This window comes from Dysidea avara, chromosome 3 (genome assembly GCF_963678975.1).
Source record: "Dysidea avara chromosome 3, odDysAvar1.4, whole genome shotgun sequence".
Taxonomy (NCBI): Eukaryota; Metazoa; Porifera; class Demospongiae; order Dictyoceratida; family Dysideidae; genus Dysidea; species Dysidea avara.
In genome coordinates, this window is record NC_089274.1 from 8,099,107 (window position 1) to 8,150,692 (window position 51,586).

General features: G+C 38.0%; 4 protein-coding genes across 5 annotated transcripts; 3 read left to right on the plus strand and 1 right to left on the minus strand.

Annotated features, from left to right (window-relative positions):
• The first annotated feature begins 16,477 nt into the window (after positions 1-16,477).
• On the plus strand, positions 16,478-18,599 carry LOC136251697 (TNF receptor-associated factor 4-like). The gene has a single exon (XM_066044137.1). It carries the CDS (start codon positions 16,670-16,672, stop codon positions 17,663-17,665), a length of 996 nt encoding a protein of 331 aa, XP_065900209.1. The 5' UTR covers positions 16,478-16,669; the 3' UTR covers positions 17,666-18,599.
• A 2,194-nt stretch (positions 18,600-20,793) lies between these two features.
• On the plus strand, positions 20,794-27,671 carry LOC136249217 (ATP-binding cassette sub-family F member 2-like). The gene is made up of 9 exons (XM_066041173.1): positions 20,794-21,168; positions 21,217-21,341; positions 23,856-24,024; positions 25,352-25,511; positions 25,816-25,918; positions 26,533-26,628; positions 26,968-27,087; positions 27,178-27,267; positions 27,432-27,671. Exons 1-9 carry the CDS (start codon positions 20,847-20,849, stop codon positions 27,654-27,656), a joined length of 1,410 nt encoding a protein of 469 aa, XP_065897245.1. The 5' UTR covers positions 20,794-20,846; the 3' UTR covers positions 27,657-27,671.
• Positions 27,672-34,032: 6,361 nt separating this feature from the next.
• Positions 34,033-36,403, plus strand: LOC136249218 (ATP-binding cassette sub-family F member 2-like). The gene is made up of 3 exons (XM_066041174.1): positions 34,033-34,450; positions 35,833-36,036; positions 36,227-36,403. The coding sequence occupies exons 1-3, from the start codon at positions 34,358-34,360 to the stop codon at positions 36,332-36,334; spliced, it is 405 nt and encodes a 134-aa protein (XP_065897246.1). The 5' UTR covers positions 34,033-34,357; the 3' UTR covers positions 36,335-36,403.
• Positions 36,404-37,114: 711 nt separating this feature from the next.
• LOC136249216 (tyrosine-protein kinase receptor-like) lies at positions 37,115-51,383 on the minus strand. Of its 2 annotated transcripts, XM_066041171.1 has the most exons (18): positions 51,300-51,383; positions 51,216-51,247; positions 46,807-47,925; positions 46,374-46,584; positions 46,133-46,323; positions 44,706-44,973; positions 44,487-44,547; positions 44,370-44,411; positions 44,274-44,318; positions 42,725-42,829; positions 42,581-42,667; positions 41,859-41,997; positions 41,718-41,808; positions 40,629-40,692; positions 40,460-40,532; positions 38,151-38,310; positions 37,464-37,591; positions 37,115-37,409 (listed from the first exon to the last, which is right to left on the minus strand). In XM_066041171.1, coding segments are annotated over exons 1-18 (2,856 nt in total). In that variant the 5' UTR covers positions 51,302-51,383; the 3' UTR covers positions 37,115-37,371. The 2 variants fall into 2 exon arrangements, with proteins under 2 accessions (XP_065897243.1, XP_065897242.1); XM_066041170.1 differs by having other exon boundaries at positions 51,216-51,376.
• Between the last annotated feature and the right edge of the window lie 203 nt (positions 51,384-51,586).

The following is a 51,586-nucleotide window of genomic DNA, read 5'->3' on the forward strand; positions in this document are numbered from 1 at the left end:
GGAAAAGTCACGTGTTATATCAGGCAATACCTGAATAGTATCACCGTGTATAGTTGCATGTTTGGGTAGCGCTGCTATTATTGCCATATTGAAGGATGCGGGTGTGGAGTAGCGCCTTGACTGTCTCTCCAGATGCATTGGAGTTTAGTGGGATTGGAAGTTTATTGTGAGTTTAGTGTGATTCAAAGTGCTTGTGTGTTGTAAATGGCCTAAGTCAGTGTGCGAGACAATGTGTCATCTTACTCTATGCTGTATCCTCGGCTGTATGTATCCATGCCCTGAAATATGCCTGATCATAGCATAGATAGTATATTCTACTATCTATGATCATAGATAGGTATCACCATAGATAATGTATGCGTTCCTAATGGATTGGAAACGCCTGTTAAATTATTTTCCTATCCTAGCGCCAATACATTGGGAAATTTGTTGAGTGGCTGTTTGGCTTTCTCTTGCTTGTTTGAAGGTCAATTCGAAGGTGTGGACATTCCTTTTACATTGTTTATTGTGTTGCGTTGTGTACTGAACAAGAACACAGCGTGTATGTGGGTACTGGGAGAAATATTGTTTGCGACAGGTGACAATGGCAGGTACGCAGCTAATAATTCAACAGCAGTACTATTAGCCAACTTCTCGTCACCGCATTTACACAACCAAAGAAATGTGTGATGCATTGAAATAAATTTTAAGCGAATCCCTGTGAAGGTTCCCTTATGTGAATCCCTGTGAAGGTGTAAGTGTAGTTTTGGCTTTTGTCAAAGCCGGGTTGGTAAAAGACAATTACCCAAAGGAGGTACGATGTGGTTTATGTGAGCTACAGGGTATATAGAGAGCCTATTTTTGGAGTGTAATGCTAAGAACTATGTACCAATCACAAGGTTTTCTTACACTAAATTCAGTGGTGTAATTCAATCCCAATGGTTTGACAGTGGTCTATTGGAGACTTTGTCACATGATGAATAATTTCAAGTATGAAATGGAGGGTAAGCAGCCACCAGAGAAGACAGTACTGCTAATAACAAAGGAAGGACTGCCCAGGGAGTCTTAATTATAATCCTTCATATAACATTAAAATATTCTTTCCACAATTTAAAAATTCAAGAATGCAATTAGCATTAATTCTTTATGATGGTGCTGATTTCATGAGCAATTACCCTATAATCCATACTGAACTGTAATCACTTGCAAGTCCTTGTAGGTGTTTTGTCATAATTATTTAAGTTGGGTCCTAATACATAGTTAGGGTAAGCTGTTTGACATGCAGTGATCTATTTAATGGCAGTGTAGCCAGATATATATATATACACTGGTAAGTGTGTTACAGCATGTAACATGCTGTGGTTTATGTAGGTGGATTGTGGTACTTCAGTGGGTGCGAGTAAGGAAAATGAATGAAGGTATCAGTCATCAGGTATGACATATATAAAATTAACAATGTGTATCAGTCCCCTGTCACTATCTGGCATTTGCCTGCAAGCTGTGACATTTGATCATTGATTTCTACAAAGCAATTATCATACATAGCAATAAAATTAATTCCTCTTTAAAATATTTTAAAGTTTGTTTAGTAACTTAACCGGATGGGCTGTTAAGCTGTAGGCCAACTGTGGACCTACAGCTGGCCCACAGGTTAACAGGCCTGTAGGCCCACAAGCCTACAGCTGGCCTGGTTTCCTGAAATTGGATATAGGAAAACCACATGTCTACGTGTAGTATGATTGTATGTTTGTCTGTCTACATCATGTTTGTGAACAAGTTTGAAAAGTTTCAACTTTAAAGGAGATTTTGTTCAATGAATGAGCACCCGTATGCATATAAAAGTTAGCTTTCTTACACTTAGTCACTCTCATTGTGATAACTTGAATGAGGATGGCTGATCTCTGAGAACATTGAATGGGGCTTTCCTTGTGTGCTTTAACTAGAAATGGTGGGTGGACACACCCATCACAACTTGTAATGAACCGTTTACTGGCTAAAGAATTTGCTTTAGAAAACATGTCATGTAGTACACCATTGCTGTGTTTGGAAACTACTTGAGGCGGCCACTATAGAGAAGTGGTAAGAAGGTGGCCACTACATACAGAGAGGTGGTTAAGGAGGTGGCTGCTGAGTGAGTCATTCATGTCAATGTCTGTGAATACATCTCAGATCCAGCTGCCAAGTAAATTTAGGTATTAGGTGCATGTGTGGTGGCTACAGCTCTTCTATGCAAACATGAGTTCACTTTTCGTTGAGATTGTGTTGTTACTACTACACTACTCTGCTTGTAAAAGTAATTTAACAGTAATGGTACTTTGCATTGAAGGTTTAGATGACTTAATATTTTCAACATTTAAAATTTACTGTAACGGGACTGTGTATTTTGCAACATGCACATTTTACTTTGCATGTACAGTGTATAAGGTTTGTTTGTATCTACATTAGATGTAAAATTATTCTGATGGGACTGCAAAGACGAGATGCTTATACGTATTGAGCTAGGTAAGCTACATACATGCAGTGGTTACAGATATATATATATATATATATATGTATATTTCTACTTATAGGAGAAACAGAAAATGGTGATTCAACATTGCTGTATACATCTGAAAACAATTATAGTGCTACTTTGACATTTACGGTGTGAATGTTGTGTCTGTATTGTGTTATTGTAAACTGTTTATACATCGTGATTGTTTTTATTCCTCACATTAGTCATAAGTCAGTACATTATGTTTATAAGTACACAGTAAGGATCCAAAGGCAGTGTACGTGCTTACTGGAGATCCAGGCCTAAGGCTTGTTTGGAGACCTAGTATGGAAACCACATGATGAAGTGTCAACTGATATCACTGATGCCCTTTCTACATGTGTCAGCATAAAAGTGCCATGCTCCATGGCCGTGCATGGGTAGTCAGTGGTAGTATGTGGCATTGTTGTGACTATGGAAAGGTGGAATGATGTGATTGTTGCACCACAAAGCTAAGCAATTTACTAGCAACATACCAAATGTACAAATGTGACCAGATTTGCAAAAGAGGGTCTTCCACACACATCCAGTTTGCCAACTTTGGCAATTCATATCTTTAGAATGGAAAGAGCTATAGACTTGAAATTTGGTCAGAAGTGAGCACCAACATAGCTGAATATACATGGTGATAGTTTCAGAATAATAATTATGTTACTTGAACACTAAGTTATGGTCTCCCAAGTTTACGGAATTGGATGTGTGGAAGACCCTTTTCCCTAAATCTGGTCACAAATAGTGTTCTTTATAACTCTTTCACAAAGATTTCTGAAATAATGTTGAAGATGCACACAATTACGCATACAACTACTGTTGTAAATTACGCTACTCTTGAAAATTAATACCTTATAGCTAACTATATAACAGATCTAGGTACGGATAAACTCAGGGGAAGTATCATCATTTCAATGCATATAAAAATTGTAATACAGATATTTACACTATCCGTATCCTGCAGCTGGTCTTTCAGTTTCAGTATAAGGCTGGTAGTTTATACAGGAGCATGTATGGATTATTAATCAACTGGTTTAAAGCATTTTTTTTAACCTTACATTTTTGGTTATTAATTTTATTTAATTAAAAGTATACCTCCCCTAGCAGCATACTCTTTGCATACTTGCATAAAGTTAGGCTGAAACGATGGATGACTCATTGTAATGCATGACTTATACTGATATGTAATTCTATTATAGCTAGATAATAATAGACCGGTATGTCACTGACCTGTTTGCAATAGAATAGACTCAAATAAGCACATTTCTTCAAGCAAGAGTTCATAATAATTATAGCATATAGTAAGACCCTCTTCTAATATCATGAACTCTTGTATGACATTTAATGTAACTTTGTTTACTCTTTCTATATATGCAAATATGCATGTTTTGATTTACATACATGGATATATAGACTCAATCAATATCATACATGAAGTGATACAAGCAATCAGTGAAACGATTGTTTTATTAGGAAGTTTAAGCTAAAATACATAATGGCACAGATCCCAGATTATCCCCAGACACGTATGGACTCTTCTATAATTATAACCATTAATTTCTTTAACAGGTATATTATAATAATAATTGTATATAGACCATAATTATAATAGTACAGTTTGTATAACAATGCATTATAGTTTGCAACTACTGTGGCCGTGCTTGCAACAGCACACGTAAAGAGTTATAGGTTATAAAGCTATATAATTATATATATAGGCAGCAATAAACCCATGCATGCATGGTTACTACAATATACAATTACACACTCAGTGTTGCAATATTGTGTTTAAGATACATATGAAAAATGAAGTTCACCATCAATAACAATATAATATATATAGTAAAGATCTGCCAACAGCTTCAGAATGCATGCATTATAATGCATAATATCTTATGATAAAATAATACCATATTCACTTAAGTGATTACATTAAGGTTATAAGCATATGTACTATACACTCTGCATATTATATAGTTACAGTGCGTGATATACTTGTACACAGTACATGCTATTGAACTTGCAATCACTCTTATAAAACACACATAATATTATCTGCCCACATTGTTGTTCCAGTATATTGCAACATAAGAGATCTATTATATTTGAAACAGTACAACTACGGCATGTATTGGATTAATGTGCATCAACATAAATACACTTTTTATTACATGTACACTGCATATTATGTACACACAGAATGCTTAAATATGCAACATTGTAACTGCTGTATTGCTGTTTGATGCAGTGCTGCTGTATATAAGAGTCCCTTTCGATGTCTCCTTAGAATGACCTGTTAGTTATATTTAATGGCATACTCATCTGCACTGTATATAAACTATAGCTTATCTATGTAACAAGCATCGATGGCCTGCATCACTAAACTGTTGAAATCCCATCATGTCACAATATTTTTTAATCTATTAAATAAAATCATGTGGGTCATAAACATTCACCACCATGAATATAAACTTGCAGTTACTACATATGAACACAATACATGTACAGACATACATGCACAGTACAGGACATATTATTTAAAATTGGACTTTCAAAACGGAAACATCACACAGGATTTTAAAATTATGAGTTGTCTAAATTATATGTGCAGCCCGTTGGGTTAACTAGCTACTTTTCTCTGTACTGTAACTATGTTACAACAATGGTTACATAGTATCTAGTAATCATGCATTAAAACCAAAACACCTACTCGGGGAATTGGAAGCAGTGGAAATGGAAACTGGAAACAGAAAATAGAAACCAGAAAAGGTCAAATCTTCATTACATGTATACACTAGGGTAAACCCATTGCTTAGTTGCCACCTCTCAAAGACCACCTCGTTACAAAGACCATCTCTGTACAAAGACCACATTTTAATTAGGTATCAAAGATGCCAAAAGGCATACTTAATTACCTATAATAACCACCTCTTTACAAAAACTGAATGTAATAATGAATTTGTACAATTACATATATTCATCATGATCCCAACCCATTACTGTAGCCAGGTATACTCCAGGACCTTTACTATAATGTGTAAAATATGTACGCCCCAGAAAATTAATGGTGTATCTCCTCTTTATGACCCCATGGTAAGGTCAATATTATCCTCCATATTTTGGTCTGATCAGACCATCTGTACCATAAATCAGTTTGTAATGGATATTCTCATAAAGTGTTGTAAACTATAACTGTATCAAAGAAAATGCAGTCTCAAAAGATGACCATAAGTACCTATCATTTTCTAGGTGTGTTAGTGAACAAGTCATACAATACATTTTTGTAGCTTAGCTATGAAATCTTAAGAAGTGGTCTTTGTAAAGAGGTGGTTATTGTAAGGAGGTAGTCACTGTAATGTTCTAATTATAGTGTGCCTTTGTCATATTGTGACCTTGTACAGAGGTGGTTTTTGTAATGAGGCGGTCTTTGGGAGGTGGACACTAAGTAAGTGTTTTACCCTAATATACATGTCATGAAGATTTGACTTTTTCTCTTTTCCATTTCCATTGCATACAGTTTATTCTTCCCCTGGGTGAAATGGTAACAAACAAGGACATGAAACTAACTAGTAACCTAATTTCTAGTTAGCTAACTTTTACAAAAAGTAAGTTGCATGGGATATAAGAAATTAGTTAATATTTCTACCCCATATACCAAGTTTTTACTTCTGGAATCAATATTTTTTTCACAAAAGTTTCAGGTTATATGTATGCCAGCCAATTTTACTTGGTAAACAAATGGCACATATACTTGCTGATGACTGTCTTACACATCCTAAAATGGAAATAAAGTCTATCTGCTTCAGTTTATGAGAAGTGCCTCCATGCAGATAATATCATATACATCAGACTAGTTAGTCCAAAAGATAATATGTTTTAATTCTTGAGTATATACATTTCTCACAGAGTTTGGGATAGCAAGATAACTAGTCTATTGTGGCCACGTGTACACAACTACTGTGGAGTTGTGTTCGCAACTGTAGTCACACCAACTCAGCATTTGCTTTTGTAATGAAACTCAGTACTTGTCATGCAGATCTTATAACATGCAAATATAAAATTTTTGGATGTATATATATACCCATTCACTTGACTGGACTTTTGGATTACTGGACTAATACTGGGCTGGATTACTAGAATAGACTACTGGACTCACGTTAAGTTTGCTCAAGTACCTTCTCAACTATTATGCATCATTAGCATGCATGTACACCACATTCTCAGTCTTGCATATTAGAGGTACATACAAACTGTGGTCTTGTCTATTCAACAGTACGAGTGCATAATTAAGAGTTTGAACTCACTAAATGTACATAGTTTTTCACTGATATGTACAGCCTTACCCGCAAGCCTATCAGATAGAGTGAGCGAGTGTGTGTGTGTGTGTGTGTGTGTGTGTGTGTGTGTGTGTGTGTGTGTGTGTGTGTGTGTGTGTGTGTGTGTGTGTGTGTGTGTGTGTGCATGTGTGTGTGTGTGTGTGTGCATGCGTGTGCATGTGTGTATTACCAGGCCAAGTGGCTAGAGCATCAGCTTGGTGAAAATTAAGGTTCTAGGTTTGATGCCTGGTTACACCAATTGATATTTTGGCATTTCCTTGAGCAAGAAATTTTACTCACATTACTCCAGTCTACTCAGCTGTTCAATGGGGACTTGGTGGCCTGGTGTCACTGGGGAAGCAGCTCACCCAGCTGTAACATCAATGGGTATCTGGTAAACTGGGGAAGTAAATGCCAACTATCCATGTATCACATAGTGGGTGAAAGTCCATATGGGACTTAAGGCGCCCATACCTTCACCTGCGAGACATGGTACAACCTTCTACAGGTTACTAGTCCTGTGAAAGTCTTTGAGATACGTGTAGGTAGTGCATCAAAACTGTTTTATGGGATGTTTGGGCTTGACTGCACCTACCTATGTACCAGTATACCATCCATACCTGATAAATTTCTGAAAAATGCTTTTTGTTTTCTAGCTTGAAATTACAACCTATTACATATGATTTTCATGATACCAACATTTGTATAAAGCTACAATATTGTGTAATTATACTGGTTATTGGTACATCAATGATTACAATTTGTGCAAAAAGATTGAAGGTATAAATGTTGGAGTATGTTGTGCAAGAAAAACTGGAAAATATTTTATAACATAAACATGTTTCTTATTGTTTTTATTATTATTTGTTAATTGGTATAAGGAAGACAAAGTCTTATAAAAACCAATCTCAAATACATCTAAATAAAATCAAACCGGCGGTCATATAAAAATACATCTACTTTAGTCTTAAAGATTAGTACATTAGGTGCAGATACAATTTCGTGGGGTAAGGTGTTCCAATCATTGACGATTCTCTGTGAAAAACTATGACCTCTAATAGCAGTATTGAAGCGATTTTTGTAAAGTTTGAGTCCATTTGATCGGGTGGGGTTGGTATTAACAGTAAAAAAATAGTCTTTGTCCACAGATACTAAATTGTTCAGGATTTTGTAAGTCATAATCAGATCCATTCTGGTTCGACGGTAAAGTAAGCTGGGTAGATTAAGTTCTTGGAGTCTTTCAGAGTATGTCAAATTATAGAAGGAGGATATAAGTTTTGTGGCTCTTCTTTGAACTGCTTCTAATTTACGGATGTTTTTCATAAGATGAGGGTTCCAGACAGTTGACGCATAGTCCAAAATTGGGTGAACAAGAGTAACGTATAATAATCTTATTGTGTTGGCATCCCTGGAGGCAAAGGTACGTTTAATAATTCCCAATACCCTGTTAGCTTTCATTACAATTTGATTAACATGAGATGTAAAATTCAAATCTTTATCAAATACTACACCCTGATCTTTTTCCTCCACAACCATGGAGATCATATTTGCTTCATTTTCGGATGGGAAATAATACTCTGTGTTTGGTGAAGAATGTCCAATTGTGCTGTAGTGACATTTAGGAAGGTTAAGGAAGGATAGCCATGTGTCACACCATTGCAAAGCGGAATCAATGTCTTCTTGCAGAATGGAGGAATCTTCAGATGAGCAGATGGGGCGATAAAGTTTTGTGTCGTCAGCAAAGATACCCAAATAGCTTTGTATACAGTCAGGTAAGTCGTTGACATATATAATAAATAAGATGGGACCGAGCACACTACCCTGCGGGACACCACTAATGACAGTAGACCACTCAGAGAGTGCTCCACGAACAACTACTCGTTGCTTCCTGTTTGATAAAAACTTGCACAACAAAAGCTAAGCAAAAGTAAGCAATGGCACTATAATATGGTGTAGTATAACATTGCAATAAAGATTGTTCAAAGCTTCCTCTTTTTCATGGTCCATTCATATGCTAAGGGATACTTTGAGAACTAAATGTCCAGACTCCGGATTTTACAGGTGTCCACATATCTATTATTAACAGGTTTCACTGCTAATTGATACTCAAACAAAAAAATGATTTGTTTCGTGGAAACCTGTTAATGTGGACAGTTGGGAGGCCCCAACTTCATTCGTAAAGTGATCTGAAAAACCAGTACATTTAATTATCAGGATACTTTGTGCTATATCACTCGTGAGCTTGGGGAGAGTGATGTATTAAAGACTAGTACTACTTTGACAGTGATGTACACAGCAAGCATTAATTTTGTGCATGGCAAGTCACTTAAACACCTGATTTAAACTAGCCAATGGTCTGCTATGATGTAAATTTACTGTACTTATCATTAGACATGAAAGACAGGTTCATGCTTGTGGGTACATTCTACCTGTTTGTGTATAATACAGTATATCGATTTTAGGTGGTTTCTAAATGTTCTAAGGCAAATAGTCTGGATGTTTCATTGTTCGGATACAGCACTTTTCTTAATGTGAATGACCAAATAATATACTGTATACATACAAATTTTTGAGGTACAGTATGTAATTTTCGGGATCGATGAATTTCAGGATTTTCGTGGTTTTATTTTTGAGGATCAGTCATTTCTCACTGAGGTTATCTATTAGAAAGCATAGAGCTAACCTTAATAATTGTTAATTTTCAGGATGAAAATGTTGCGGAAAGCAACTGCAAAATCCATGAAAATTACGTCCCTTGAAAATTTGTATGTGTACGGTAACCACGGAATGTACAGTTCTGTTAATTCATCCTCCAATACGCAACCCCAAATATATGGCATATGGCACATGATCACAAATGATGACAACCAAGTTAACTTTAACTGTTTAGTCACTTAGGCCAGGTGTGCAAACCTGGAGCTGTTGGAACCACAATTACAACAAAAGCAAGGCTAGGAAATTCCCTCGTCTACAAATTCACAAAAGGGGTACTGATATTAGCCACATCACCAACAGATGTTGTGTTATCAGGCCCACAATAAGGATTTCAGCAGCATGCACACACTCACTGAAAGCAAACTTATTTTTGCTGACTAGAAAAACAAAAGTGTAGGAGCCGCTACTGTACACATGCAGAATCATAGCCATGGTTACCTATTTATGTTAACAGTTTTGATTCATCCCACAGCTGCAGGGTATCATGTATGTTTTTACATTTGCTGTTGGTAGTAAAAAGCATATAGCATGGTTGCTGCTTATTGAATAACTTCTGCGCTGCTCACAATCATCGGCAGCATATAGTATGTTTAACATCATCAGCTACTGGCTGATAGAAGTATCATGTGTGACAGGTGTCATAAGTTGAGTAACAAATATTGTTCTTAGTATAATACGTCCTTACTAGCAACATACTGTAGACAGTTATTTATACTGATTATATAACAAATGACTGAATGGCATTAGATAATAGAGCTGAACTTTAATTTGCTTCTAGCACAGCAGGATTCAAGAACACTTTCTGACATAGTATCACTGCTCTTTAAGGTATTTGGGCACATCTATGATAAGTTGCACTTGTTATGTCAGTTATATTTGAAATGGTCAAGTCATCTGACCACTACACATGCAGGCCTCCTTTCAGGTTCCCTGGTCGAGTTGGTTTAATATTATTTTAGACAACATCATAGCTCATTTTGAGGTTTACTAAATCACTTAGTCACCTACACATGTCCACTTAGTCACATGCATGCCCTCAAGCAATTTTGTACATGATAAACAATTACAACCACAAAGACAAACTGCTAATCTAGTAGTCCTTCGGTAGCACCGTTATACTGCACTTGGGATGATAGTCTTTGAAGTTACTAAATTACTTTGTTCTCCCTTGGTCTTGGTGCCTAACTATTAGTAATAAGTACACTCTAATACTGTTCTTTTCACCATGTATTATTAGTAACAAACTGTGTAGCCCAATGATGATTCATTTTCAAGTTGTCCACTTGCATTGCAAATGCATCAAGGGAGTGCCACTCAGATTGTAGATCTGTGACCGTGGTCAAACTCTAAAGTTAACGGTCAAGGCTATAAAATAGTGGGTCAATGATCAATGAAATAGAGTTTTAGACCCAAACTATACGTAACTGGAATCAAGTTTATGGAATTATACATAGCTCACAAGATGTAAGGATCTCCAAGAAGATGTTTCAAAGTTTAAGCATCAGCAGTCATTTCACTGTGATTACAAAGATGCTTTTCTCACAGTTGTTGGTAGCACACACCAAGAAGTTGTTATACTATGCTACAAAGGCAGGGCATACAAAATTATAAAATAAACAGTGGTCAAGAAACAATTAAGCCCCAGGTCAAACACAATAAGCACTGCAAGTCACAAGTCAATGAGAAACTTTGCTTGGTCAAGACTTTGACCGTGGTTGCAGATCTATAGCACTTCTCTACATGACACCCCCTTGTGCATCTAGCATGCTAGAAATGCAGGTCACATCAATATTAAATATACAGCAAGCTAGAAATTCTATACAGATTACATGGCACAATGGACTGTTAACATAATTTGGAAGATCATGGATATTAATTTACATGGCATAAGCTCTCTATTTCAAGCAAGGAATATGACTCCTACTCATTACCAGGGTCTATAGGACGTATAGAAACTTTTGAAGGAAATGTCCACTTGTAGAAAATGTCAGACGTAGGGCTGGGACTGCAATACTCACAAAATTTCAATATATAATAAATTATCAACAATCCTTTCCGTGCTACAATACCACTTTAGAATCACCTCTCTGGACTCCTTAAATTGAATAACGTGCTACTAGCTATATATACTTACTATGTTCTTGTACAAGTAATTTTATTTGTATATGTGACTGTACCCCAGATGCAAAAAAAAGGCACGTGGGCACAAACTACACACCATCACACAACAGGTCATATCTTATTACTGGAATAGAATAATATGTATAATGTTAAGAGTGATGAAATTACAAAAATGTAGGCCAATATACGTGCCCACATATCCTGTTTTCACACACATCACCATCTTCAAAAGGTATATGCTACATACGGGGTATAATATTTACTATTAATATCCACTCTGACCACACACTTTAGTCTATGCAACTTTGCAATCATACTGTAGATATAGTTGTCTATGGTTGTTTATTGATGTAACTACAGAATTACATGTAAACACAATGACTAATTTTGAAAGCGAAAAATTTATAATTTCATTTGTATACAAAATAATAAGGTTTCAGTAGCTTGTACCCAATTCTGAATGGAAGGGTTTTAAGCAGCAGTGGAGGAAGTAGTTGATATGAGGGGGGGCTGGGCTGACCCAGACTTATTTCTATAGTTTGGTAAAGTGAGACCAAAAAAAAAAAAAAAAAAAAAAAGGTCGCAACCAACTGACAAGAGCTTTCCACCTCACCAGCTACCATTTCTAGCTGATAAACTACATAAAAATCCTTACATATAGTGACTGCCCTATTAGAGTATCTCGATCTTTATCACGGTTTTCAGCCCCACTCCAAGAAAGATAATTTCGGTGTGATATCATTCTGAGGGGGAGCTTCAGCCCCCTAGCCCCCCCTCCCTTTCCGCTGCCCATGGTTTTAAGTTAGTAAGGTCTGAAAGTTTAGTACTAGAGTCTAAATGCTAATGCAAAATGATTGTGAGCCATCCCCTCCAACCAATGCATGGGCAAAAGCAACCTTCTCCTTCCCTTTGTGGAGGAGTCATATATCTTTTAATTGATTCAGAATTGCTAAACTTTCTCAGGCCAACATCAAGTGATCACTTAAGAAGTACACTGTATCCATATTATGACCATTTATTACAAACTCACTCAAGTCAAATGAGCTGCTACACAGGCTTTCAGTAGTAGGTCCCTAGGGGGATAGTGAATAATAATAAATAAATAAAACTGTTACCCAGCGCCTATTTGTGCCCCTCCCCTTTCCACTCATGGATCTTTCAATAGTTTAAATCAAAGTGCCTCAAAATGTATCGGAAGCAATCTGAGAAAGTCTAAAATACAAAAATCTCCTGGAGCAACGTGTACCTGAGAATGCATCTAAAATGCAAAAATCGCCTGGAGTGGCAAGTTATTCTCAGATACTTGAGAATGTACCGGGAGCAACAAAACACAGCGGCATGTTATTCTCAGGTACCTGAGGATGCACCAAAAGCTTTTCAAGAGTCTAAAATACAAAAATTTCTGGTGAGCATGTCCCCAGACCTAAACACCATGTGTGTACATGGTAAGCACACGGATCTTTACACTACTGCCCTCCCCCCCCCCCCTGACTAGATGAAGGCCTGCTATGGAAGATACTTGTTTGTGTACAAGGTACAGTTACAATAGCTAATCTCATGTACAAATTTAAGAGTGCTGCAACTCACAGCTGAGTGACACTACAATGTATTGTGTAGTCTGATCTTCATCCTAGGTCGAAGTCAATGTCAAAATAATTTTTGTAGTAGCTCAAAGGATAACTATCAAGTACATATGCATTAGATATACAATGTGAATGTGAGTTTTATGAGAATTCGGCTAATTAAGAGTTAGCTAAGCGTTCTTTTAATGTCAAGGCCTATTTTGCAGTTTGACCAAGAATGAAGATCATAGACATAGTATACAGTACCACCCCCTTGTATATACAACTAACGGTCAGCAATTCCGCAGTACTCTTAAATACACAACCACATACTGATTGCAGCATTGTAACACTGCAGGGAACTTACTGGTCATGAAGATAATGTACTAATCCTTGGTGCACCGAGGATTGAATCAGTACATAGAAATTATGCACCTATCAATGCTTTGCCCCACTACTATGAACACGAACAGAGGTAGGGGAATCAACTGCCAACCTCGTCCCAGGTAGTGGGCATTTAATGACAGCTGATATCTTGTCGAGCTTTAACACCCTCAGTCTTTACTTTCTAACACTGAGATTTATCCTTGGCTTTCTCGCATTAAGTTCTATCTCTTTCGGCAAGGCTCACGTGCTGTCTACTAGATCATGTGCAAAAGCAAGCTGTTAAAAGATATGTTGAAAGATATGTTGAGTGATGTAGTTCTAAGCCGAGCATGAAGACCGAAAATTGCTTTAGTGGTAGCTACGCCATTTGGTATTAAAATGAGACTGAGTTGTGGGCCATTTTCCATGCTGAATCCCCACTTATCCCCAGTGAAAGAGTAGGTAGTGGAGATCAGAACTTTTAATGTTCAGATCTCCACTTATCCTCCACCTCTGCCCATGTTCATAGTAGTGGAGAAAACATTGATAAGTACATCATCTCCAAAATGAAAGCCTATTCAAGTCCTGACTCACCACTATTTAGTTATGCACAAACCTCAGAACTGAGGATGTCAAGTACATCAAAATACATGACACATCATGCATATGCTCAAGGCTGGCCCATTTAGCCTGTAGCTAGCTATACCACTCAGTGCTATAAGTCTAGCGACTCCAGTAAGTCTAGCGACTCCAGTAAGTCTATGGAACCAACTCCCTGCTGATGTAATTAATTCCTCTACCCCTAATGAGTTTTGTAATAACTTAAGTAACTTTTATGATCACACCTGTGCGTTATAATCTTTTGATTGCTGCACAGTAATAAATATAATAATATAATAATATGCATGACTGATTGAATAAGCTCCAAGTTTCATTTTTATAGCACACCGGTGTCACAGTGATATATGTTTCCCAGGGTAACGTGTTTCCCGCACACATATCCCTAGGGATCCGTGTTTCCCCGCACACATATCACTAGGGATCCGTGTTTCCCACTAAAAGCTGTCAGTGATATGTGTTTCCCGTAGCGATTTTTTAAATATTTCACCGCACACACATATTCCTAGGGATTCGTGTTTCCCCGCACATATATCACCAGGGATCCGTGTTTCCCACTAAGATATAGCCATCGTGCAGTAACTCCAAGATCCTATATGGCCAGTTGCAAACAGTACGCGATCCAACCATTCAGTAGATATTATTGCTATCTAGCTAATAGACACCCATGCATGCATATTGCATGCAGCTGTATATAGCTATAGTTAGCTAACTAGCTATATAGCTACTATATAAGCTATACAATAATTATACTATAGCTAGCTATACTAATAATGATAACTATAATAGTCATTTAAAATAAACTTTGTTGCTCTTCTCTGGACCTGCTCAATAAGTGTGATGTCCTTGACAGGGGCGGATCTAGGATTTATAAAAGGGGGGGGGGGGGGGGGCTAACTCAAGGTACTAATCTCTTGGGTAGAGAGCATGCTCATGCCCCCCAGGAAATTTTGAAAAATAAATGTTAAAATACTGCAATTTGGAGACATTCCCACATAAAATTCATAATATTTTCTGCCTGTAGATTATATATACTGCCTTTAGATTATAACAGAACCAACTATATGCTTCCAGTGAATGTTCTATTAGAGTAGTTAGCTGACTGCTCTATTAAAGTATCTCGATCTTGTACACCTCCAGGTCCTTGTTGCATAAACTTTAGCATATAAATCCACTGATAATACCTTGGAAAGATGTTAATAAGGTGGTTTTATATTATTGGTGATCATATAATTATGCTAAGACAAAATTTCATTATAATTCTCAGCATCATATTGATCAAGTAAAGCTATAAATATGAAGGGGGGGCTTCAGCCCCCAAAGCTCCCCCCTTGAATCCGCCCCTGCTTGATATGGTTATAGGTTTCCAAATCACTGAACAGCATATAACTTGCGGTCTCACTAAGGAAATATACAAAGTTCTTTTGGCTGTCACTGTTTGATGCTTGCTATCCTATGCTAACACTACGTAGCTACGTAGCACATGACTTTATAAAGGGGAAACATATTACCCGGGGAAACACATATCACTGTGACTTGTAGGTCGCTAGCGAGTTAGTGATATGTGTGCGGGGAAACACGGATCCCTAGGGATAAGTGTGCGGGAAACACGTTACCCGGGGAAACATATATCACTGTGACACCGGTCTGGCGATTATTTCACTCACCAGAACTCAAGCAGAGAACTTAAGCAGAGAACTTAAGCAGAGAACTTGGTGGCTATCCAGTCAGGAACGTATTTAATCAGTTATTAGTGCTGACATCTCACATCCCTACTAGACAGCACGAGAGCCAGCCTGAATCCGTTATGCACGTTTCAGCATCCGCCGTATACTAAGTATACGAATAACCTCTACAATGAGTACATTGCGGCGCGCTACCAGCTACCTGAATATAGCATACCTTTAAAGCCAGATAATTACCTGATGATAATGCGCGAACCGCCTGGGCTACGCGAGACTAAGATGCGGGGCGAGTAGCTACCGACTTCACTGGCTCCGCTGAGTCCGCTCACCAGGAACTACCCTCTCCGCGATCATCAATCTCAAGGCTGGCCCATTTAGCCTGTAGCTAGCTATACCACTCAGCGCTATAAGTCTAGCGACTCCAGTAAGTCTAGCGACTCCAGTAAGTCTAGCGACTCCAGTAAGTCTAGCGACTCCAGTAAGTCTAGCGACTTCATTTGCCGTCACTGGCGAGGACATTTGCCTAGTGTTGCGAACTGTGTTGCCATTATGAAAAAGCGCGTGAAACATTTAGTACAAGTCACGTGATCTCAATTTGGCGAAGACGTTGTTGCATCAGTCTCGGCATCAGTGCTCAGGCCGTTGGAGAAACCATAGATAATAGTGTCCATTATCTATGGAGAAACATAATTTATGTTGGAGAATAATCTTTAGTAGATCAGAAACGGGATTTCCTGAACGGTAAAACTCAGTCTAGAAGTTCATTCCGAGTGTCATTCAGTCATGGCGATTGCTACAACCAGTAATGGTGAGGGTGGGTATGACTATCAGTTTGTGATGACACCATCAGATATGTTGGTGTGCAAGATATGTCATTGTCCCAGTAGAGAAGCCTGTCTCGCTATTTGCTGTGGTCATACATTTTGTAAGTCTTGTCTTGAGAGTGCAAAGAGAGTTTCTACTGTTTCTGATACTTGCCCTGTTTGTCGTAATGAGGAATTTGTTACTGTACCAAACAAGCAAGTTGATCGAGCTGTCAGAAATCTCCATGTGTTTTGTACTAACAAGGAGAAAGGGTGTGAGTGGCAAGGTGAAGTGAATGACATTGTCAATCACTTTGGAAACAGCAAGGCAGGCTGTCAATTTGAAGAAGTGCCATGCTCCAATGGTTGTGGAAAGCGTTTACAACAGCGGTATCTTGCCAGTCATGTTGAGGATGAGTGTGTACGGCGCAAGATTGATTGTTGGTACTGCCACCTTATAGGAGAACATCACTTCATTCAGGGCGAACACAAGGAACAGTGTCCCAAGCTCCCCATAAAATGTCCCAATAAGTGTGAAGTTGATAACATACTTCGTGAGAATATTGCTGAACACAGGAAGATGTGTCCTCTTGAAGAGGTTGCCTGCCCTAATGGCTGTGGAATAACTTTACAACAACGGTTCCTAATCAATCATTCCAATACTGAGTGCCCGCATCTCAAGGTTAAATGCCAGCATTGCGACATTAATGGACAGCATAAGTTTATTGAGAATGGACACAAGGAACAGTGTTCCAAGTTCCCCATACGCTGTCCTAACAAGTGTAAAATTGATAGTGTCCCAAGAGAAGATTTAGAAGAACACATGAAAATGTGCTCACTTGAGCAAATCTGGTGGGAGTATCATGTGGTGGGTTGTATGGAGACAATGGTACGTGAAGATCAGAAGAAACACAACAAGGAAAATATGGAAGAACACTTGTCATTTGCTGTTTCTACTCTTAACACTACAAAATAAGAACTAACTTTGACTAATCAAAATCTTGCAAGAGTTGAAAAGGTACTAGCTACTGATACTGAAGTTGCACTAACCAAACTGGAGGTCAAATTTCAAACAAAGTTAACCGAGATTGAAACTGCTGCTCAGAGGAGGATCACTGAACTGGAAGTGAAATTACAACAGAAAAATGAACTGTTGCAACTGCTCTATGGTAAATGGACTATTGAGCTTGTCACTACAGCAGCAAAGTTATCAACAGGAACTCAGGTTAGTCCAGTGATTGTGAAGATGTCCGAGTACGCAAAGGCAAAGAGAGAAGTAGCTAACTGGTACAGTAACCCATTCTACAGTCATCCCGAGGGATACCAGATGTGCTTATGTGTATTTCCTGCTGGTTATTATAGTGGTAGAGGTACTCACTTGTCAGTAATCCTGTATCTCATGAAGGGTCCTTATGATGATCAGCTAAGGTGGCCAATGGTGGGACACTATGAAGTGATACTGTTGAACCAGACCACAAACACTGAACATCATGTAGGATATGGAAAGTATCAAGCTGATGGTTGCGGGAGGGTCAGTAATGGAGAGATAAGTCGTTATCCTATGTGGTACACTAACCAGTTCATTTCCAATATAGAACTATACAAGATCACTGCGTCACGTCAGTACCTCAAGCATGATAGTATCTTTTTTCAAGTAGATTATTTTTACAATGACAGCATAGTATATGTTGAATAAGTGCTATTCACCTTTGCAATTCTATTAGTAAACTTGCTATTCATTTAACACAGTTAATTGTCAACCAATACATGGAGAGAGTTGAGTAATGATGTATTGCTTTAAAATTGTGTAGTATATTGCACACAGTTTCCTGTGAGATCCATGCAAGCAGGAGCGAATTCAGGGGGGTACCAAAGCACCTACTGCCACTGCCCATCAAACTGTTTTGCATTGTGCCCAGGGGCGTAGGGAGGGGGGGTTCCGGGGGGTTCAGGAACCCCCCCCCCCCTGTAAAATTTAGACTTCTGCAAGCAGGATCCTAACACACCATTTAGTGTGGCAGGACAAAATGAGTGAGCAATATAGTATAATGGCACAGCACAACAATTGATAAAACTTACATTCATCTCTCAGGGAAGGATTTACAGAGGTAACATGAGCCCTCTTCAAAACTTGTTTAAAAGATCGATATACTCTAATAGAGCAGTCAGGTATATACTCTAATAGAGCATGCATGTGAATATCCATGTCCATATGAAGTTTTTCAGACATTCCAACATTAAATGCAAAACTTAGCATGACCTTATACTGCTATAGCTTTGGTGTGCAGTGTTTAAAGATATAGAGCTCCAGTAATTTATCACTTGTGTTATGCAAAATGAATTCATGCTATGCATATTTGTATAGTTATATTGTTTTGATTGTCATTTGTATCAGTGGATTCATAGCTCCTATACCACAGTGAGATATAACCATCACTTACAGATTACTATATGTGTCTCTATGTGTTATGCTGTCTGTTTCCACTAGGTGACTTTATCTAGTACTACCTTCATCCCAGGGGCACTTAATGCATCATAATTAATGTACTTTTTGCATAAAATATAGCAATTTGCTGAGTTTTGATTTCTTAAAATATTGAAAGTCTCTCAGCGGCTGGGGGCTGTGCCCCCAGACCCCTGCTTCTAGTAACTCAATGCTGGTGCTGGAACCCCCCTTCAAAAAGTCCTGGCTACGCCCCTGGTGCCTATAGTAGAAACTGCAGGAGTAATTTATATAATAAAAAGAGCAAAAGGCAGGGAAATGCTAATCTATTTTAAGTATCAAAGTTATAATTTTAGGAAATACTCTCGAACAGTCAACTGCTCCATTGAAATTAGGCTGTTGCTATTGTTCCAGCAGTCATGTGAATAAAAATAAAACTTAGACAAAAAAGGGTCCTCAAATGGAAAAAACACTAAATCCTTGATGGGAATCGAACCCGGGACTTCCAGTGCATTAGTGGAGGATCTTATCCATTGTGCTACATGGCTCCCACCTACCAAACTCCCACCTTATATGTCTCCAAGTGGAGTAACTTCTATTATATTGAAAACAAAGGTGAAAAAAAAACCAAAGTTGAACCCTAGCCTAGCCCTAACGCTTATACTACTTTTCGTATCCCCAAAGTTGAATGCTCGGGGCAACCTACTAGACGTGCTCTAAAGTTGAATACTCTGGGAATAGTATATATACAACTAGTGTGCTTGATAGTGAGAGAAATCTAGTGGACTGCCGGAACATTAACCCTGCCTGACAAAATATTTCCGGTTGCCCGGTGGAACAATAACTATACTTTGTTAAAATAATATGAAACTAAACCTTTTCTTGACATGTAGTGTACTGGACCCTCACCATTGTGCCAAACATCCAAACTATATGTGTGTATAAACAATTAAATTTCAGTATTGGTGTTCATAATTCTGCAAGTATAGCCTTTGTATTTTACTTTCAAACTTGATGCTTGCATGTTCCCTTTTGTAACCAACACATCAATTATTCCTGAAAAAAAATCTTGAAGCTAACAAACTAGGGTAGAACATCTGGGAATTGTGCCCCCAGACCCCTAGCTGCTACCAGAAATTCTATACTGAGCTTCACCCATAATTCGTATGATTGATTTGAGGAGCATGCAGCTGGGAAACAGTTAGCTTGGTACATGCATCTGATGTGGTGGAGAATAGACACTTATTGTTCAGATCCCCTGCCTCCATTGCTATACACCTAAGAGGGCATCTCCAAACTGATTTTGGTACGCTTAACGTCATAATGACACTTACTTCAGACCCCCCTCCTTAACATCACACTATGAAAACAATGCATTGGCAATAGAAGCACAAAACGTTAACTGTTTACACTACAACCGCTTCAATAAAAATTAATAACGTCATGGGCTAAACCCCCCTCCCCCTTAACGTCCCCCCCTTAACGTCATTATGACGTTAAGCGTACCAAAATCACTTTGTAGATGCCCCCTAAATTTGGTCACTATTATCATCATCTCAATGTTTAATGATGAATGTATGGAGTACCATAGCTACCCCAATGTAAAAATCTATGATCAACCACGCCATGCTATCGCGGTTTGGAAATGACGTAATGGTTATTGGTTTTGCGGTTTCATTCTATTTACAGCCTACTGCTACACGTGGTGTGGAAAATGCCAACGGAGGCTGCTAAGAAGCGGCAAGCCAAGAAGAAGGCCAAGGCACAAGCGAGTAAACCTAGCGCATCAAAATCGGAAACGACTTCCTCTGGATCAAATCAACCCCAGGATGGAGCTTCCAGTCTAGCCGGGGCCGTAGCGGGCATAAAACTTTCGGCCAGATCAGTCACAGGCGTTTTATCATCTCACCCCGCCTCGAGAGACGTTCACATAGACAGATTTTCCCTCACGTTCCACGGCGTGGAGCTTCTCTCCGATACTAGACTAGAATTAAACTGTGGTAGAAGATATGGTCTGTTGGGACTGAACGGTTGTGGTAAGTGTTTAAAGATTTAAACTTAGTGGTGATTAACTGATGATGTAGGGAAGTCGACAATGTTAACAGCCATTGGCCAAAGAGAGTTACCCATACCAGAACATATTGACATTTTCCACCTCACTGAAGAATACCCTGCTACCGATAAAAGTGCCTTGGAGGCTGTCACGGAGGTGAGAAATTGGAAGTTACTGGGCCTAGATATCTCAAGGGGGTGACACACAGGCACTCACTGTAGGTAGATCTGCAACCGCAGTCTAAGTCAAAGGTCAAGGCCACCAAGATCGTGCCAATTCAACGGTCAAGGGTAAAAGCTTCCAACCCACAATCGAAAAGTGCTGAAATATCGTCGCTAAGTCACCGGTCAAAGGTCGAAAAAGGCTCTTAGTCACAGGTCAAAGCGAAATTTCTGCCGGTCAAGACTTTGACTGCGGTTGCAGATCTACCTACAGCGCGTACCTACGTGACAGCCCCTTGTATCTTGACAATGGGAATATTTTGTACCTTTAAACCCACATAGAGCTATTGGACAATGTGTGTTTACATAGTACAAGTGTGCACGGCAAACATAATTAGTTATAGGTGGGCTACCTTATATTTTATAGCCTGAAACTACACAGTGATCAAAAGTCTGTTCACTGGGCTACTTGGAGGAATTTAAATAAACACTAACTACAGCGGCTTACCTGTTACGAAGCGATGAAGAATAGCAACTTGCATTTTCATGTTTCAAAATTTTTAACCCAGGTGCCATGCAGCTAGCTGGCATTAATCAACAATACATACTACCAAGAGTTAATAATAAGAGAGGAGAGTGTCTAACGCCGTATAGTCCTGTAACAGATGATTGCGCAGAAGTTAAATGGCTTCTTTTCCGCGTAACGTACAGACTGGCTAATATATTTTCGCATTTAACCACAAAGGCTATCCCAGACACAAGGGCGTGCGTTCAACTCGATGTTCAAGTTCACCACGAAGAGCATCCCTCTGTTGCGTAAAGAAGTGTGGCTGTTAACCTCGAAGATAACTCTGGGGGAGAGCGTCTGAGAAACCAATAAACACTGAACTCATAGCGGAGTATCGCTTCAAAGATTCACTGCATTGCCATGTTACCCTACCTTTGAGCATTCTTCAATTAAAGGAGTACTGTTCCCTGTACATACGGCTCAGTCTTTAGAGTTCAGTCTTCGACTATTCTCGAGGATTCATCACGGTGCGGCTAAACTAATTGCGGTAAGGAAACGAACAAACACTAGAAACCTATACGTTACACGGAAAGGAAGCCATTTAATTTCTGCGCAATCATCTATTATAGGCCTATACAGCATTAGACACTCTCCTCTCTTATTATTAACTCTTGATACTACGCTATTATTGACTTTTAACTAATAGGGTTTTGTTTTTGTAATAATTAGTGATGTACGATACGATGTGGCTGTAAAAATGTATGATACAGTTGTAAGAGCCTATCTGTATCTAACAGCTGTGTAGTCACTGATATGATGCAATACCTGATCTAACAGCTGTGTAGTCACTTATATGATGCGATACATGATATGGTACATACTCCTAAAAGTGCCTTAAGTGCTATTAGATGTGTGGGCTGCTAATAAATTTTCATAGCTAAGTACCAGCTATTACTCCATTCATGCCCACTACACTGTTATATAACAAATTTTCAGGAAAGTGGTAAGCAACCCAGCTACACTGTTATAGTGCAAAAGTACAGACCTTTTCATATTAAATGTGTGGATGGCTGATAATTGTTCATGGTTTACTACTAGCTATATTATTCCACTACACTGTTATATATGAAACTGGTAAACAACTGAGCTACATTGTTTAAATGCGCAAAACCAGACCTTCATATTTCCATGAATGCATAATCACAATATTGATACTCGAGCATAATATTGCTATCGCGATACAGCCAGAGTATCGTGGTGTGTTGGTACGTATCACACACCACTAGTACTTACGCATACAGAATTATTGAATTAATGAAGTTATTATAATTTTGTATTTGTAACCCCCTAATTATGTTGCTATGCTCGAAGTGCTATTAGAACAAACCGTTTTAAACAACGTATTACGCACAGAAGTATATTCTCAACTGTTTTATAGATTGTGTATTGTACACAGATTCTCTCTAAAAACTCTAAAGGCTGCCCTTCATTTTCGTTTGAGACTTGCCCCTTGAAAGTCAAAGATCTGCTTTTCCTGGTACAGCTGGTAGCCTATGACGCCTGCTACAGTGTTGTTTAGTTGTTAAATACCTAATGGGAAGGTATTTCTCAAAAGTTTGTAGTGAGTTACTACACCCTGTCCCGTATTTGAAACTGGCGAAAACAAATCACCTCAGTGTGAAGCCCTTACCTATGCTGAAGTGGTTTAATTCTCATATACGTACTGGCTACTTTTACCATTAAATGTATTGGCTCATGTGGGGGTGCGTATAGATAAACATAGGTAGGTAAATAGCAAATTGTCGCATAATGCATTTTGCAGACAATTCTTTTTAATTGTAATGCTGATACTGTGATGATGCAAATAAAATTCAACTAATGACCAAATTAGGAACTCTTACCATTTATGATAATCATTTATATGGTACAGTCCAGTATATTAGCAAGAAGTAAGAAGGATACAGATTTTCAAGCTTTAAAATAACCACACATTCCTTCCAGGTAGATAATGAAAGAATTAGATTGGAAGCTGAAGCAGAAGAGCTGGTGAAGGCTGGGGATACTGACAGTGAACGGCTTATGGACATTTATGAACGTCTGGATGACCTGGATGCTGGTATGGCTGCAACAAGAGCTGGTAGGATCTTACATGGCTTAGGATTTACTAGGGGTGAGTAACTTCATGACTTAGTTAAAAGAACAAGTACACAAAAAATGGAATTTTCAACTAGAGTAGCAACCATAGCACATCGATAAAAAGTACTGAAACAAGCTGGAGTAGTGCATATTTAATCACAATAAAACAATACGAAGTGTTATATCCCTACTGTGCATATCCATTATGGTATCTTGAGCACAGTAGGGATATAATACTTCTTATTGTTTTACTTTGGTTTAATATCGTGCACTACTCCAGCTTGTTTCAACACTTTATCAATGTGCTATATGGTCCCTACTCTTTGAAAATTCCAATTTTTTTGTGTACTTGTTTTTTAACTTTTGTAAATAATTATGACTGGTTAACCCACACATACTGCATCTGAAATGGCACCGTGCACCCCAGCTATATCAATTATTGTCTGAAAAGTCAAGTATTCATTATGCTTCGTTGCCAACTATCTTCAACCCATTACACAGCATTTCAAATCAAAACTGTTAGAAAAGCACCTCTGCAATACACGCATACCAAAAGAGAAAAGCACCTCTGCAATCAAAATAGCCACTATGAAAATACGGACGATTTCCAGGGAAGCCATCATGTGCTACCGCCAAATTGACACTTTTCGCTGTCAGCAAAGATGAATGAGACACTGAGGAGGATACTGGTAAGTCCATGAAGAATACATTGTTCGTATTGCGCTATACTGCGGTGTGCCGAAAGGCACTGCTCGGGCCGAAGCGACATCAAACAGTGAAAAAATCAAGCCCGTAGCCTTAGCTGTTATCGAGTTATGCTTGTCTGAAGGCATCAGTCAGTCAGTAGAAAATTCCGTTAATTAATTTTTTGTGAAAATTCCGCCATAAATTTTTTTTTTTTTTTTTGGAAATTCCGTAGCAATTTGTTGAAAGCATTTCAGGTCTATGTGAAAGCTTTTCAGGTCTATGTGAAAGCTTTTCAGGTCTATGTGAAAGCTTGTTTGGGCTTAGTTTAACCAATACTGCCTCATCGTTGTCAGGAAAAATTGATGCTAGTTTTTGGGTGATGTTATTTGTGGGCCATGCCTACTCCTTTGTGGTTCCTACTATACAGTACTATTGTACTGTATGATGGTACTGTATAAGGAGGGTGTTCATGTTGGATAAAAATTTATTGTGTGATAAATTGCTAGCACCAGGGCACAACCAGGCATCAAACCCGAAATCTTTGGATTAGTGGGCCAGTGCTGCTGTCTTGTCTCTCTATGTGTCTCTCGCTGTCTCTGTCTGTCTGTCACACACGTATGCACGCACACACACACACGCAATGTCTGTTAGTGTGCTCACTGTATGTACTGTAGAAATGCAACGTACCAAGACAGGAGATTTTTCTGGTGGCTGGAGGATGAGGATAGCCTTGGCTAGAGCCCTGTTCATCATGCCCACACTGTTATTATTGGATGAGCCCACTAACCACCTTGATCTTGATGCTTGTGTGTGGCTTGAAGAAGAACTGAAAAAGTAAGTCAGTCACTACTGGTATATGTGTATTTCTTGGTAACAACAATTTGCTACTAACCACATGTTCCTCACTACTTCTCTGTTGTGCTAACAACTGTGGATATTCAATTTTGATGCTAGTATCCTTTTGTGTAGCAAATCTTTTATAACAATATTTTTAATGGTTTGAAAGAGGAGAGTGTTGCTACATGTAAAAAATGCAGTCAATGTACTTTGCTATTGCTTTTTTGTGTGTATGTATTGATGCTCTGATTACATTTAAACAAATGTTTTATTTTTGTTATTTATTTTCTGTACACTGCAGGTACAAACGTATTCTGGTTTTGGTGTCCCACTCTCAGGACTTCCTCAATGGAGTGTGTACTAACATCGTTCACCTTCACAAGTGTGGACTGGTCTACTACGGGGTTAGTATCCACAGTCTGCATAGCAGCAGCAGCAGCAGCAGCATCAGCAGCAGCAGCAGCAGCAGCAGCAGCAGCAGCAGCAGCAGCAGCAGCAGCAGCAGCAGCAGCAGCAGCAGCAGCAGCAGCAGCAGCAGCAGCAGCAGCAGCAGCAGCAGCAGCAGCAGCAGCAGCAGCAGCAGCAGCGATTGAAAGTGTATATTAGCACAAGTGTTTTAATGAAATGTAATTAATTCTATATGGCCCCCATTCTTAGGTAAAGGATAGACAGATAATTCTTAAGGCTGAAACGAATAGTACGAATATTCATTTGTTAAGAAATATTCGTATTTGTTAAGAAATGTTGGTTAAAATATTTGCTAATCAGACAATCTTGAAAAGCTTCTATAAACTGAAAGTTATCATTTTAAAACTGTAATTCATCATCTTTTAAAGAAAAATACATGCATGTAAAGGACTGTAGTAGTAATCCCTTTTGAGAACCTTAGTTATACAGAAAACTCTCAAGAATAATTAAATTTTGTTAATTTGTTCGTTGATTTGAAGAATATTCAGATTCATATGTTTCATCCCTAATAATTCTATATTGAACTTATTGTGTAACTCACTCTGTACAGGGTAACTATGATGCTTATGTGCGGACCAGAGCAGAACTGGAAGAGAACCAGATGAAGCGTTACCAATGGGAACAAGATCAGATGCAACACATGAAGGTATAACAAGTACAGTGAGTCTTATTGTATAGAGCAACGGCCACTGATATCCCATCCCGATATAATTTGCTTGTCTAGGGTAGCATAGTGCAAAAATGGCTTGTAGTTAACTGATGTTAGGCATGTATTATTATTTGCTGAACAGTCAGCGCTGCTGTTATGTTCAGGGTTTACCATATCACATATACGATTGCAACAATGAATGCAATCTTGGTAATATCATTCAGTTTATAAGTATCACATAGTCTGTGTTTGGAAGGAATTATGTTTGATTGAACTGGTGTATGGTTGGTATTAATAGTTGGGATAATACTGTCACTTTTCTGATCATTGTTCTAGGATTATGTTGCAAGGTTTGGCCATGGAAGTGCCAAGTTGGCAAAACAGGCTCAGAGTAAAGAGAAAGTGTTAGCAAAAATGGTGGAGGGCGGTCTAACTGAGAAAGTTGTTTCCGACAAGGTGTTGTTTCCGACAAGGTGAATGGCACATCACAGCAAACACCACAGCAAACACATCACGTTATATTACTGTTTTGCATCTTTCTGTTAGGTATTGTCTTTTCAATTTCCTGACTGCGGCACAATACCACCGCCAGTTGTGATGGTCCAGGGGGTCTCCTTTAAATATGGACCAGACAAGGTATGTGATGCTTTTTCTAATAGAACACATTTATTTCAATAAACTGTCAAGGAAGCTTCACTCACAGCCTGTCCTAACACTCATAGCTTTAAGATTTTTCATCTCCATGTCATGGTTCATGTCATTAGACTGACTGTTAAGAAACTATATATTGTCTACTGTAGGGACTAATTTACAACAATATAGAATTTGGTGTTGATCTTGAGTCAAGGATTGCTCTTGTTGGACCAAATGGGGCTGGCAAGTCCACACTATTAAAACTGCTCGATGCATGTATCTTACCAGTGAAATGTTGTGCTAGTATAAGTATTGTGCACTTGTTGTCACCAAGAGTTCATTTGTGTTCTAGTAAAATTATGAGACTCATCACTGTGTCACCTGACCATTAGGGATCTGTGATAAATGCATATTGTCAAGAGTATTATTTACTACTGATTTTGTGTGTCACTGTAAATCAACTGCTTGATATGAGTCACTATTAACCCTTCACTGCCAAATTTTTATAGGCCCTAATCTGCTGCTTCTAAGCTACTATCATGCAGTACAATAGTACCACTACTGAAAGAGTTCTCATGAAAACCCAATGAAGGCAATTTTGAAAACTGTCTGAAAAAGTCAAAATTTCAATGGGTGGCCAAGAATTTTCATTACATTTTGGCATTGAAAATTCATTGAAATTTTACCAATGAATACTCCATGAAATTATTTTTCAAAGAATTTTCATTGGTTATTTTCATTGGATATTCATTGATTTGTCCAATGAAAATACTAAAAATTCATTGGGGACACCAATGAAATTTGTGGTGTGGCCCATGAAAAAAAAACCCAAAAACCAGCCTCACTTTCCCTGACAATGGTGAGGTAGCATTGTTAGCCGAAGCAAGTATTCAGATCAACCTGAAAAGCTTTCAACAAGCTGCTACGGAATTTTTAAAAAAAATGTATTAAAACGGAATTTTCTACTGACTGATGCCTTCAGACAAGGCTACGTATGCATGGGCTTGATTTTTTCACTGTTCGACGTCGTTTCGGCTCAACAGGTGCCTTTTGGCATCAGTACGTACAATGCATTCTTCATGGACTTACCAGTGTCCTCCTTTGTGTCCCATTTATCTTTGCGGTAGCGTGTGATGGCTTTCCTTCATAATGAAAGTCGTCCGTGTTTTTCATAGTGGCTACTTTGATTGCAGAGGTGCTTTTTGAACAGTTCTTGATTCGTACTGCTGTGTAATAGGTTGAACATAGCTGACAACAAAGCGTAATCATGAACCGCGATAGTGGGTTCATAATAGGGGTCGCAGAAGAATTTTTGAAAATCCTAATAGAGCAGTCACCTAAAACCAGCCTTAGAAAGCATAAAACAACCCTCAGAAGGTTTATTATCAAACACTGAACTCAGAAAAATTGTGATATAGCAGTACAAATGGTCTAGACGAAATTTGGAAACATTCAAAAATTGCAAATTTTATGTGAATTGTTCATATTATTATTCATAATATTATTATTATTTTGTTTCACTCGTGTACATCCCAAGGCTTCCATTTTTTCGTGATAAAAACTACACAGCCTTACTCACTGAGTCCTTCTACGTGTCCATGACCCATTAATTAACCCATACTCCAGAGATCGCTAACCGGCCTCCAGAGTTGGGGTAGTTAATTCAGAAAAGTAACTAGTTACTAGTTACACGTTACTTTTATCCCATGTAAAATTTTGCCAAAATTTTGTAGGAAATATTCCCACACTGTTGAATTTTGTAAGAAAGATTCCTACACTTGGCACAATGTGTAAGACATCTTCTTGCAGTGTAGGAATCATTCTTACAAGTGTAGGAATTGTTCCTATAATTCCTACACTTGTATGAATTATTCCTACACATTATGCCATGTGTAGGAATCTTTCTTACAAAACTCAACAGTGCAGGAATAATTGCCCTACACGTGTAGGAACCATGCTTCCTACACAAGGATAAATTTTGGTACATCACAGAAAATTTGCTGTGCTTTTGAGAAAAAATTGCCACATCTTAAAGTTTTGGTTTCTTATTTAGTTTGGAATATGTTTAGCTCATATAGCAGTGTGTTTTCAGCAATGGCACCAAGTGTGACGATGATGACTCAAACACTGAGTATAGACTAGGAATTAATGTATCCTGCCTTATATTTTGTGTGTGTACAAATCAGGATGAAAATACAGTCTTCATCATAGATTACAAAATTAATATTGCATTAACATATCTAATGAGTTAGCCTTTTAACCCTTAAACGCGCATGCAGGTTTTGAGAAATGCGTGTTTACCAAAATTGGTTTTATATTGAAAGTGGTGAGAGTTTGCTAAACTGAATTAGCCTAACACCTTATATAAACAGAAAATTTATTCAATGGGCTATCAGGGGAAGTTTAAATAACCACTGTAACAACAGGCGCTCACTTGTTATGAAGCGATGAAGAACAGCGTCTTGACTTTTCGCGATTTCGTATTCCTTCCGGTGGCAGCCATATTTGTAATTGGCTGAGTCACGTGACCCATATATGGCCTGAGGCATAATTGAATGGCGAATCGATCGGCGTTTATTGCAGAACAATAGAATGAACTGGGAAGGAGATACGAGTCTTTTTCCATGGTATGTAAACAGTTTTACGTGTTCATTTCGTAAAAAGTTAGTTTCATGGCGAGTTTTGGCCCTGTGTTTCAGTATAGGGTAAAACCCTACATATCATTTCATTCGCTATTACATCACCAATTAAATGATGGCAGTTGCGTAGCCATAGGGACAATGGTTCGGAAGTTACAGCGCTTTGTTTACTGCCATGCGTGAGGGCCACTATAATGGCCTTTGCGCGTTTAAGGGTTAAACTAAGGAATTGTCGAATGGCTCAGGTCATGCAATAGCCGCCAGCTATTCGTAATTGTATGAAGAGGGTGAGGTTGAAATATCAACATGTAATAGCTAATTTTCCACTACAGACAGCAAGTTTGAATACAATAGAATACATGCATGTGTGCAGAAAACCATAAAAACACATATACAAGCACTATAAATACAACTCTCAACTGCCTACTTCGGCTTTTTTTCACAGTCTCTTGAGAGAAAAACATACAATTAAGGGAAAAGGGTGGGTAGGACATGTTGATATTTCAACCTCACCCTTCTCATATAATTACGAATAGCTGGCGGCCATTGCATGACCTGAGCCATTCGACAATTATACTTCGGAAGGCTCGGTCTCCATATCAACATGTGATTTTGAAGACCTGGCCGCCAAAACTCTTGACCGAATTCCCCTGAGTACTTTGGTCGATAATAGAACTTCTGAAAAACACCTTCACTGGACCAGTCAGCAGCCTTCGGAATGTCCACCACAGTTAATCCAGACATTGCTGCTGTAGAAATGACAGCAGCTCTCACTGAATGTGCCTGAAATTTTGATGTATCTATTCCTGCTTTGTGCAGGCAAGTTTTAATCCATCTAGCCCCAGTGCTTGATGTGACCGGTCCATGTTTTCCAATAAAGGATCTAAGGAGGTGGTTTCTCCCTGAACTGTTACGAAAAGTAAATGTTTTTCTCTCATACACCTTTAAAGTTTCCACCGGACACAGATTTTTATCATCTTTAAATGCTGGGAAGAAAAATTTTACCCTGTTATGAGAAGGACGGGACTGTTTAGACAGATGTACTGGGGTAAATAACACCCCTTCTGGCAGGAATGATCTATGATTAAGGTCCAGTTCTGCCAAATCTGCCCCTCTACAAGGGCGAGTCAAGGCCAGCAACATTGTAGTTTTAATAGTTAAATCTTGCAATGACAATGAGTCCGTAGGACCTTGTTCCTTGAACCATCTGAGCACTGCTTCAACATTCCACACAGAATCATACTTAGGTTGTGGTGGCCTTTCATTAAAAATGCCTTTCATCATACGGGATACCAATGGGTGTTTACCAACCTCTTCTCCATCCACTTTCTCATGTACTGATGAGATAGCTGATAAGTATGAGTTCACTGACCGGTATTGATATCCTTGTTCAAACAAACCAGCGAGAAAGTTCATGATATCAGCTATAGGACCCCTAATGGGATCTTGGTTCTGTTCCTGACACCAGCTATCCCACCGTTTGAATAGAGACTCATATGTTGATTTTGTCTTGTTCCTCCAGGAGGATGCCAGAAGTCTTGAAGCTTCTTTTGAAAGACCTCCTGATCTCCACTGATTCCTGACAATGGCCAGACAACTAGTTGAGGAACTCCAGCTGGCATGATGAACTCCTGCTGGGTTGGTGATATCACTATATTCTCCTGAGTTGGAATAAGAAGAGGAATCTCGATCAGGAGATGTAGAAGGAGAGGATACCAAGGCTGAGTCCACCACAATGGCACCACTACCACCACCTTGGCCTTCTCTCTCTCATTGTTCGCCAGTGTTGGCAACAGCAGGCACCATGGAGGATTGGCAAAGCCCTGAAGCTGGCTCCAACTCTGGGTAAAAGCATCCGTTGCCTCTGCTGCTGGATCCGGCCTCCAGCTGAAGTAGCAATCCAGTTGGTGGGTCAGCCGAGATGCAAATAGGTCCACCTCCAGCGGGCCAAACTTCTTGTTGATCTGGGAGAACAGATGATGAATCATCCAATCACACCTGTCCCTCACCGTTCTGGACTCTGTGTCTGCAATGAGATTGTTCACTCCTGGTAGGTGCTCTGCTAGCAGGAAAATCTGTCTCTCTATGCACCATTTCTATAGATCCATTGCCAATGCATTCATGGGGTGTGAATGTGTCCCCCCAAAGTGGTTGATGTAAGCCCTGGTTGGTATATTGTCTGTCCTCAGAAGGATTGTGACATTCTGTTGACTCTTGGCAAATGTTTTTACTGCTAAAGTTGCCGCTAACAATTCCAGGCAGTTGATGTGCCTACCCTGCTCGCTCACTGACCACAATCCCCCTGTTGTCAATTTCTGGCCCTTCAGAGTTGCCCCCCAACCCTGACAGGAGGCATCTGATTCTATTATCAGCTCTGGTGGGGGGGAAATGCATCTGTGATGGGACTGTTGTCTGAACTGGCTGGGCCACTAAGGGTAAGTGGAACCCTTGAACAGTCTGTAGCACCCAAGGGTCCTGTGTCAACAAGGCCCAATTCTGTTTGAAGGCTTTTATACGCCCTGTTTGTAGATTAGTGTCTATATCCCTCTCTATTGAGGGCAGTATGACCTTTAGATCTAATGTATGGTGACCACTTATTACTTTGTGACAATTTACAACATGCATGCCATGGGTCATATCTATGGTTTCTGTCCTTGGTTGCTTGCAGCTGGGCGGCTTGAGCTCTGGGTCGATTGGTTGAATCCCTTGCTGTATGGCTGATATCGTCCACGGCCACTTCTGTATCCACCCCCGCGACCGGTTTGGTAGCTTCGAGGGTGGTATCCGGAAAAACTCCCTTTCTTGTCCTCTGGCTTTGAGATCTTCTTCATAGCCTTCACCTGGTTCACTCTAGTGGTTGCAGACTTCGCAGCAAACTCCTCCCCAAACAGCATTGGTGCCGCTGACTCAAAATTCTTTCTGTCCTCTGCCATAAATTTTAGAGACGGGTTCAGCTTGAGCAGCAGCTTCTTGCACTTTTCTTGGGCCATCTGCTGATGAGCGTTTCCCATCAGGCATAGTGCCGCCCTGGTAGAAGCAACCGCCTCCGCACTCTCCAAAATTTCATGCAAGAGGGGCTACGGCGTCCAGCCAAAACTGCTGGAGTCGTGATAAGTAACCATCCGCCTTTATGGTGTCTGTTGGCAACACCGCCTTCATTACTCCATCCAACTTCGGGCAGCGGATTTGGTCACAATCTGGCACCCCGATCCGTTTGATTCGCTTTCTGCAATCGTCATTGTCCATTATTCCTGAAAAGGCTGCCCCCCAGAAAGGCTTGTGTTGCCTCTGAAACTTCCACCAGACCGCCTTCCTCTTGTTCCACCTTGTCCGTTTCCAATGCCGGTCGTGGGTGCGGTGGTAGCAGACTGCTTGCTCTGTAAAGTGTTCACTTGCTCCTGAAGCTTATTCATCTGCTCCATCATCTGTTTCAGAAGCGTATTCGTCTCTTCAGACATTTTGAACACTGTTGAAACTTCACTGTCAGCGAGAAAAAAAGCCGAAGTGGGCAGTTGAGAGTTGTATTTATAGTGGCTTGTACACATGTTTTTGTGGTTTTCTGTACACGTGCGTGTATTTTATTGTATTCAAACTTGCTGTCTGTAGTGGAAAATTAGCTATTACATGTTGATATGAGCCTTCCGAAGTATAATCTCTGTTAGCTTACTACACTAATGTGTCAATTAACTTATAATCCGTAAATGGACTTGGAATAAAGTACACAAACTAGACATATTAAATATTTCGCTGGGATGGTAATGTAAACCACAAATCCCTATTTTGACTCTATAAATACAAAATTAATAATGCGTTAAGATATCTAGTTATTAAGTTAACCTTTTAAACTCAGGAATCTCTGTTAGCTTACTACACTAATGTGCCAATTAACTTATAACAATTCCACTTTATTGGCTTGTTATCAATTGTTGCTAATCAGTTTTTCCTTTATTGGGCTACTCAAATATTCCTATGGAAATCCACCAGACCGTTATTCTATGTAATAGAAAATTAAAAGTTGTCTGAACATAAGGCATTTACCCTGGTACATACAACAGTAAATAGTTTTTTTAAAATGATTTACTGTGTAATCATGACAAAGAATCAGTCTATTAAAGTGAAGCTACATTTTCATGAACAATGTGCAGTTGTTCCTGTTGAGATTACTCCAGCACAAAGTGATTGCTGTGTTAGAGTTTGCTACATAGACTCCGTCACTGATTATATTTGATTATTTCTTGTATTGCAATACCCTGTACTTACCACAAACTCTAACTTGGAATAAAGAGTGGGTGTAGCTTTTGTTGATGCTGTATGCTGTTTAGTGTTTTAACTTTGTTTGGTACTAAATTAAATAGCTTATACCAACGGATGGTTTAATAAGGAGACATCCTCACTTGAAGACTGGAAGATACCACCAACATCTTAAGGACTATTTAGATCTTGATGAGTCAGCAATGCGGTACATGATGAAGTGTTATCCTGAGGAGAAGGAGGAAGAGCAGATGAGAAGATCTCTAGGAAGATATGGATTAACTGGGAAGCAACAGGTGAACCCTAGTATCATATAGTATGATAGTACTGTACTGGCTTTTCTGGCCAAAATTGTCATTCTAAAACCAGCCTCACAATACCTTGATGGTGCCTTGGCAGTATTGGTGAGGTACAAGCAAGCCCAAAAGTGCCTGAAATACTTTCAAAAAGGTGCTACGAACTTTCGAGAAAGAAAAAAATTAAGTGGAATTTTCGGATGTATTCAGACAAGATAACGGCTAAGGCTACGAGGCTTAATTTTTTTCACTGTCCGACATTGCTTCAGCCCTACTGTTGCCTTTCATAGTACATAGAATGCATGCTTCATGGACTTACCTGTGTCCTCCTTTGTGTCCCATTTATCTTTGCTGACAGCACAAGGTGTCAATTTGTCGTAGTGCCACGTGATGGCTTCCCTATGTTTGATGGTAATTGTCTGAGTTTTCCGTTGTGACTGGGTTGATTGCAGAGGTCCTTCTTAACTAATTATTTTAAACAATCTATTGGAAGCGTTTAGGGTCGTACTGAAGGCACTTATACCTAACCAACACTGCCAAGGCACCAGGATAGTATTGTGAAACTGGTTTTGGGGTGATATTTTAGTCCACAAAAACCATAACCTCCATGATCCTTAATATACAGTACTACTGTACTGTATCTTTATTGCATATCACTAAACTAGGGTAAGTAGAATTCTAGGAAGACATGAATGGGATGGGAGTGGAAATTGGGAACAGCCAACAAAAAATATCTGATACCGTGTAGCAGGTTTTTTCTCGCAGACAAATTTACATGCAAAAGTAAAACCATGCGTCACTTAGTCTTCCTAGGTGACAAATTTATTGATCATTGAAATAAGTGTTTGCATACTATAACCATCATGTGACTTTTATCCTGAGGCTGCAGGTACAACTTCCAACATCTATATGTAGGCAATGTCAGTTACTTAGAATACTTTTGTAAACCTCTCTATTTGAATCTTTTAATTATGTTTGTGGTTTCACAAGGGAGAGGCTAATGACTTAGTCTGTATACCTAATCTATGACAGCCATAGTATATAGTTCCTGGTGGAATAGCTGTCAAAACATTCTTGACTGCATTATTAGAGTATTTTAGTACATGTGGCTGCTCTATTAGAATGTTTTGATTGTTTTAGTGGAAGGATTTAACAATGCTACAAAATAAGCATTGTGTTGTATAATCCAACCTGTGTATTGACATAATGACCTTTATCAGGTATTTTCCGTTGGTCGTTCCCACTTCCTATTCCCATCCCATTCTCGTTTTCCTAGAATTCTACTTATCCTGTTATGTTGTGAAGTGTTTAGTTGGTATGGCCAATATTTTCTGAAAACAGTTATAGAAATTTTCATACATTGATTGCTGTTCTTCTTGCAGATTTGTCCAATGAGAAACTTGTCAGATGGTCAGAGGTGTAGAGTTGTATTTGCATGGCTGGCATTCCGGCGTCCTCACATGTTATTACTGGATGAACCCACCAATCATTTGGACATTGAGACAATTGATGCATTAGCTGATGCCATACTAAACTTTGATGGTGGAATGATGTTAGTTAGTCATGACTTCAGACTGATCAGCCAGGTATGATGTAGTGTACCTGTATATATGGTCCCAAGGATAGGTGACCGTGAAGTAGTAAATTTATGAGCACGTGCAAATTTTTCTTATTGCTCATATGGCAACAGTTGGCTGGGTGACAGTGTAGCACCATGGTGTAATACTGTATGTTTCTGTTCTGTGTGGTATTGATTGTTATGTTGTGTTTTCACAGGTTGCTAAAGAAATCTGGGTGTGTCAAGGTGGCAAAGTAAAGCCTTGGCCTGGTGACATTCAATCATACAAAATGCACCTCAAGAAAAAAGTGAATGATGTCTCCTAATTTATAACTAATTTCTGTATAAAATTATGTGCACTATTTATATGAATTCACCTTATCAACTACTAGCAACCTAGTTACCACCGCTGGGCATGTGAATTGTGTGTGCATTGACTAAAATGCTCAGTGTTTATGTAATAGTTGTAGCACATTAGAGAGGAAAGTGGCCATAATACCTATTGTCTAAAAACAATATTTTATGCAGTCATTTGTCTACTCAGTCACCAAAACATTGTGTAATTTGGTAGGCCACACTAAGGGCAGTATGTCAACAGTAACCACTGACCTAGTGTTAGAAATGTGAACAGTTACCAAGACTAGCAAAGGTAGAATTTGGCTCATCCTTTTTTTTAAAGAGATTGAGTGTAGAGTTTGTATTGCTCTACTTCATGATCATGTTATTCTAAATTTAGCAACAATCACTGTTGAAGTGCTCAAAGAAGAGTCTCCCAAGTTATGCGTCTGCTTATCTGATAAGATCAATGATGGTATATATGCGCTTCTCATCTTAAGGAGAAACTTTATAATCAAAAGCTTTTTACTGCTGGCCTCTGTGAAATAATTAAATATCAAAGAATGGTTTAGTATAATTGCTATTAAGAATAGAATTCATATCATAGTAAAGTTTCCTACTTATGTAGACTAAATTCACTAGTGCTGTAGTGTGAAAATGCTACATTCTTCATGTACTTCTCAGGCAGATTACAAATACTGTAATTCACTTTATTTTCATGATAAAATTGTTTTCGTATGATTTACGTGAATGACTACTCTATTAGAGTAGTTTGATCTTGTGTGAAAATTTTTGTACAAGCCTATTTTTAGCCATATATTCTTGGAAGTGCACAATAACACATAACTGACTATATAACTGAACCAATATTAGCCACATGTGATACATTGGTGATATCGCTAACTACTATAGCAATTTCAGATGATTACAGATGAATCATATTCAGTAGCAGTTGTAAATTTCTCAATATGCTTCAGTATTTCTGCAAACGTTGGTCTTTCCTCTGATTCAATCCTAGTACACTGGCTCACAAGATCAGCCAATGCCTTACAACGTTCAGCAGGGCTACAAAAATAACACATTTTCAAATTCAGTAACACTGATAGTTGATAATATTACCAGCTGAGCTGTAGCGTCCCATCACTGGCCATTTCCACAATGTCATGAATTTGAAGTCCCTCATATGGCGTCCCTCATATGGCGTTTCTCCAAATGTCATAATTTCCCATACTAGTACACCATACGACCTGCATATATATATATATAAAGAATATTAATTACATTAATGTATCCAGAATCCACTCATAAACCAAAATTTATACTATATACACATCATTTATTCATCAATGGTAGAGACACATTTCACTAACTATAAACAGCAATTATAATACAGCACCTCCTGTTCTCAAAATGATCGCATAAATGCTGCAATATTACATAATATAGCTAGTCAATATAAAAATTTATTTTTTTCTGTATTTTTCACATTTTAGTTACACATTCTGAGTCTGACTACCCTTCTCACAAGCTCCTACTGAGTGGGATAGCATTCACAGAATATAAAAGTGTAACTTGTACTGATGCATAATATTAGAAGTAGTATTGCAATAATTCTGGCTGTGCCAATTCTAAGTATCATGGTACACATCAAGCACCATGCATGGCTCCTGAAAACAGAATCCATATTAATGAGATTCTGCTGTCACTACTCACTCATCTAAGCAAGCAGTATGATAACACTATTAATTGTGATTCTATATTCACAACACACAATTACACTTTTAATCATTCTATTCATTGTCTCACCACACATCAGATGCTGAAGTAAACTTCCCATACAACAGTGACTCTGGAGCAAGCCACCTTACTGGTAGTACTGCACTAGTGACAACCTTGTAATAATCCTTTTCATGCACACCACGAGCCAAACCAAAATCTGATAATTTTGCTGTGAAATTCTCACCAACTATAAGAAAAATATACTGTAAAATTATAAGTATATATACATATATCCAGTACAATGCTGGGTACTAGATAATGGAAAATTTTTAAAAGGAGGTAGGGATTGATATGAGTACACATGCTACAAAACATAAGGAAACAAGCTCAAAGATAATACAGCTGAAATGAAAATGATGCAAAACAAAAAGTTAAGAAACAAGTCGAACAAGACTAACTTAGATAGCTACTTGCTAAAAACATAGATAGTATATTCTAAAAATGAGACACATTTTAATGCCCAGTCTCATTTCATGTTAGCCAAAAGTAGGCATTAAAAATATGTCTCACTTTAGTAAGTAGCCATCTAATCTTGTTCGACTTGTTTCTTTACTTTCTCTTGTGTAGATCAGCTGTAGTATTTTTGAGTTTGTTTCCTTAAATTTTGTAGCATGTGTATTATATCAATCCCCACTTCCTTTTGAAATTTTTAAATTGCTAGTTTGTTTACTTTTTACGTCTAGCTAGCTATGTTACACATTCACACTTCGTTAAAATCACGAGTAAGGCAGTGACTTGTGCCACAACTATCAAATATCCTGCAGGAAGAATAAGGAAGGCCAATAAATGATGAAAACAAACAGCATGGTGCAGTGGAAAAACATAATCAGAACAACAGATTTGTGAATCTGCCAACATTACCTTGGCTGTGTGAAATTTCTGGAGCCATACACCTGTAGGTGGCAGGCAGGCAAGCAAACAATGCAGGTGAATTTCAAATTTTTTTATAACCCACTGTATATCAAAACATTAGACTTTTGCTTCATTTAACCAAGGTACAGAGCAGTACTAATGCATTCCAGGTGGTTCATTATTGCAAAGCTGTTTGTTAAGTGCACGAAGCCATATGATTTCTTATCAATCCCCACTTATTAAGTACTACCGTACTTTTAATACAAGATACTCAAAAACACAACTACTGTATGAAGCCTCCATAATCTGGCACGTATTCATTGGTGACAAAAGTTGCATCAGATTAGTAAAGATGGTCGGTAATAGAGACTTTGTTGTATATAACTATGCACAGAATTTCAGTTGCCTTTTATTCGGGCTATAGTGGTGATTATTAAACAATACAGTCAAGATATTCTAATTGAGCAACCATGCAGTTCTCACAAATTCTCTATGAACAGTAGCTTCTGTAATTTGCTTTATTATTGTGCAAAAACAATTTTTGTGATAAAAATTTTCATGTAGAAATATTTTCATATGATTTATGTGAATGACTGCTCTATTAGAGTAATTCGATCTAGTGTAAAAATTTTCGTGTAAGAAATTTTCATGCAAGTTTTGCATACAAACATTATTTTACAACGAAAACAAGCAAATTATGGTATGTTGCTGTGGCAGCAGAACACATTCAACAATAGAACATTATCATGTACAGACCTCATACTATAGACTAGGGACAATACAGGATTTGAAACTACTAATGCATTACCTAAAAAACATCATGATACAGTGGTATATTGCAATAATAGAAAGCAGTGCATATATGTCAGATTTTCTCAAAGTCATACAGAAGATCTTCTCTTTTTCTAACTCTGTACACATCTGTGGTAATACTAATTCAATAATGTGGTTGTAAATTGGCATCTGCATTTCAATAATTATGTCAAACACAGCTATGTATGTAATAGTCAAGTTGATACACCCAATATAATTTTATTGTGATATACAATGTATCACATTAATGCCTGTATTACTGCCTTGAGTATATTTCTCAATATTAAAGGCATTTACTAAGCAACCTGTTAACAGATTTCAAGGAACCACAGAGAAAAAAAGCATCTTTCTTGCAGTGTTAAGTGTTTAATTACTGTATATAGCATGCCTCAGCTGGACCTCACCGGCTACAGAACTACCACTGCAAAAGTACTAAAGCGCTATCCATGTCAAAGTAGTCAACAAACTATATAATTATGAAACTGGTTAGTCTAACTACAAGTACATAAAATACAAATTTTAAAAATCGTCTATTACCATATGTGGCTTGGCAGGCAGTTAAATGAATGTTTACTGTAGCCTGTGTCTGATGTATAGCTGGCATAAGGATCTGGTCATAAGGAATATAGGATAGGACCTCCAGCTACCACCAAAAAATAGCTACTACTTACTCAGACAATTTCTTGCTGCTACATCACGATGAACATATTTGTTAGTTGTAAGATATTCCAAACCACTAGCAATCTGTTTATGAAAAACATATAATTTGATGAATATATGTACATAGACTAGATACACTACACAGGTAAACATACAACACAACATGCTTCTATTCCTTACATCATTTGCAATGTTGAAAGCTACACTGTCTGTGATTACACTTGTATCGTCATCATTAGTAGGTCTATAGGTCAAACAATGATGGGAGCTAGCAATGTTATAATAGTAAGGAGACACAGAGAACTACTATACAGTATGTTGAGGCTTCTCACAGTGGAATAGTGTCTCAAGATATTACACTGTTACCGTGTTGCCTCGAATTATGGTCGGTCTCGTATAAACTGTTTAGTCACCGGGGGTATACAGCATCATAACAAAATAAACGCTGGGTCTCAAATAAACATCTAGTGCAGTCAAGAATTCCGGGTGGTGTTATAAATGATGAAGTAAAGAACATTTTACGGAACATTTTATGTAATTCCTTTTAAGCTTGAATCTGTGAAATATGCTGAGGGAAACATCAAGGAGAGTACAACATCAAGGTATGAAGTAGACTCGTGAATGCTGATCAGGTATATAAACGCCGGTCTCGTAGAGTCACTGGTCTTGTTTAGTAACCGGGATAAAAAGTTGCTTGAAAGAAACAAACACCCAGGCTGTAATTTGAGACAGTACGGTAAACAGACTCATTGTTTACTAAGTTAAGCAGTGTTACAGTATAAATTAATGTCAACACAACTTCGATTGCTAATTAGAATTCTTCAAATTATACCACAGAAATAAGTCAATTGTTTAAAGGCTTTGATTTTTATTTTGATATAAAAGAGGAAAACTGCTATGCATGTACATGCAGACACTATGATAGTATTATATTATTTTGCACACTTGTCACCATTGTCCTTGACTTCTATTCAGACTAAGATGATGTACCATCTTTCCTTGGTTAAACACCACACCTTCAATAGTAGCTGCACTGAAGTGGTCCCATAATCAATTTCAAAAAATAAGGGCTTAAACATCATTTTTTGAACATCAAGAGGGGGTTGAGTTTGAATAGTTGCCACATTGATTTTTGGAATGAAGGTAATAAATGCCATGACGCTTAACCAAGTGAATATGGTATAAGATAAAACCCTTAAACTGAGATACAACAATAAAACCAAATTATAGCAACTAAACTATTACATGTCACACTTTAAGTCTACTAACTTATTGGCTTGTAAGAACCACTTGAGGTCACCATACTGCATTAGTTCTAGTATCATTAATGGAGCACCATCACTAGTGGCCTCACAATGTCCTATAGTGATCACAACATGTACTCAGTGATCATGTAGTGAGGACACATACCAAGTAAGCTGACTATGTTGGGATGAACAAATCTTTTCATTAAGTTAACTTCTTCCAAAAATCTTGAAATATCTTTTGGATTTCTACTAGTCAATGTCTTTACTGCCACCAGGACTGATCCTTGGATATCACAAATGTCCTACATATAAAAGAAAAAACCACATTAACAATACATGTGTAAAAGTGGCCAGCTGAGCGAATGGCTAGGGTTGCTTTATCACTGAGAAAGTTTATCATCATCACCATCAGAAATTAATCACTATGCATGCGTGCAGAGGACAAAAGATATCCACATCATTTCCATGATGGTTTTGCCATGTTGTGGCAGATATCAAATTCCAACTTAATAACCAATGTATTCATAAGTCATTACATAAGTGCATATGCAGGGTCTTCCCTAAAGAGCGGTGCAGCACCACTCTACTTTACTCAAACTTCTTTTGATGTGCTAAAAGAAATGTATATTATTAACAAATTGACTGATTTCGGAAGCAAATTGACAGTTTTACTGCTCTGCTGGGGAAAGCTCTGATATGTACATTAATACTTCATCTAGCACAATCCTATTGTTGTCCACGTTAAGCCTAGAACTACCACTATCCAACACATAAGTCTGAAAACTTAGACACATCCTAATAACAGACTAAAAGTAATGATAAAGAGATGCTCAGTAATGTGTAAACATTGTAGGTCAGACATACACAACTGGTATAGATACGTACCTTGGCTGACATTAGTAGAACTTTTCCAAATTGACCTTCTCCAATGTCACGCATGTAAATAAGTTTAGCTCTATCATAACTCCAATCCTATCAGTTAAATTAAGTGCATAAAATGTCCAAGTATATTTTCTGATGAGAACTTACATCTTGTCTTGAACAGTTAAAATTATAGTAGTCTTGCAGAGGAGCTGACATGCCATACTTCAGTGTGCTATCACCATTTGTGTCCTTTTGTAAATCTGACATTTCCTATTGCCACAAAACAATGAAAACATACACACCGTACACAGAAAAAAATTAATGGACAAGCCAACAAATATTTTTTTTAAATATGGAAGTTTTGAAATCAATAGCAAATCACATGTACAAAAATGGTCACTTTTAGATCAATTGTTTTTTTTTGTTTTTTTTTTTTGAAATCAAGGCACATGGTAGTGTGTTGTGTGGCCAAGGAAGCAGGAATGCACACTCACAAATATATTAATAGAGAAAGACTTTTTCATGCTCACTTAGCCCAGTGGTCCGTGGTCTCTCTGAACTACTTTAGCAGTGGAATTGCAAGTAGGGCAAGCTACACGCCAAATTTAAACCCATTCCTTTGACAATATACGTCACCAAAATTTTTACATTATTCTTCTTTATGTGGCATAGATTTCTTCTTTTTCCATACACTTTGCAACAATCACTCAATTGCTATGAGATATGGTGCTCCATACACTACCAAGTTTGGCAAAAATCCAACAAAGGTACAAACACTTATCCATACTAAAAATGGTTTTGTCACAGCTACAAGGTAAACCAGTTATCAGAATAGTGTAAAATTGGGTCAAATAGTCTAATAGAACAGTCTCCCAGAGTTATTTACCTTTACTTCAGTTACTACTAATAGGGCCACAGTGCTGTACTATTGAAGGTGTATTACTACTATTAAACATTGGTACATAACTTGTAATAACTTGCCGGAATTTTTAATGGAAATCAAACATATTGTTACTGGTTACATTTTTCATTAACTTTATTTTACTATTAAACTGCTATCTGAAATTTTGGATACTGCACAACTATCCTTGAATGCACAAGGGGCAAAGAGATCAACATCACTTTAGAAGATGGAGAGACTTGACAAAGAACAGGCCTTACTAATAAAAGGCATGTATATTATATTGTAAGGTTGTAATGCTATTTGACAGTACAGTCATATTTAAAGAGTACTGCTGTATGATGTTAATAATAGTACTACAGTACTCCATTATCAATTTGGCTTGCTATTTGGCACATGCTAAAAGAGTCCCAAATGCAAATTTTGGTACCTGTTTACAAGTAGATCCAATAAATTGTGAAGAGTGGCAAACAAATAATTAGAAATTTGTTGTCAAGCCTATATACTGTGTCCACAAGTAGATACTGTGTTTATAAAGATGGGATGCTGCAACTGGTTCATCAACAAGGGAACTTTAATACACACAATAGCTAATTACACTGTGGCCAAGGCTGTGGTGATGGTGAACGATAATGTGGTGTCAGCCCAGAACAAAGTGGCATTCATGACATGCAGTGATGTTAAAGCATTTAATGGTGCCACTACTGAAGTACCAAATTTTGAATACTTGAATAATGATTGGTATTGGTTAAAGTGATATTGCAGGACCTATACAATTACATTAGTGGTAATTTGATGCATGTAAAATCTTACTATATTTTGTTGCACATCTTTATTAGTTGGATGTAGCACCTCATACTAAAACACCACAAAGTGAAAAATCAATGTTGTATAGTATACAGGTCTCACTGGATTGGCAACTCCAACTGTAGTCTTGTCAATCTCATCTTCCTATACATAATAAAATGGAACAGTCATATCAAGGAATGTATGTGTAGTATAATACAAAAAAATGTCACTGTGTACCTGATCAATGGTGAAATTAGTACTGACCACTGTCTCCATACCCACTTCATACTGCAAGTGTCTATCAACAGAATTTAAATCTTTAACAATGTATGACAAATTTAGAACTGTGAGGGAAAACATATAGGAAACTCTATGAGAGGTAAAAAGTGCATATCCGTGTCATTAACATAAATCTCAAGTGCATTGTACTAATCAATAGCTATGTCTGTCACTTACGACTGTTTGTGGTGATAATGGTGATAATGGTGATAATAGAATACTGTCACAATCAACATCACCACTACCATACTCATGATAACAGCACAAACAGAGATCACAATTCCAAAAATAGCACCAGCTGACAATGATGACTCATCATCAGTTGAGTCAGTAGCAACAGTGATATTATAAGTATCATTCATCATTGACATGAACAAATCCAAGTATCTTGTTAAAATTGTTGTAGAGCTGAGGTTGAATAACTGATCAGGAGCTGGAATAATTTCTAAATTACAATAAGACAATAATCACAGTCAAAGGATATATTATTAGAAATACATGTCTGGGAACCAAAATACTACAGATGTATAAACTAAACCAAACTATTCCACTGGCAAATTGAATGACTAAACAATTTATTAGTTGGTATTATGGTCGCACATAATTATCACTATAAGTGGTGATTATTAATTAACACCTAAAATACTGTATACACGCATGAGAGAAAGCAATTAACATTTGCATGTAGGTATAAGGATTATAACACAGTGATCTTCTGAAGAATAAGACCACTGAACATTAAACATTTACACTAGACATATAGCTGTACTGTATGTGTATAATTTTCCTTGGGGAATTATTCACCCCCTGGGAACATCGGCATACCGTCTGCCCAGCAACAATAAATAAATAAATAATACCAGGAGTTCATGCTTATGGGCTTTACCAGAGCTAAACGACATAACATTTTGTCAAAAGGAAAAGATGACAAATTCATATTTCGTCAGCTTTGACGAATTAACTGTTGACGAAAATCAAGAAATCATATATCTAAACATGTACTTATATAGAGACACATGTTGATGTTTGATGAATATTTGTTGACGAATTTAACTGATTCATTAAATTCATCAACTTTTTCTTTTGTCAAAATTTCCTGTCATACAGATAACCAAAAAACACATTACAGTGTGTTGCTAATGTGTTTAGTTACTGTAAGGCTTCCATTGTTTCTTAATGTGTTTATTATTGAAATTTGTGTCACATATTAGCATGTCACACCACCTATTATGTCACACTAGTCATTCAGTGCTTGAAATAAACAGGCAGAAACGTAAGACATAGTGTCTGAACAAAAGCATAATTGATCAGACACTTGTACTAGCTTGCTCGGACATCAACAATTTTTTTTTACCTTGAAACACTGTCAAGTCTGATGTATTTTGTCTGGATGAATTTTTACCAATAGTGAGTACATTATGATAGGACATTATGCCCAACGAAAATGGAACATGCTCGGACAAACACCAGTTTTGGTCAGAAAATGTCAGATGTCTGACCACTATTTCAAGCACTGGTCATTTGATTTACATACGAAGTAACAATGAGGAAGTGTATATATATATGTATATGTATATATGGATGTGAGTGTGCTGTTCTTTTACCATAAATGTCATCAATACTTGCATTAATTATCAGTTCCTCTAGTAGGCAGTCTCCTCCTATACCAAATGTTATCACAGAAGCTATAGAAATTGGTTCCAATAGGACAATATCATTATTCATAAACAGACTGGTTAGTGTAGGAGATAATGTGGCCACCAAAAATGGAAGCAAATATTCAACATCACTTGACCTGTGCAATTTCTAACATTATATCATCAGTACAAATAAACGCATAAATACCTGTTAATGAACCTTGTGACTGCAGTTACATTACCCATGTTGTTCACAAACAATACTGCACAATGATTTGAAGAACTATCATTACTGAACAATACAGCAGTGCTGTAGGCAAATAATGTGTTATTTAAAGTAACAATGTTGGCTGTGACTTCTCCATATATTGGATGTGATAACAATATCCAATCCATGTCAGTGTCGGCGAAATACTTTTCTACAAAAACACATGTATCAAGTAGTTCATCACAATCCCAAAGGATGAATGTCTGTGTATGACTAAGCTAAGATAATAACAATTTTTTTGAAATATTTGCTATAGATAGTTAACTATTACGTACAATTATGTGATGGGTTTCAACAATTTAAGGAAGAAAATATTAGCCTATATAGTTAAGTGAACTAAGCACCCCCTAATACAACTGGTTATTATAATCACCTTCTTTATAGCAGTCAAGACCATTGGGAGCTAGTGAAGTATCAGGTGGACAGGAACACTCAAATGATGACTCATTTAACATGTTACAGTAGTAGGTACAACCACATGACTCAAGAAATAGCTCAACATATCCATCACCATCATTGTATCCTATCAGTGGCCATGGAGGATTAGGCCAAGAATAACCTCCTTCACCAGGAATAGTTTCCCCAAACACAGTTATCGATCCACCAGTGTACCCTCCCCCACCACCTCCACCATTACAGCCTCCACCTCCTCCCCCAAATCCACCATGAGTATCAGTAAACAGTAGTGATTCAGAAACAATAGTTCTTACATATTCACTGCAATCTTCTCCACCATAAGCATTACGGCTCAGAGGATCAGGATCTGATGCTCTTGGAAAAAATCCATCTGAATAATACCCAGCACCGGGAGCTGCTGAATCTCTAAATGTCCTGGTACCAATACTGCCAACTGGCGATTGAGATGGACTTTCATAAACATGGCCATATGAAAAGTTCTGATAGATTATTTCCATTTCATCAAAATCATTATACATTATGTTAGATATTGAGAAGAAAGAGGTTAAATTAAATATAGCCCCAGAGCCTCCTCCACCAGGAGCAATTACAATTGGAGAATACCTAATATTTACATTTTCTAATAAACTGGCACCTCCACCACCTCCCCCTCCATCAAAGAAAATGTATTCATTATTCGATATGTCGCTATAGGTTGTATACCACAGATTCTCACAAGCTACCCTATCATTTGCTAGTTGACAAACATCAACATCTTGGTGACCATCACAAGCACTAACTCCTTGTTGTCCTACTAAAATTCGAAGCCTTTCACCTCTTCTAAACTGAACTGCATTCCTAGCAATCACCCCCAGTCCACTATAGTTAGAACACACTCCATGACCACCACTGGCCCCTGCAATAGTCACTGTGTAGTTACCACTTCTGGGGACAACAAATATCTGAGATCCTCTGGTGCCTTCATTAAGTAGATGACCACACACAAGTGATCCATTGTTACAGTAATGTTGTATACACTCCATCATTGTTGGTCCTTCTCTACCCCTGCTACCACACATTGTGAACCTGTAGGTGGCTGTAGGGGTGATAGAAACAGCACATGTACATAGATATGTGTAGTCACTCATTCTGAAGTTCAATATAGAACTACAATCTGCTGGTCATTTATCGCACGAGTAATAATTCAGATTTATGGTGATGTGTCCATTAACATGTAATTCCGATTGCATTTTGAGATTTAGTAAAATCATTTGTAAACATAGCTGTAAACTTAACTGCGCACATATCTATATCTACAAATATAAGGAAAAATTAAACCCATGCATACAGCATCATAAAACTGATGGCACCAGAGGTAATATTATTGACTGAATGTGTGCCCCAGCTATCGATTACTGACTCGAAGCGAAGTGGTCATTACACTTCGCCTTCAGCTATGATCAGCCTGTTTTACATAACAAATGAAGAACAGTAGGAGAAGGCCTCTGCAATCAATCCAGTCACCACAAAAATATGAAAGATTTGCATGCCCGAAAATATCAGTTACCGACTTGAAAGTGAAGTGGCCATTACACTTTTCTTTCAGCTATGTTCAGCCTGTTACACAACGTTAAAATGAAGAACAATAAGAGAAGCACCTCTGCAATCAATCCAGTTTCCACGGAAAATACGGACCATTCTCATTAATAGGGAAGCCATCGTGCTAGCTACCATGAATTGACACCTTGAGCCTGTTGGCAGAAAGAAACGGGAGGACAAAGTTAAGTTCATGATGCATACATTGTATGTACTGTGGTATCCCAAAAAGCACCTGTCGGGCTGAAGCAACATCAAACAGTGGAAACGTCAAGCCTATAGCCTTAGCTGTTATCAAATTATGCTGTCTAAAGGAATCAGGCAGTTAGTCAGTCAGCAGAAAATTCCACTGAATAATAAAATTTGTAGCAATCTATTGGAAACATTTAGGGTTGTACTGAAGGCACCTTTGGCCTTGGTTATACCACTGCCAAGGCACCAGGACAGTAGGTTTTTGGGTGATATTTTTGGCCAGAAAAACCCAAATCTCCATGATCCCTAATATAAAGTACTAACATACTGTATGATATTTGCAAACACAACTGCACATATCGACGTACATATGGTCATTATGCATATAACGTCCGGTTATAAATTTCAGGTTATCAAATGTCAGGCACATCACAACATAACAGTTCTAGAAATTTCTGAAGGGAATATTCTATTGTAGTTATCAAAGCTTGGATGCAAGGGTCTGCTGAAAAAGTTTTAATGTTACAATTCTTAGATGCAGAAATTTTAGTATGAGATATTTAGAGCTATGGCTGTAGCAATAATAACTGTGGTGATCAGGATGGAGAGGGGTTTCAATTCAGTTTGGCATGTGCCTAGACTGCACGTTGCCGCATCATAAGGTTCAAATTCCTGCTGTTCTGCAGTGGCTGTGGTATAACTGAACATTTGATATCCCATATTAACAGGCTAAAAAGAAGCACGAGTATGACTACTCTCGCATATGAAAGCTTTGGCAGTAACGTTTTGCAACTCACAGTTTTATAGGAATATAATATTATGTACTATGTAGTACAGTGGCTTGACCTTTGTCATGAGAGCAGTACAGATCATGTGTTTAGCTACTTATAATATGTAACATGGTAATACCTATAACTTGTCAGCTATCTCAGGCTCTGCTGTCTCTGCACAAGTCAAGATATTGGATTGAAGCAACAATATATTAGATAGAGCCTTTGTATTTGTTACTGGCAAAGATTTCTACTGAAGATCTACTTAGCCAAAGGAGTATCATTCCAATACTACAATCTGGTGACTGAAAATCAATGAACAAGACCAATTTTAGGCAATGGACAACGTGCGGTCAAGCTGTTTTCCCAGGATGATAAAAGTTCCACATGAGTTAAGTCTGAAACTCATGATCATTTACAATCTTGTACAACCTGTTTTATAGGATCTCAAAATGTTATCTAGTCGTAAATTTTCATATGATATTTGTATACTATATCTGTAAAATTTGGTGCAAATAGCTAGCACTGCTTGTCTTCCCTTTGGAGTATATTCCTGTGGTCAGTCTTCATCTGATCCTCAAGTTGTGCAGTATGTAGCTACAATTGCATGAGGATTCATTATCAGTCTTTTGATCATTGTGCTTGTCAGTATACTATTGCTATGCTGTTATCCAATATAACAGACAATCAAAAATGGAAAATCAATAATCACTAACAACAAATCCGCTGTTGCAGATCAGAGTATAGCTATACTGGAGTGATAGTTAACCCCTTGACAGTGACAGCATGTTTAGTGTCATTTGGATCATTGTATGACAAAGGAAACACTTTTATCTGGCTGGTGAAACTATAACTATACGCCTTAAACTTGATATAATACCTGCCAGACATTTTTGTAGTGCTAGCTACTCACACACATGGCATGCCGATCAATAAAAGTTCACCAGACCTCTCAACACTCACGGTTTCACTGTGAGACTCAAGTTTTTGGGCCTCTTCTCAAGGTCTCACGGTTAGGTGCTAATTTCTCAAGGTCTCGCTCCAGATCTCAAGAATTCTCAAGGTTTTCACCTATAAATAAAATTCAAACCCACAATCGAAAACTTTTCGTCAACTCAATATAAGAAATGGTACTCACGTGATAAATATTAATTTATGGCGCTCAAATCTATAAAAGACTGGAGCCAACCTGAACCCCAAGATTGTATTTCAGCATTGTGAGGTGACTTCTCATTTTTGTTTAGTAGTAAATAAGTTTTTCTAGCATTAATCAACTTTGAATAGACTTGGTTACTAAGATAGACAGTGGGAAATATATCACGTGCCAGAGCAGAGGCCAGATCCGGACCTAGTGAAAGGATTAGTGATACCTACAATCATTACAAAGATAGGCATAAAGCTGAATAAGCAGATTATGATTCACGTGATACTACGCCATGCTTGGAATTCCAGGTTGCTTATATTCTATGTGTAGATTAACACCATAGAGCATAGAAATAAGCTGCAAATAACAGCAGTATACATGTAGTATATAGCTAGTTCATGCTTGTTGACAGTCTTTATTAATAAAATGTGTGTGCGTGTGAACCCCACTGTTGCATGAGGCCATGCACTTGGGGTGTCTCAAGGTTAACCCCAGTTCCAAGTTGAGAGGTCTGGTTCACTGAAGCGCAACTAATGATGAATATTCTTGGGAAAAATATGTTAATACTCGTCAATAATTCGCATCAGAGATCGCGATTAATCCTCCAGTGGATTGATCCTCGGATTGATCTTAACAGGATAGGCATAGCGCACGGGCAGTCTATGTACTTACGTAGCTACATACCTTGGTTCACAGCACTATCCACCATCAATCCCCTGTAAACAGCAAACAAAATACAGAAGAACAAAGTCATCTTGGATCATTTACATAACAAAAGGTTGATATACGGTCTTCTTGCTTTAACACCTCATCTTCCTCACGTCTTGATGTACGGAGTGTACACCCTAAGGTATCCGGCCGAATTGCATGCACGTGCGCCGCACAATGAGGCCTGCGCCGATACCGCATAATCATTGAATACGAATTTAATGCAACAACACTGATGTTCAAGATGAATCTTGGCACCACAACTGAGTGCAATAAAGAAGTTGTGACCTTACCAATGAAATAGCATTATTAAATGTAGAGGGTGAATGGTTGGGAATGAATGTACA

Coding starts and splice junctions, on each gene's coding strand:
- LOC136251697 (XM_066044137.1), top strand. CDS start 16,670: ATGGCGATTGCTACAACCAGTAATGGTGAGGGTGGGTATGACTATCAG.
- LOC136249218 (XM_066041174.1), top strand. CDS start 34,358: ATGCGGTACATGATGAAGTGTTATCCTGAGGAGAAGGAGGAAGAGCAG. Junction 34,451..35,832: donor GATTAACTGGGAAGCAACAG/GTGAACCCTAGT, acceptor TTCTTCTTGCAG/ATTTGTCCAATGAGAAACTT. Junction 36,037..36,226: donor ACTTCAGACTGATCAGCCAG/GTATGATGTAGT, acceptor GTGTTTTCACAG/GTTGCTAAAGAAATCTGGGT.
- LOC136249216 (XM_066041170.1), bottom strand. CDS start 51,285: ATGACTTTGTTCTTCTGTATTTTGTTTGCTGTTTACAGGGGATTGATG. Junction 44,974..46,132: donor AAGTATTGATGACATTTATG/GTAAAAGAACAG, acceptor ATTGTAATTTAG/AAATTATTCCAGCTCCTGAT. Junction 37,592..38,150: donor ACTTCAGCATCTGATGTGTG/GTGAGACAATGA, acceptor ATATATATGCAG/GTCGTATGGTGTACTAGTAT.
- LOC136249217 (XM_066041173.1), top strand. CDS start 20,847: ATGCCAACGGAGGCTGCTAAGAAGCGGCAAGCCAAGAAGAAGGCCAAG. Junction 26,629..26,967: donor ATCAGATGCAACACATGAAG/GTATAACAAGTA, acceptor TCATTGTTCTAG/GATTATGTTGCAAGGTTTGG. Junction 27,268..27,431: donor TTAAATATGGACCAGACAAG/GTATGTGATGCT, acceptor TGTCTACTGTAG/GGACTAATTTACAACAATAT.